The sequence below is a fragment of the Jaculus jaculus genome, chromosome 1, assembly GCF_020740685.1.
Source record: "Jaculus jaculus isolate mJacJac1 chromosome 1, mJacJac1.mat.Y.cur, whole genome shotgun sequence".
NCBI lineage: Eukaryota > Metazoa > Chordata > Mammalia > Rodentia > Dipodidae > Jaculus > Jaculus jaculus.
Window position 1 is genome coordinate 220,114,129 of NC_059102.1, and position 56,562 is coordinate 220,170,690.

Genomic DNA, 56,562 nt, shown 5'->3' on the forward strand with positions numbered 1-56,562 from the left:
GAGGCCACCCTGAGACTACATAGTGAATTTCAGGTCAGCCTGGGCTAGACTGAGACCCTACCTCAAAAAACAGAAACAGAAAAAAATAAGTCCCCATCTGTCTGCAGCAATTTGGGACTCACCCATCATCATGTTGGGACCAGGACCCTGATATTCCCTGTGCCAACAGTTCCCCCTGGGTCTGCAAGGCTAGGAAGCCAAGAAAGCATAGTCTTCAGGGATTTCCCCGGGGTGGCATAAGCCAAGAGTCTTGTCTCTCTGTCCAATGAGACTTGTGTGTCAGGTTCCCCCTCCTATTCCAGGACCATTTGGCCATCGTATAGGTCAAGCCCTGCTGGGGAAGCAGTAAGTGACACATTGCAATTACAGGTGCCTGCTCATGTGTAGTCCATTTCATCTTTGCCTTGGAGAGCTGCCCCAGCTGCAGCATGTGAGAGCAAGACAGACAAGTTTCCCCAGGTTTCTAGCATTTGCCTGGGACTGGCCCCAGAATTTAGCTATTCCTGATTGACCTTTTGCCCCTAGGGAACACAGCAGGATAGCATAACCCTTCTCTCCAAGTGTGGAAGGGCTTTCCCTCATCTTCTGGTAGGTATGTGGTCGGGTTTAGGGCTTGAGCAACTTTCATCACATTCTCAGACAAAATTATCTCCTTTTATCCCTCCTTTCTGTGGCCTTAGGTTTTGCCAATTTTAAATTCTGTTAACTACTACCTCATTACTGGAGAGTGTGTTAGGAGGCACCTGGTGTGTGTGTGGGGGGGTGATCTCTGGCCTTGAAGCTTCTGTTCTGACTCTAGTTAAGCAGGGATTTTTTGTTTGTTTTGTTTTTCCCAGGGACAGTTTTGGATTTCTTTCTGGGCTACAGGGCAGTTCCTTGATCTTGCCATTTTATAACTTTTAGGAGTAGGAGAATCTTTCACTTTTGCTGTCTATCATCTTAGTTACTTTCACTGCTTACTCTGGGGGCCATTCAACATTAAAATCTGGCCTTCCTAATTTACAGAGAGGCCTTTAGTTTTTCTGATGTCATCTTACTATTATAACCTCCTGAATATTCTCTTCTGAAGTATGGTTTGTTTTTGACCATGCAGTCTAGGACAGTGGGCTTGGTGGAGGACTTCCCCAACGAATTTCCCACTGTGTCAGTGCTGCAGAACTGACACAAAGACAAAGCCATTCTGCAGCCCTGGGGCTGTGAGCGGCATGCACACTTGCACACACATTCATATCAAGTGCACTTTGCATATAGACACCAGATGGCCATCTCCCCCTCACACATGCATTCATTCATTTAGAGTTTAAACATTTTTCTTTTCTAATCCCATTCATTACTTGGTCCAGATATCTGAATCAGCCTCATCTCTTTCCACTCAGGAACTCTGGTCTGGGGTTTCACAGTCTCCTCGGGTCACCTGGAAGGGGACCCTGCAATCTTGTGAGGGGTGTGCACTTCCCAGTTCCAGAGACCTTTGGCAGGCCGGTAGGCCCAGGAGCTGCAGTCCTTCCTGACCAACCAGGGTCATGGCAAAGGAAAATCTCATGGGGAGCTGGAGGGATCCTTCAGATATTTTGTAGAAATTATCTGGAAAGATCACTCCAACACCAGTATGGGTAAAAGTAGAGGAATTTATTACCCAGGGGCCAAAAAGCTTCCAAAGCAGCTTTGGTCCCAGCTGAAATTTTATTTCCATTTTATAGTTTTCATAGCCAAGGGGAGGGGTAAGTGAACACACAAGATGTGGCGATTTGCGTATCAATCATTTCTGTATTCAGGCCACCCTAACAATAAACTCCATTTTATTTTGTTTTAGCCCTTTCTGGACAGTTCCTTCTTTGGGATTTTTTTCCATTTTCTGAAAAAGATAAGTTTTACCTCCTCAAAAATTAACTGTTACAGTAATTCAGTGAATCAGTTCAACTTTTAGCTTCTTTTCTACCACATTGTTTGGGTTAGACTTTCTGTGTGTTACATAATAGAAAAGTTGAAAAGTAGCCTGAGCCCATAGTGATAAAATCTGAACTAATTTGGTCTAGAGTGAAAGAAACAAAATGGTTTATTAGGAGAGTCCACTTAGCCTTCATTTTCAGGATGGGACTAGACAGAGTAGGGGTTGCTTCCACATAGGAAGGCATGTTTGGAAAAAATAACCCAGGGTAGTGGAGGAAGTGATCAGAAGGAAGTGATCACACAGTTTAGCTGACTGGACAACAAGGGACTAAGAGCAGGTCTGTCTAAGTTACTGCAGTTTCACTACCTGAATTGCTTTGGTACTTGTTTTCCCCCAAGATCTTACCTTGGAGAGAAGGAAGGAATCAAAAAGAGAAAGTGATTTTTTTCCCCCTGCATTTGTGTGAACTCATGTTTGTACACACTTGTGTATATGCCACAGGTCAGTGTCAGGTGTCTTCATTAGTCACTGTCCACTTGATTGAGACAGGGTCTCCCTATTGAACCTAGACTAACAACTGAACCTCCAGGGATGGTCCTATCTCTGCCTCTCCAATACTGATGCTATGATAATGGGCATGTGCCACCACATCCAAATTTTACATGGATGCTGGAGAACCAAATTCAGGTATTCATGATTTTAGAGCAAGCACTTTACCCACTGAGCTATCTCTCTAGCCCCCCCAAAACTATTAATGTAAACCAGACGTGGTGGCACACGCCTTTAATCCTAGCACTTGGGAGGCAGAGATAAGAGGATCACCATGAGTTCAAGGCCACCGTGAGACTACATAGTGAATTCCAGGTCAGCCTGAGCTACAGTAAAACCCTACCTAAGGAAAAAAAAAAAAAAACTATTAATGTAATATATAAGCAGTTTTGTTATAAAGTCTCAATTTTTCCTTCCTATTCAGTGTTAATATTGTGAATTTAGATGGTTATATGGGTAATGTCCATACTACTTGTAAAGTTCTTTTTTTTAGTTTTTCAAGGCAGAGTCTTGCTCTAGCCCAGGCTGACCTTAAATTCACTATGTAGTCTTGGGCTGGCTTCAAACTCAATCCTCCTACCTCTGTCTCTACAGTGCCTGAATTAAACGTGTGCGCCACCACACCCAGCTTAAAAGTTCTTTCTTTATGTGAGTCTTTCTCCCCTCACCCCATTAGGTTAGATTCCAATCTCAAGATACTGTTGTAGTCATTATTGTGGCTCTGCATTTAATGTAACAAATATTTAGCTTTGCCACTGCAATGGCAACATGTTGCCAATAAGGTTTATTGGTGTGTGAATGACACTAGTTGAAATTTTTTTCCCATTACCCTACAGTGATGACTTATATAGTCTTGACAAGTAGAGAGACTGATTTTTTTTTTTTTTTTTTTGAGATAGGGTTTCACTGTAGCCCAGGCTGACCTGTAATTCACTATGTAATCTCATGTGGCCTAGAACTCTCAATAATCCTCCTACCTCTGCCTTTCAAGTGCTGGGATTAAAGATGTGCACCACCTTGCATGGTGAAACTGAATTTTTTTTTTAAATTCAGTGTTTGTTAAGCTGACTTGTCCCAGCTCATGAGGAATTCCCAATTTCATGGACTATGGATGGAAAAGAGGTTAGGACCAGGTATTATACTATAAAGATTATTTCATCCTGCTTAGAGACCATGGATGGATATTAGAGGCATTTTTATTTTTGGTTTTTGTTGTTATTTTTAAAGGCAAGCTTTTCAGAATAAGCACAACACAGGATGTACTCTGTATGGGAGAAAGTTGTCAGGAAGAAGTGGAATGATCTGACTATGGATTAGAAAAGAACCTCCATAAGAAACAGTATGTGTGGGCTGGAAAGATGGCTTTAAGTGGTTAAGGCTCTTGCCTGCAAAGCCTAAGGACTCAGGTTCGGCTCCCCAGAACTCATGTAAGCCATACATGTTGGTGGCACATGCATTGGGAGTTCGTTTGCAGTGGCTAGAGGCTCTGGTATGCCCATTCTTTCTCTCTCTCATAAATGAATACATATATAAAAAGAAATAGGATGTATAAGATCAAACAGAAGTGTCAAAATTGACTTAGGCTTCACTTACTCAGAAATTAATTGATAAAAAGATAGTCAAAACAGATTAAGAGTTTAGTAGTCGTCATGCTGAGCTTGAGGTACCTTTGACAAATCCAAAGGCAGGTGGCCAGAAAACCATTAAACAAAGAAGGATGCTGAGCAGTGGATAAGGAACTGAGAAACATCATTGCAGTGGTACAAGAAGCCACAGGAAAAGATCATCCAGAAAATGACAACTTGGAAAGAAACCTGAGGAAAACCAGTATTGTATAAATAGGAACCCACAGAAAAGCCTTAAAAGCAGTTCCAGAGTGGTTAAGAGTATTAACTACTAGCTGGGCATGGTGGTGCATGCTTTTAGTCCCAGTACTCCAGAGGATGAGTTCCTTGTCAGGCTGAGTTCTTGGGCTACAGTAACACTTTGCCTCAGGGAGGAAAAAAAAGCATCAGCTACCACTGAGATGGAGGCCTAGAAAATGAGCAAGGCTGTGATGGAAACTTAGCTAAACCAGAGCTAGATAAATAGAAGAATGAAGGGGAAGGCAAGAGATGTAGATGGAGGCCAGCCTCCAGCATGTCTTTTGTATGGGCCTCCACCTTTCTGATGCCCCAGAATGACCTAAAAGTAAGCCATCTCTGAGACACAGTTGAAACCGTATGATCCAATCTTAGCCACTGCTACACAGTGGTTTGAACTAAAAAAAAAAAAAAGCTTCAGGACTACGGGTGTGGCTCAAAGTCAGAGTGCTTGCCTAGCTTGCACAAGGCTCTGCATTCCATCCCAGCACTACTTGAAAAGAAAACAAAGATTAATATTTTAGTTGAGAAAGAGAAAGGCATAGGAAAATATGGGCGCACCAGAGCCTCTAGCTGCTGCAAATGAACTCGAGATGCATGGGATACCTTGTGCATCTGGCTTACATGGGTACTGAGGAATCAAACCTTGGTCTTTTGGCTTTGCAGGCAAGCACCTTAACTGCTAAGCCCTCTCTCCAGGCCAGGAAAAGAATAATTTACATACATACATACATACATATATATACACATATATACATACACACACACATACATATATATGTGTGTATATATACATATATATACACACATATATATATACATATATATATATATATATACACATACATACACACACACACATATATATAAATAAATAAAATAAAGGGTGTGGGAGCCAGGCATGGTGGCACATGCCTTTAATCTCAGTACTTGGGAGACAGGCAAGAGGATCATTCTGAGTTCGAGGCCAGCCTGGACTACATAGTGAATTCCAGTTCAGCCTGGGCTAAAGTGAGACCCTACTTCAAAAAAATACAAATAAAAAGCAGGGAGGGGCTGCGGGAGACTGCTCACTGGTAAAGGCACTTGCTTACAAAACCTGCTGGCCCTGCACATAAAACTCAACAGGCATTTGTTTGGAGCGGCAAAAGACCCTGGTGGCCCATGCACACACACGTACAAATGAAGATTATAATAACTTTACTTCTTGTTTCTGGAAGTAGGCTCTTATCCTAGTCCAGGCCGACCTGGAATTCACTATGTAGTCTCAGGCTGGCCTTGAACGCTGTGATCCTACCCTGTCTCCTGGGATTTACATGCGCCAGCAAGCCTAGCTAGAATAAGTTTTTTAAGCGGGGGATGTAGCTCAATGATAAAGTGCTTGCGTAACATGCACAAGACCCTGGGTTCAATACCCAAAACAAAACAACAACAAACCCTGGAGACTAGTTGAGAAATGGCTTCAGTGGGAGGACAAAGGAATGTAATGGGTGAATGTAGCTAAAATACATTGTATATTTAAGATGTCAAAATTAATATTACTAAAACTATTTTAAAATAAAAATAATATGTAATAAAAATATCAGAACATGCATTAAAAAAAAAGAAAAAACCTTTCTCACTTCCTCACTTTAGCGCCTGGAAAAATCTACTTCACCTCCTATGGCCTCAAGTTTTCTCACCATAAAATAAGCGTGGAGAGCACCTTTGGACACAAAACGAAAGTCCCTGTTACCTGGAACTGCCCCTGCCCTAACCGCCCGGGCCGGTGCTGAGACCTCTGAGACACCGGAGAGGACGACTCTAACAAATCATGCAGCTCTGGGAGCTGCTCCTGGCGGGGTGGTCGCTCACGTGGCGGAGTACGCAGGCCCTGTCGCCAGCGCTAAGGTCTTGGGGCAGGTCTCCAGGACGCTGTGAGAATACAACAAAAGCCACTTTTCTTTGCCTCCCGCAGGCTTGACCCGGAAGCGTGCTCACCCATTATCACAGCCAGGTGCACACTCCGCTCTCACCTCGGCGCCTGTTGCGACTGCGCACACTTGTGAGGGAGGGTATAGAGGCGTCCGCGGGTGTGCGCCCTCTGCAGGAGCCAACGGTCTACACAGTGCGCGTGCGCGCTCTGCATAGGCCCGGCCCGAACGACTGGCCCTCGGAATGGTTGACGCCCCTCAGGTCTGGAAGGGCGAGACCACTCGAGTTGGGGCCAAGAAAGCGGAGACACAGTATGCCACGGCCCCGCGCCGGTCCCCATTTGAAGCCCGACTCTTCACTGCTATCCAATCACAGGCCGCTTTATCCCAAGCTTCAGCCAATGAACAGAGTGCTACAGCTGCTTCCGGCTCCGTACCCGATTCGCGTATTTCCCCAGGTCTCCCCAGGAAAGGCGGGCTGAGGGCGGGCGTTGTCCGCGGGGACGCGCGGTGGGCCGGGAGCCAATAGAGGGCGGGCTCGGTGCTGATGGACGTGCCTAGCGACCAGTGGTGAGGCCCTGGCCGCACTTCCCGTCGGGGAGAGAGTGTAATATGGCGAAGACCTACGATTACCTGTTCAAGCTGCTGCTCATCGGGGACTCGGGGGTGGGGAAGACCTGTGTCCTGTTCCGCTTCTCCGAGGACGCTTTCAACTCCACGTTCATCTCCACCATAGGTAGCGGGGCCTGGGGAGCGACCGGGGGCGCTGGAGGCCCAGACCGGCGCGCCCCTGAGGGGCTGGGCTGTGGGATCAACCCGGGCCGAGGGCTCCCAAAGGGATTCAGGGGTCTAATTCGAGCCGAGCAGCTGCTTCGACGTCCACGCCGGGCTTTCCGGGTCGTGGTGGGGGCGCCAGTGCCCATTCTGCAGATGGGGACACAGAGGCTGCAACTCTGCCAGCTCATGAAAGAGTGCAAGTCTTGGGCGGGGGTTTTGGAGCTTGTCATCTCACTGTATTCTCAAATCAAACCCTCCTCTCTTGGAGGTCCCCATTTTACAGAAGTGGAAACTGAGACATGGGAATTTGGCGGGGGTCAAGAACTGTGACATTTGACCTTAGAGAACTGCCAGGCTCGTTCTGCATTGTCACACAGGTGCTATTATAAGCCTGTCTCTCGAGGAGGAATTTGAAACTGGGGGAGGGTGTGTCACTCGCTGAAGGTCACAGCCGCAGGTGACAGGGATGAGATTTGACCACAGGTGTCTCTGATCCCAAAAATTCCAGGCCAAGCCATCCAGAGACAAGCTGGTTTGTATGCTTTCTAACCTCTATCCCTCTTGGACCCTTTCCTTGATCCTGCCTCTAACCCTTCACTTGTGATTTTTTTTTTTCCCCTCAGTAGTGGTGCTGGCCATGGTGAGTGACTTGTCATCCCCTAGGCGATGTAAGATAAAAATGGTTCTGGGAGAAACTAGAAACAGCCACCACCAAACACTGCCTTGACTTGCCTGTTACACAGCCCAGGACAGTGCCTGTCACTTTGCTTTTCCCATATGTGCCTTGAACAGAATGGAAGCCAACTTCTCTCCTAGCCACAAAACAGTCATGACCCACAGTGAAAAAGTGGCTTAGGACCTGTGTGGCCCTGCTCAGGAGCCGGGATTGAGGGAATGGTCACTGAGCCTAAAAGTCCTAGGGAATGGATTCTGTGTAAAGTTAAGTTTTGCTGTCTCCCTGGTCCCACCATGGTGTGCTAATACCATCTTAGCCCTCTTTCAGGAATTATTTTGTAAAATAATTATCATGTCTGTTGTCAAGTATAGAACGAATAGGATAGAAAGTCATCACTCCTGAATCCTAGGTGCTATTCACCCTTGAACACTCTGGTCCCATTTTTAAATATTTTCTATTTTATTTATTTATTTACTTATTTGAGAGAAAGGAAGAGAGAGAGAATAGGTGCACCAGGGCCCCAGCCACTGCAAATGAACTCCAGATGCATGCAGCCCTTATGCATCTTCCTTACATAGGTCCTGGAGAATTGAACCGGGGTCCTTAGCCTTCTCATGCAAGTGCCTTAACTGCTAAGCCATCTCCCCAGCCCGTGATCCCATTTTTAATGTGTGTGTGCATGTTTATGTGTATATCTGTTACTGAAGTTAGAATCAGCCTGGACCCAGACAACCCAAACATACCAGGCTCACCCAGTCCTTCAGTAGCCAATTTAAAAGTGCCAAATATCATGAAAAGCAGAAAAAGGGATTGATTCACTGTAATCACATTAGGATGAAAGATAAAGAGATCCAGTGGATAACCCCCTGCCCTCCCACACACACACTCATGTACTCAGTCCATCTTTCAGGGTCCTCCCATGAAGTTTATGTTTACTTAAACATACTCTACTTAGAGGACCAGAGACAGGCATAGCTAGGCAGTGTCAAAGGCTTCTTGCCCATCATCAACTCCAGTATCTTCTGCAAGATGATATGACAGGTTGTCAGTGCTATGCAAAATCTCTTAACTTTTACCTTCTCACAACTTGAGATTCCTGGAGAAATTCCAGTTTCTTGAAGTTTACTGTTGGAATAGTCTGATAGCCTAAGGGAAGGGCACAGTATTTCTTTAGAATCCTCCTTGCCAGGATGGGTTATGTGGTAGGGAGGAGCACATATCTGTGTGTGCATGTGAAGGCAAGAGGACAACCAAATGTCATCCTCGGAACTTTTTGGTTTTTCGAGGTAGGGTCTCACTGTAGCCCAGGCTGACCTGGAATTTACTATGGAGTCTCAGGGTGGTCTCAAACTCATGGCAATCCTCCTACCTCTGCCTCCCAAGTGCTGGGATTAAAGGCATGTGCCACCACGCCCGGCAGGAACATTCTTTTCAAAGGGTTTTTCTCTGGTTTGGAGCTCACCAAGTAGATTAGACTGGCTAGCTACACAGCCCCAGAGATTCTCCTGTCTCTGCTTCCCTTGAGCTGGTATTACAGGTGTATAGTACCTTACCCAGCATTTTACATGGGTGCTATGGATCAAATTCAGGTCCCTATGCTTGCAAGGCAAGTTTTTTATTTTTATTTTATTTTATTTTATTTTGAGGTAGGATTTCCCTCTAGCCCAGGCTGACCTGGAATTCACTATGTAGTGTCAGGGTGGCATTGAACCCACAGCAATCCTCCTACCTCTGCCTCCTAAGTGATGTGATTAAAGGTATGTGCCACCACACCCAGTTTGCAAGGCAAGGTTTTTAACAATTGACTCACCTCCCCAGCCCTTCATTTTGTTCAGAATAGGAATAGCTCTGTCTGCCTTGGCCACTGTCATATGGTCGAGGGTCAGAACCATATAATGAGTCACCCATGCCAAATGCCCTCTGAAGGAAACAGAAGGGTTGTGGGTAGCGTCCCACCTAGCCAGGAAGTGCATTGAATTGCCACAAGCTATGGCTTACTGTCATCCCAGACCTCTGTTTCCCAGACCCTCAGACATTTCCTGCTCAGCACAAACAGGTGACAACAGTTCAGGGTATCTTTTCTTTTTTTCTTTCTTTCTTTTTTTTTTTTTTTTTTTTTTTTTAAGATAGGGTCTCATGTCCAGGCCAGCCTTCAACCTACTATGTAGCCATGGATGACACTGACCTCCTGGTCCTCCTCCACTACCTGCTGAGTGTGAGTGCTAGTATTACAGGTGTGAGCTACCATACCTTGTTTGTATAGAGGTGGGGGTCAAACCCAAACTCTTGTGCTAGACAAATGCACTGCCAACAGCCACATCTACAGCCCCATTTATTTTTCTTTTGTTTATTATTCTTTGTGATTTCACTATGTTGTCTTAGTCTGGCCTTGAACTCACAGTGATCCTCCTACCTCTGCCTCCCCAGGGCTGGGATTAAAGGCATGCACCACCATGCCTAGCTTTTTTTTTTTTTTTTTCCTGTGTGTGTGGTATAGGCTTAGGTATGTGCCTTTGCAGCACCTCTTTTCTCACCTGCAGCAGAGTGTGCTTGCCTAAGGTGGCTGGAGTAGAACATAAAAAGTGTCCTGCTGCATTGCTCTTCCATCCATTCTGGTTTTAGCCAGAGTGTCTTGCTGATCCCAGAGCTTGCTGGTTTTGTCACAAACTCCTGTGATTCCCGATTTCTGCTCCCCTACAATACTGGGGTTACAAGTACACGTGGCTACACTCAGCTGTTTAACATAGGTTCTGGAGATTTGAACTTGAATGATCTTCAGTAACCCTCAGGCCCTTATGCTTGTACAAGAAACACATTTAATCACTGAGCCATCGTTCCAGTCCTCCCCCTCCCACCTTTTGAAACAGGGTCTCACTTTATAGCCTAGGCTGACCTTGAACTTGTAGCAGTCCTCTTAACTCAGAGTCCTACGTGTTGAGACTACCCAGCTGTGTATATATATATGTGTTGTGTGCATGTATGTATGTATGTATTTTTGTGGGGACCATGTGTGTGCAGGTAGATGTGTGCAGGTGTGCATGTGAAGGTCAACACCAGATGTCTTCTTTAATCACTTCCCATTTTTTGTTGTTGTTGTTGTTTATTTATCAGAGAAAGAGGGAATGGGTGTGCCAAGACCTCTCACCATGGCAAACAAACTGCAGACACATACACCACCTTCTGCATCTGGCTTTACATGGGCACTGAAAATTTGAACCCTGGGTCTTTAGGCTTTTCAAGCAAGGGCCTTAACTGCTGATCTCTCTTTCTCTAGCCCCCACACATTAATTTATTTTTTGTTGACAATTTCCATAATTGTAGACAATAACCCATGGTAATTCCCTCCCTCCTCCCTTTCCCCATTGAAACTCCACTCTCCATCATATCCCCTCCCACTCTCAATCAGTTTCTCTTTCATTTTAATGTTATGACCTTTTACCTACTATTATGATAGTCTTGTGTGGTTAGGTACTGTGAGGGCATGGATATGCAGACCATTTTGTGTCTGGAGGAGCACGTTGTGAGGAGTCCTACCCTTCCTTTGGCTCTTGCATTCTTTCTGCCACCTCTTCCAGAATGGACCCTGATCCTTCGAAGATGTGATAGACATTTCAATGCTGAGCACTCCTCTGTCACTTCTTCTCAGCTCTGTGATGCTTTCTGAGTCATCCCAAGGTCACCACCATCTGAAAAGAGAAGCTTCTCTAACCAAAAGTGAGAATACCATTACTATATGGGTATGAACATTAAGAGAAGTGCTTACTGGGCAGTTTGGTAACCATAGTATATACATTTAGACCAACAGCAGCAGACATTACACCTCTAGGGCACATAACTACCCCTGTTGTATGTTTTCGGTATCAAGGCTGTATTCCCCCTCCCATAGAGTAGGCCTCCAGTCCAATTAGAGAGTGGTTGGTTTCCCCCCCAAAAGACATACCATTATTGTACCCGATGGCTCATTTCGCCTGGCTGGCCAAATTTAAGGCTTGTAGTGTCCACTGTTGAGTATCTCCACTGGAGATTTCTCTCTCTCCCATTGAACTGCATACAGGGTAGATTTTTCCAGCTTTCTGTCAGTTGGTCTACATAGAGGAGGTTATCAGTTCATCTCCAGCAGGATTTCACAGTGACCTTGCAGTCCCAGAGTCTTCAGCAGTAGGGTCTCACCATCTATTCCTAGTGGGAAACCAAGAGCCTCGGCAATGGCCTGTAACATTTGGAGGGCATCAGACACCGCCCTGGCCAACAACTCACTGGAAAGTATCCCGTCCCTGGCTCTGAAATTTTTCTAATAACAATCTATGGCTTCTGAGTGTTCCATTGTCCAAAAAAGTGGGTTTCCATATGACTTATTTATATCCTCTTAGATTTAGATTAGCCCTCCCTCCACCTTTCCTTTATGCATTCTCTTCCCCTGACCTCACTAGGCCTTTTCACCTCCATTAATCTGTTCTTCTACTTACAAATATACAATGCCATCCTATTAAGTCCCTCCTCCCTCCCTTGCTATTCCATTTATATCCCCTTTCTAGCTTGCTGGCCTCTGCTGCTGGGTTTTATTCCTACTCACATAGAAGTCCAATCATTTGTAGCCACAAATGAGAGAGAACATGTGACATTTGGCTTTCTGGGCCTGGGTTACCTTAGTATAATCCTTTCTAATTCCATGCATTTTCCTGCAAATTTCATAACTTTATTTTCTTTACCGCTGAGTAGAACTCCATTGTGTAAATGTGCCACATCTTCATGATCCATTCATCATTTGAGGGACATCTAGGCTGGTTCCATTTCCTAGCTATTGTGAATACAGCGGCAATAAACATGGTTGAGCAAGTATCTCTAAGGTAGTGAGACGAGTCGTTAAGATATCTGCCTAGGAGAGCTATAGCTGGGTCATATGGTAAATCTATTTTTAGCTGTCTCAGGAACCTCCACACTTACTTCCACAATAGTTGGACCAGATTGCATTCTCACCAACAGTGTAGAAGGGTTCCTCTTTTTCCGCATCCTCACCAGCATTCATGGTCAGTTGTTTTCATGATGGTAGCCATTCAGACAGGAGTGAGATGGAATTTCAACATAGTTTTAATCTGCATTTCCCTGATGACTAGGGATGCAGAACATTTTATTAGATGCTTATATGCCATCTGTATTTCTTCTTTTGAGAACTCTCTATTTAGTTCCATAGCCCATTTTTTAATTGGATTGTTTGATTTATTATTATTTAGTTTTTTGAGTTCTTTGTATATCCCAGATATTAATCCTTTGTCAAATGTATAGCCAGAAAAGATTTTCTCCCATTCTGTAGGTTTCTTCTTTGCTCTGTTCATAGTGTCCTTTGCTGTATAAAAGCTTTGTAATTTCATGAGGTCCCAACAGCTGATCTGTGATTTATTTCTTGAGCAGTTTCTCTTATAGGATTCTTATATAGGATTATATTCAGAAAGTCTTTGCTGAAACCAATATGTTGAAGGATTTCCCCTACTTTTTCCTCTAGCAGTTTGAGAGTTTTGGGTCTGATGTTAAGGTCTGTGATCCATTTGGACTTAATTCTTGTGCATGGAAAAAGAAAAGGACTAGTACCATTTGCTGAAGAGGCTGTCTTTTCTCCAGTGAATATTTGTGGCATTTTTGTCAAAGATCAGGTGACTATAGCTACCTGGACTTACATCTGGGTCCTCTATTCTGTTCCCTTGATCTATATGTCTGTTTTTGTGCCAGTATCATGCTATGTCTTACTATGTCTCTGTAATATAGGTTAAAATCAGGTATGGTGATACCACTAGCCTCATTTTTGTTGCTCAAAATTGTTTTAGATATATGAGGGTTTTTGTGATTCTAAATGAATTTTTGGATTGTTTTTTCTAATTCTGTGAAGATTGCCATTAGAATTTTGATGGTAATTGCACTAAATGTGTTGATTGCTTTTGGTAAGATTGCCATTTTCACAATATTGATTCTTCCAATCCAAGACCAAGGGATATCTTTCCATTTCCTAGTGTCTTCTGCAATTTTTTATTTGAGTGTTTTATTAAAGTTTTCATTGTAGAGATCCTTCACTTCCTTGGTTAGGTTTATTACAAAGTACTTTTTTTTGATGCAATAGTGAATGGAAGTTATTCTCTGATTTCATCCTCTGTATGTTTGTTGTTAGCGTATAGGAAGGCTCTATCAGCTCTAACAGTTTGCTGTAGAGTCTTTAGGGTCCTTTATGTATAAAATCATGTCATTTGCAAATAATGATAACTTGATCTCTTCCTTTCCATTTTGTATCTTTTATGTGTGTCTCTTGCCTTATTGCTATGGCTAAAACTTCAGCACTATATTATATAAAAGGTGACAGTGGACACTCATGTCTTGTTCCTGATTTTAATAGAAAACCTTCAAGTTTTTCTCCACTTAGTATTTTGTGGGATGTAGGTTTGTCATAAATAGCCTTTATTATGTTGAGATATATTCCTTCTAGTCCCAGTCTCTGTAGGACTTTTATCATGCAGGCATGTTAGATTTTGTCAAAATGGTTTTTCTGCATCTAATGAGATAATAATGTGATTTTTGACCTTCAGTCCACTTATATAATGTATTACATTTATTGATTTGTGTGTGTTGAACCATCCCTGCATCTCTGGGATAAAGCCTACTTGGTTGGGGTGAATGATCTTTCTGATATAGTCTTATATTCTGTTTGCCAATATTTAGTTGAGAATTTTTGCATATGTGTTCATGAGGGAGATTGGTCTATAATTTTCTTTTTTTTTTTTTTTGTTCTATCTTTGTCTGGTTTTGGTATCATGGTGATGCTGGCTTTATAGAAAGAGTTTGGTAGGATTCCTCCCTTTTCTATTTTATGGAAAAGTTTGAAAAGCATTGGTGTTAGTTTGTCCATGAAGGTCTTGTAAAATTCATCTGTAAATCCTTCTGGGCTTGTCCCCCCCACCCCGACTTATTTTTGAAGCAGTTTTGCACTGAAGCTAGAGTAGCTAGCTGACACCAGGGAACCTCCTGTCTCCACCTCCCCAGTGCTGGGATTACAGGTGTGCACCACAATGCCTACCTTCTAAAGTCATTCTGAGGTGCCAAATTCAGGTCCTCATGCTTGTGCAACTAGCTCTTTTCCCACTGATCTATCATCCCAGCCCACAGCTGGTCTTTTTTATAAATATTTTTTAATATTTTATTTTATTTTATTTGCGAGAAGGAGGCAGATAGAGAAAGAAAGAGAGAGAATTTGCACCTCAGGGCCTCTAGCCACTGCAAACAAACTCCAGATGCATGTGCCAGTTTGTGCATCTAGTTTATAAGGGTCCTTAGGCTTCACAGGCAAGCACCTTAACCACTAAGCCATCTCTCTAGCCCACCACAGCTGGTCCTTAATTGTTGACAGGAAAACTCACTTAGCACTTTAGGTCTCCAGGGAGATCAAATTCTTTATGTATAGATGAGGTGTGACTCAGTCAAGATCATTGAGTCAGGTAAATAGGACTGGAACCCAGGATCCCTCCCTCTCAGCCCAGTGTTCTTCTCTTCGGTTTCTATAGGCCTTGGTCATCTATGAAAGTTTAATTTGCCTTGACCTTGAAATTATGGCCTCATAATATTCAAGCCTTGTAATGAAACCCAGGAGGACTCTAGACCAGAGTATTGTTCCGGGCTCAGCAGACTGAACTGTCCTGCCAGGCTGTTGTGTGTCACTGGGCTTCCATGGTAAAAAATGTGGCATGTTTCAAGGAGAGTCCCTCCTGGACCAACCACTAAGTCCTGAAATAATACACAAAGGTAATCTGTATTGACACAGGAGGAGCTCCTCTGAGAGATCCAGAATTGAGTGGCTGTTCATTTTGTAGAATCCCTGGTTAAGTTTTGCCAAGGCAGTTCTCATAAGCCCCATCAGTCGTTTGTGGTGTGAACTTGGCCCCATGACTCTGGCATCACTTCTCACCAGCCTGACTCGGGCCCCACTGCATCCTCAGGGTCCGTTCATTGCTTCAGTGAAACAAATGGCATTCATGGAAGTGCTGTGTAAATCTACCGGCACCAGTAGACAGTGTGTTGCTGTATGTCCATTCATCCTGCCCTCTCCCTTTTTGTTCTTGTTGGTTAAAGAGCATCTCATATAGACCAGACTGGCTTTAGTGTCCTGGTCTTCCTGCCCAGCCTCCCAAGTGCTGAGATGATAGAAGTGAGCCACCATTCCTGGCCAAATTTTAATTTTTTTGTTAGCAAATATCACTTGCATAAAATAAAAGGTTTTGTTACAACATTTCATACCTATATGCAAAGTACTTTGGTACTATTCACTTCTCATCACTCATTCCATTTCCCCAAATAGTCCACCATCTAGTTTCATGTCCTCTTTTTTTCTTTAGATCTAGACTCTGCACATAAGAAAACAATGTGATATTTGTCTGAGACTGGCTTATTTCTTTATAACATAATGATCTCCAAATCTATCCTTTTTCTTGCAAATGTCATGCTTGTTTTTCTTTGTTTTGTTTTGTTTCGGGGGTGTTTTGTTTTGTTTTGTTTTGTTTTGTTTTGTTTTGTTTTGTTGGTTTTTAGAGGTAGAGTCTTGCTCTAACCCAGACTGACCTGGAATTCACCATGTAGTCTCAGGGTGGCCTTGAACTCACCACAATCCTTCTACCTCTGAGTGCTGAGATTAAAGGTGTGTGTCACCACACCCATAAAATGGCATGCTTTTGTTCTTCATGGCTGAAATAATACTCCATTGTGTATATGTACCACATTTTTTTCTAACCATCTGATGGAATATATCTTTAAAGTTCCACCTGTGCTGAGCATGTGTGGACTTGGCTTCCTGTCATTCTTCCTTACATAACAAGTGTGCACACAGTGTGTAGATAGATTGCCTTAGGTACCTCACACAGAGAGGATTCAGGTCTATGGAGGACTCAGGGCCTGGTGGCATATGTCATAATCCTAGCACTGAGGCAGGAGAATGGTTATAAACAAGTTCAAGGCCAGTCTGGACTACATTGTGTTGTGGACCATTGTCCTCCTAGTATAACAGCCATTACTGTTTTAATCATTCCAGCTGTGGTAATAAACTCCTCAAAATCAGCCTATTGATAACCCATCATAGATGGATTGGTGGGGAGGGTCATAAGAGCCTCAGCTGAGATTCCAGCCACTCCCTCCTGCCCCGCCCTGCCACCTATGTAGAATTTTGCCCCTCTGCATGAGCTCAGGCATATGGAGATGTAAGGTTAGCTGAAGGGGGATTCCAATCTATGCATCTGTAGACAACTCATCATCCTTGCTGGGTTGGGACTTTTTGGTGATGCACCTGCATTAAGGGGCACCCATGTTCCTTGCTGTGCTTTGTAACTAATCCCACATAAAAGCTCATTGATTTGTTAAGCTCAGATTGGGTAGAATTATGGCTTCGATCTATCATTGATAGGATCAGATGTTTATTCACAACTCCCTAGGCAAAGTTTATACAATAGGGAGGAGCCCTGTCTCAAAACAAACAACAACAACAAAATACCTTTAATCCCAGCACACAGGAAGCAGAGACAGGAGGATCACTGTGAGTCTGAGACCTGCCTGGTGCTACATTGTGAGTTCAGGTTGTCCTGAGCTGGAGTTAGAGTCTACCTCATAAAGCAGAAAACAGCCTCAGGGCAGTGTGGCATGGCCAGAGACAAGTGTTCATAACCTACATGTGCACTGAACACCCTGATGGACAAGATCTTGGAACACAGGGTAGCTGAACAACATTTCTTTTGCTGTTCGTGTTCTCTCTCTCTCTCTCTCTCTCTCTCTCTCTCTCTCTCTCTCTCTCTCTGTGTGTGTGTGTGTGTGTGTGTGTGTGTGTGTGTGTGTGTGTGTGTTTGTGTGTGTGTAAGGTCCTCATGCATGTGAAGGCCAGAGGACAACCTCAGGTATCCTGTCTACTTTTTTGACACAGGGTCAAAGACTGTACTATTCATGGTTGCCAGAGGGAATATGAAGGGAGTTGGCTAAGGAGTATTGGGAGTGTGTGTTGGGGGGTGGGGGGAGGTTGGTGCAAGGTCATCCTGGCCAAGAGGATTGAAGCACTAGGTAGTAGAGAAGGTGACACCATCAGGAAGGCATCATAGGAGGTGACCTTGGGACAGACCTTTGAGAGGCAAGGACCACCTATCCTCTGAGCAAGTTGGACATGGAGGCACATGCCTGTAATCCCAGCACTCAGGCAGGAAGATCAGAAGTTTAAGGTCATCCTCAGCTACATAGCAAGTTTGAAACCATCCTGAGTAAAACTAGCACAAGCTGTGGTTCATGTGCTTCATGGTGCATTATGGGATAAGTGGACCAGGTACAGTGGTGGGAATTGCCAGGTCTCAGCCTGCAAAGGCCTCTGGGAGGCCCACTGTGAGTCTTGGAGAGGAGACAGTACCTACTGGTAATAGCAAAGGATGTCATCAAGGCTCAGCTTCCTGAATTATACTGGCCCATCCCTCATCACCTTTCCTCAGGCTGCTCCCACCTGCCCTTAAAACTTCAGCTTCTGCCAGGCATGGTGGCACACACCTTTAATCCCAGCACTTGGGAGGCAAAGGAAGGAGAATCACCATGTGTTCGAGGTCACCCTAAGACTGCATAGTGAATTCCAGGTCAGCCTGGGCTAGAGAGAGTGAGATCCTATTTGAAACACTTAAAAATAAATAAACAAATAAAACTCAGGTTCCACTTCTGTGCTGGGAAAATACTCCAGATGCATCCAGACCTGTAGGAATGGAGGGGATCCTGAGGCTCAGAAGGCACTCCATAAGCTAAGGCCTGTTATCTTGCTCAGATTGGCAGCACCTGTCTCCAGGGCAGCTCTGGAAGCTAGCTAACAGTAATGCCTTTGCTCTTTCCTCCTCTTTCAGGAATTGACTTTAAAATTCGGACCATAGAGCTTGATGGCAAGAGGATTAAGCTTCAGATATGGTAAGTGCCGTTGCCTCTGGGCCCCCTCACCAGATCCACTGTTACCACAGCTGCTCTTTCTTGGTACACAGCCCTGGCAGTCATGCTCTGCTGGCTGCTGGGGCCTAATATTTGTGTCCTCAAATACTACTCCCTGTGAATTCATTATTCTGATGTGGTTCAGGCTTGGCCTAGGCCACTGTTGAACTTAGAGCAAGCCCTCTGTACCAGGTGATGGTGAAGGCTACAAGGATGGCATGACACCCTGTCAGCCTAGTCTAGCTTGAAACTGCTGCAATTCCCCTGCCTCAGCCTCCAAATGCCGGGTTGGTAGGCTTATACCACTGTACCTGGCTGGGAGTTTCCTTCTGAGCCCATCAACTCATCCAAAAGTTAAAAGACTTGAGATGGGGGTGTGGATCAGTGGGTAAAACGCTGACCTAACTTGTATAAGGCCCTGGGTTCCATCCCCAGCACCAAGAATGTAATATTAATACTCAGGAAATAGAGGCAAGAGGTTCAAAAGTTTAAGATTATCCTCCACTATATAATGAGCTGGAGACCAGCCTAAGATACAAAAGACCCTGTCTTATTAAAAAAAAAAAAAAAGGAATAATTGAAAACCTGCTATCACTTCCTCTGGGGAAGCCCAGGCCACACTTCCTGGCATGTATACCTGAAACCCACAAATTGATAAAAGGCTAAGACCTCGCTCAGGCCTTCATGTTTATATTCTTCAGGCCACATACACTTGGTAAGTTTGGAGTGCCCAGGTTGCTATCAGTAGCCTTGGATTAGGTACAGTCCACTGTGCAGGGAGGCTAAATGGACTGGTTATGGCCCAGGTTACCATCCTTGAGCAAAATAGATAGAAGCATATGGAAGAGTATGTTCAAATTAGGCATGTGGTACACCCCTGCCATCTCAGCACTTGGGAGGCAGAGGCAGGAAGATGAGAGCAAGTTTAAGGCCAGCCAAGGCTACATACTGAAACCTTGTCTCAATAAAACAGGCATAGGCTTAAGGAATGGCCAGCTCTTATCAGTAACACTGAATGTGTATAATCTTGCTTACATGTAGGTGCTAAAGTCTTGCTGTCAAATGGCCCAGAGCTATGGATACAAGGCCAACCAAATGGCTCCAGACAATTCCTTCCCCCTTATTTATTTATTTTTTTTTTTATGAACCAGGCCCTTCTGGGCCTTGTTGCAGAAAGGCTATGCCTGTCTTAGGTTGTCCTCTATGAAATTTAGGCCTTACCCGTCATTGGTACATGAATTCCATCATTCATGTCCTGTCTTAGGTTGACCTAACTCAAGAGAATCTTACCTGTCTTTGACTACCAGCCTCTGCAGGGACTTTAAGGTAATGTCTCAGGAAGCCGGGGTCAGTCCGTAGCTGTATCCCATGTACTTCTGCACAGATATCCATAATGGATCTCAAAAGGCATTTAACAAGTATGGGCAGCAGACACAGAATGAGCAAAAGACAGACAACTGCAGCAACAAAGCTTCCTATCTAAGAAGTGAGAGAATTCCATCTAGGCAAGGCAGACTTAAAAGCAGGTATTAAGTCATCAGCAGCTTTAGCTGCATCAAAAGTAAGATGATTATTTTGTAAAGACAAAATCTCTGAATGTAACTGAATCAGATCCAAGGAAATATTATTATGTTAAAAATATCTTTTAAATGTATTTTCCCAAAGCTGCTGACTGTCATTATATTGTTTAGAAGTAACACAAATCCATTAAAAATCTATATGATACTCCAAACAAGTTTTAACTTTTAAACCTAGTATATAGAGCATCTAACAGGTGAAACTGTATCTAGGGTAAGAATCGAGCCCAAGATCTTAAAGGGAGGCACAGTTTGAACATTCTCAGGAGCTACTTTAAAGCTGTGAGTATGAAGGATAGTTAGACATTAAAAGTACAAGCCTCCATGGGATATTTTTTTATAATCATGGAAAATGCTAATAAAAATTTTTAAAAAAAAAGTACAAGCCAAAAGTCATAGCACACTTCAGGAACTCCTGCTAGGTACACTTTGTATATCTTTAGATTGAAATCTGAAACCCACCATCACACCTTAAAATCCACACAATGGCACTGACTCCAGCCAGGTGGCTGTAGAATGTAGACTACAAGCAAATAAACAATTGAATATTTGGGGGCCATTTATTTAAATTACCACATTCCGCCCCTGGAGCCCAATAGATTTATAACCATCACACATTATAAATTGTTAGAAAAATTTAAAATATTTAGGGTAAATAATGCCATTTTTAGTTGGTCTGTGGGGGTAAGGATTCCCCCTTTTGTTTTTGTAATTGAGATTTGAGAGTCTGGTTATATCTTTTAACAATAGCTTGGCCCCGGGGGTTGTATGGGATGTCTGTGGAATGTGAGATTTTCCAGGTCTGGAGAAAATCTACAAAGGCCTTGCTTATGAAGCAGGGGCCATTATCTGTTTTAATTTGGTCAGGTAGTCCAAGGATGGCAAAGCATTGAAACATATGGCCAATTGTATGTTTAGATTTTTCCCCAGCATGTGCCGATGCCCAGCAGGCACAGGAAAAGGTATCAACTGAAAGTAAAATATCAGTGAGCCCACTCACCACGAGAGGTCAGACTTTTCCCCTGTCCCCACCTGGGTCAGTTCAAGGGAGCCACGTGACAGTCTCCCAGGAGATGGATTGCCCAGTAGGAGCTGCCAGGAGGGGGCCCATCTATTTAAATTACCACATTTTGTTCTTGGCTCCCAGTAGATTTATAACCATTATACATTATATATAAGTTGTACTTAGTTTAATTTTAAAAGTCCCCATAGTCTTGACTAATATAAGTTATTAAGACCTGTAAAATTAAGCAAGTTAAACACTTCTAACATATAAAGGCACAGAGTAAATATTTTTAATGGCTATAAGGCATAGCAAGGAGAGACAAAAACAATGTAAACTGAACCACCATAACCTAAAATTAGTCTCAGTGTCTGTAATTTTAACTTGTTTGAGGTTTTTTTTTTTTTTTTAAGCTTAAAATCTTAAATCTCAGCTGGGCGTGGTGGTGCACGCCTTTAATCCCAGCATTTGGGAGATGGAGGTAGGAGGATTACCATGAGTTTTAGGCTATCCTGAGACTCTATAGGGAATTCCAGGTCAGCCTGGCCTAGAGTGAAACCCTACTTTGAAAAAAAAAAAAAAAAAAAACTTAAATCTTTCAGTCCAATATCTCTAGCTAAGCACATCAGTCCATTACAAATTTAACCTTGATTAAACACTCTGGGCCTGGGCAGCAAGATGCAGCCAGCCCTTATGCCAGTAGCCCAGTTCCAACAAAGTCCTCTGCAGTCTTTCCTTTCCCTTAGAAAGCTCATAAGCCAAGCCTCGAAGTTCAATGCTGTCTGCACTTAGCATTCTCAGATTCTCATCAGAATAGTCCATAAAATTTGGCTTACCACTCCAGAAGACACCTTCAGTTGCAAGCACCAAGTCCATGCCTATTCCTCCAAAACCAAGGTTCCAAAAGATTAACATCCACATGGTCAGGTTTATCTCAGTCCACTTCTCGGTATCAAGTTCTATATCAGACAGCTTAAGGTTTGCTGAGATACACTTCCAGACCAGGTACAGTTATAGAGGAAGGGATATTTATTGAAGCCTACAGATCCAGGGGAAGTTCCATAATGGCAGAAAAAGCAGGCCTGCCTTCACAGGCCCAAGCAGAGAGAGAGAGAAGCACAAGCCTAAAGGTCAAAAGCCATACAGTGTGTCCACTAGGGACATATGACCCGTTTAGAAATACAAAAGCTGCAGATGTAGCTTGTCAGGATCCAAAAGTGAAAGGAAAGAGAAAGAGAATGAAGAGATGTTGACAAGCAAGTACAGGCTATAGAAGCAAAGTTTAGCACATTAAATATGAAGACTGCCTCATAACTTATGAGGGTACACTCACCCGCACATGTACACTGGTTGACCTCCTTAACGAGAATGCCTCACACGGGGCACTAGTCTGCCAGGTTCCCATGTTGGGCGCCAGGTGCCGGGCTCTCCTGGCGGGTAGTGCTGAGGAGGGACCAGGCCCGCTGGTTCCTCCCAAGGTGTTGAGGAAGAGGGTGCATGTCAGACAACTCAGAACCTCTCCTAGTCACCACACTGAGTCAGGAGTCTTGTGGAAGCAGGAACCCACAGGAACTCACTTTATTTTTACAAGCAGTTGCCTATATAATGTTGGGGACAAAGGCAGGGATTTTAGGATGGGGGAAGAGGTAAGGGCCAATAGTAAACTGTGACTATTGAAATGATAATTCCAACTCCTGTGCAGAAGTAGCAGACAGGAAGCCATTAGGCGTCTTGCTGAGTCCTAGCTGGCCAGAGACAGGTCGCCAAACTTAGCTAAGCTCAGGTAGTTCCAGTAGGCCTCACACCCAGGCCTATCAATGACCAGCATAGAGACAGGAGGATGAGAGCAAGTTTAAGGCCAGACAAGGCTACATATTGAAACCTTGTCTCAAGGGCATAGGCTAGGGAAGTGGCTTAGAGTTTAAATGCACTTGCTTGCAAAGCCTGGTAACCTGGGTTCAGTTCCCAAGTACCCATGAAAAGTGAGATGTACAAATAAAGAGCATAGGTCTGGAGTTCACTTGTAGTGGCCAGAGGCCTTGACACACCCATTCTCTCTCAAGTCATTTTTACTGTCCCTCTCTGTCTCAGCTTGCAAAAAAAAAAAAAAAAAAAAAAGTGGAGGGGGCTAAGGCTGTGTCTCAGTTGGTAGAGTGCTTGTCTATTATTCATGAAGCCCTAGGTTCCATCACCTACATTGCATAGACCTGATGTGGTGGCACATATCTGTAATACCAGGACTCAAGAGGTGGAGGCAAGAGGATCAGTAATTCAAAGCTATCTGTGGATCCCATAGCAAGTTACAGGCAAGCTTGGGCTACATGAGACTATCTCCCCAGTCCAAAAATGTTGGGTAGAGACGGTTCAGTCAGTAAAGTGTTGGGCATGCAAGCATGAGGACCAGAGTTCAGATCCTTAGAACCCAAGTAAAAGCCAGTCATAGTGTTGCCTGGCTATAATCCCAGCACCAGGGAGATGGAAACAGGAAAAGGATTCTTGAGGCTTGCTTATTTGCCTAATCAGCAAGCTCTGGGTTCAGTGAGAGACTTTGTCTTCAAAAAAAAGAAAGGTAGAACCAGATGTGGTGGCACACACTTTTAATCCCAGCACTCAGGAGGCAGTGGTAGGAGGATCGCCATGAGTTCAAGGCTACCCTGAGACTACATAGTGAATTCTAGGTCATCCTGAGCTATAGTGAGACCCTACCTCAAAAACAAAATAATAATAACAGTAAGGTAGAAAATATTTGAGTAAGGTACCAGCATTAACTTTTGGCTTACACATGCACACAATGAGAGAGAAAGAAGGGGAAGGGGCCTCTTGCCCTGACAGCTAGACTCCTCTGGGTAGGAACAGAGGGCCATAGGATGGGTTGAGAAGCTTCCCTATAGGCATGGCTTTCTCCCTTAAGTTTCAGTGTGAGTCCTCACCCCATTTTCCAATGGCATTGGGGGTCTTCATGATACTCTCTCCTGCAGCCAGTGGTCAGCCCTCCATACCTTAACCCTGGAGTAAGGTATATCTTTGTCCAGCTTCAGAACTTGGCCACATGGAAGTTCTTCTTCCAAAACAGTGGCCAGGCAGCAGCCTTTGTGCCCAAGTCCAAAGTGGCAGTTTCAGCAAGCCGAGACACCCTTTCCCTTCTTTTCCCTTCCAGCTCTGCTATTGTTAGTCTGGATGAATGAGCTGGAAATCTTTTAAGAAGACTGGGCCCTCGATTAAGAATAAAATGTCAGCCGGGCATGGTGGGCACACCTTTAATCCAGTACTTGGGAGGCAGAGGTAGGAGGATCATTGTAAGTTTGAGGCCACCCTGATACTACATATTGAATTCCAGGTCAGCCTGGGCTAGTGTGAGGCCCCACTAACCAAAAGCAAAAAGAATAAACTGTTCTTTGGAGAGATGACTCAGAAGTTAAAGACACTTGCTTACAAAGCCTGAGTGCATGGGTTCAGTTGCCCAATACCTGCATAAAGCCAGATGCACAAAGTGGTACATATGTCTGCAATTCTTTTGCAGCAGCAGGAGGCCAGTCCCTCTCTGACTGCCTCTTTCTGTCTGTTGCTCACTCGTTCTCGCAAATAAATAAAAATATTAAGAAAAAAAAAAGGAGGGCTGGAAAGATGACTTAGTGGTTAAGGTACTTGCCTGTGAAGCCTAAGGGCCCAGGTTTAATTACCCAGTGCCCACATAAGCCAGATGCAGAAGGTGGCACATGCATCTGGAGTTCGTTTGCAGTGGCTACAGGCCCTGGCATGCCCATTCTCTCTCTGACTCTTTCTCTTGCTATCTCTCAAATAAATAAGTAAAATATTTTTTTCTTTAAAAAAGATAAAATGTCTCAGCTGGGCATGGCGGCAGCAGGCCTTTAATCTCAGTACTCTGGAGGCAGAAGTAGGAGGATTGCCATGAGTTCCAGGCCACTCTGAGACTACGTAGCAAATTCCAAGTCAGCCTGGGCTAGAGTGAGACTCTATCTCACAAACAAACAAAAAAGAATAAAATGTCTAAAAATGTTCTCTGCATTCATTGTTAACAAGTCAAGTTGGCATTGAGAAACTAAAATTAAAATGGTAGCTTTAGAGCTAGAGAGACGGCTTAAGTGGTTAAGGTGATTGCCTGTGAAGCCTAAGGACACATGTTCTACTCTCCAGATCCCACATTAACCAGACACACAAAGGTGAGGCAAGTGTGAGGTCATACATGCCCACTGGGTAGGGCGAGCATCTGGATTTCAATTACAGTGGCTGAGGCCCTGGGGTGCAAATTCTATATCTCTCCTCTCTGTCTCTCTTTCTCTGTCTCTGTCTCTCCTGCCCCCCCCCCCTCTCTTGCTATCTCTCATTCTCTAAAATAAAAATTGTATCTTTGCCAGGCATGGTGGCACATGCCTTTAGTCATAGCACTCAGGAGGCAGAGGTAGGAGGATCGCCATGAGTTTAAGGCCACCCTGAGACTACCAAGTGAATTCCAGGCCAGCCTGGGCTACTATGAGAACCTACCTTGAAATATCACACACAAACATACACACAAAGGTAGCCTTAGGGCTGGGGGCATGGCTCAACCACAGGGTACTTGACATGCATGTGCAAGACACTGAGGTTCCATCCCAGCACAACCGAGAAAGGTAGAAAACTGAGTTAGCACTAGGCATTGCTTCCCCCCCACACACAAGACTTTTATAACAGATGAGAAGGAAAGAGGGATTGTACACCAGGGAGAGAGCAAGATGGCTGGAAACTAAAAGAGGAGAAAAGAGATGCTGGGGTGTACCAGGGAGCAGAAAAGCCAGAGAGAGAGAGAACATTAGACATTTCTGTATAGTACAGAGCCCATGGGAAGAAACCAGAACTCAGGGACAAAAGTCATGGCTCAGGGGGCTGGAGAGATGACTTAGCTGTTAAGGCACATGCCTGTGAAGTCTTAAGGACCCAGTTTCAATTCTCCAGGTCCCACGTAAGCCAGACACACCTGGTGGCACATGCATCTGGTTTAGTTTGCAGTGGCTAAAGGCCCTGGTGTGCCCATTCTCCCTCCCTCCCTACCTCCCTCCCACCTCCTCTCTCTCTCTCTCTCTCTCTCTCTCTCTCTCTCTCTCTCTCTCTCTCTCTCTCTCTGTGTGTGTGTGTGTGTGTGTGTGTGTGTGTGTATGTGTCTCTCTCTGTCTCTGTCTCAAATAAATGAAAATAAAATCTTCAATTAAAAGAAAAGAGAGACATGGCTCAGGCAAGGTTACCTTCTTTCATTGCCTTCCTGGAGATGGAACTTAGGACTTCTCTCATATGACGCAAGTACTCTACAACTGAGCCAAACCCATCCCCCCCCTTTTTTGAGATAGGGTCTTGCTGTGACACAGGCTGACCTGGAATTCACTATGTAGTCTCAGGGTGGCCTCGAACTCATGCTGATTCTCCTACCTCTGCCTCCCAAGTACTGGGATTAAAGGCATGTGTCACCACACCCAGTCTTATCTCATTTTATTTTGAAATAGCCTCTCCCTCTATAGCCCAAGCTGTCCTGGAACTCCCAGTCATCCTGCCTAAACTTCCCAAGTGCTGGATGACAGGCTACACCTGGCTCAGAAGGGTACCTTTAAACCACACACTGGTCTGGGAAGATAGCTAAGTGGATAAAGCACCTGACACACAAGTATGAGATCCACGTTTGATACCCAGCACCCATATAAATGTAAATGTCACCTAATGTGAAGGCAGAGGTAGGAGGATTGCTGTGAGTTTGAGCCTTCCCTGAAACTACATGGTGATTTCTAGGTCAGTTTGGGTAAAGTGAGACCCTATCTCAAAAAAATAAAATAAATGTAAATGTCATGTGGGTGTGTGGCCCGCCTGTATTCTCAATGGAGACAAGGTCTCCAGAACAAGCATGGCTAGAGTAGCTGAATCTGTAAGCTCTGGGCTCAAGTACGAGATCCTGGCTCAGTAAATAAAATAGAAAGGCACACCACCAACATCACCTTTAACCTTCACATACATAGCACACACTGCCAGAAGTGGACTGCACATGACTGCATTTAACCAGGTTCTGACTCCCTGGGCCATAGGAATTTGTAGGGCTTTTATACAAGTGAGGACTTTGCTGTCACCTGAACTTAGGTGGCAGTGGGAACATGCCACCTGCCAGCAGCCAGGGCTGTGATCCTCTGCCACATGTAACTCACAAGTGCAGGGAGAAATTTCCAGAAGCAAAGACATGATAGAGGAAAGGTGGCACAGTTGTGGCCCTGCCCCTCCCTTGCTGGAAGAACTGAGAGAAGAGAAGTTCCCCTGTGCTTGGTGCCACAGTCAACCTTGTGTAGTCACGGGAGAGCCGCATGCCTATTGCAGTCAGGTTCAGATAGCTGGTAGAAATCACTTGACCAAAAAAAAAAAAAAAGAAATCACTTGACCAAGAGCAGCTTGTGGGGAAAAAAAAAATGTTTACTTTGGCTTACAGGCTTGAGGGGAAGCTCCACAATAGCAGGGGGAAATGATGGCATGAGCAGAGGGTGGACAACAGGAACAGGAAAGTGTCAAGCACTGGCAAGGGGAAATTGGCTATAACACCCATAAGCTCACCCCAAACAATACACTCCCTCCAGTAGTCATTAATTTCCAAATCTCCCATCAGCTGGGAACCTAGCATTCAAAACATCTAAGTTTATGGGGGATACCAAATCAAACCACCACATTCTGCCCATGGTCCCCATAAACTGATAACAATGCATGATATAAAATGCAATGTATTTGTCCAACTTTAAAATTCCCCATAGTTTTTAGCAATTCCAGTGATGTTCATACATCCCCATAGTCCAAGATCTTCTAGCTGAGCCATAATACCAAAAAAATTCCCCAAAAAAACCATAATAGCACAGAGTAAACATTCACACTGCAAAAGATGGCATAGGGCATAGCAAAGAAATACTCAACCAATACAAGATTTAAACAGGACAGACATCAAACTCTGTAGCTCCAAGTCTAACAACTCTAGCCAGTGACAAATTTCCAAGTCTGATAATTCTAACCAGCAGCAAGTCTCTGGAGTTCCGATTCCACCCCTCCTCTGGGCTACTCACAGCCCTGGAAAACTTCATCGGGGCCAGCAGCTTTCCTTAGCAGCCATCTTGTGGTCCCAGCATCTCCGCTGCAATCCACGGTTCATCCTCATGGCCCTATGGGGTCTCCATGCAGGCAACCAGAAAACCTGCTTCACACTGCCTATGGCCATTTCCAAAACACAAGACCATGTTGCAAACTCAATGACCCTCTCTTTTCTGCATTTCTAATACTCCAGAATTCCAGGTAGGGTGCCAGTTTGTTAATTCAGGGGGGGAATAAAGTAGGCTTTGCAGAACAGGACACTCCTTGAGTACTCAGGCCCCTTCAAAAGAGTCTGTGTTCCAGTGCAGGTCAGCTAGCCTAGTCTCAATGCTTGTAATCTCTCAAAAAATTTTCAGGTGAATGGGCCACAGTTTAGGCGCAAAGATTTCTTTTTTTTTTTTTTTTTTTTTTTCTCTGTGCCATAGCCCTCTGCTCACACCAGTCCATTTCTTTGCACAACCCTGCACAACTTCTCAGGACACGGGCATAAGAGCAAGCTTCTCACACAAACTGATAGCCCAGTCCAAGCAAAGCTCTTTCTCACCCTCATAAGCCAAACCTCACAATCCATAGTTCTTACTGCATTTAGGTCTTTCAACTCTGACCAGAGTAGTCCATGAAGCTGTACTTACAGCACTGCAAGGCATCTCTTAGGCCAAAGATTCAAATCCTTCCACATTCCTCTTGAAAATCAGCTCCAAAAGGCCAAAGCCACACAGGTACCTAGCAGCAACTCCACTCTCAGTACCACTTTACTGTTGCAGTCAGGTGTGCATTGCTGGTAGAAATCACCCAACCAAGAGCAGCCTGTGGGAAAAAGAGGTTTATTTTGGCTTATAGGCTCAAGGAGAAGCTCCATGATGGCAGGGGAAATCAATGGCATGAGCAGAGGATAGATATCACCCCCTGGCCACATAAGGTGGAAAATAGCAACAGGCGAGTGTGTCAAACACTGGCAAGGGGAAACTGGCTCTAGCACCCACAAGCCTGCCCCAACAATACACTCCCACCAGGAGGTGTCAATTCCTGGGAACCAAGCATTCAAAACATCTAAATTTATGGGGGACAACTGAATCAAACCACCACAATGCCTATACAGAGAGGAGGGGCAGAGTTATGGGAGAAAGCCATTGTGCCTCAGATGTCACTAATATCCTGAATCCTTGTATTTAGGGACACAGCTGGTCAGGAGCGATTTCGGACGATCACAACAGCCTACTACAGAGGTGCCATGGTATGAACTGGCTTTTGTTACAATCATTTTTTAAGTTAAAACAAGGGTCATGTATGGCTGTACCAAAGCCTGGATGTTGCTCTTATTTTGTTTTGTTAAGATGGGGTTTTGCTATATAGCCCAGGCTAGCCTTAAACTTATCATCCTCCTGCCTCTGCCTCCCAAGTACTGAGTTGACAGGCATACTACCCTGTGTTTATGTGTAGTCTGTTGAAACTCCTAGACAACCTGTCTCCTAGGCTTGTTTTAGGAAGAGGTCATGCACCCTGCCCAATTTACCCATAGACATCACCTCTTCTGGCCTCAGAGACAGTGTAGGGTTTGAACAATATAGAAACATCCTTGGGAGGGGGGGAGCCAGGCATGGTGGTACACACCTTTAATCCAAGCACTTGGGAGGCAAAGTTAGGAGGATCACTAGTTCAAGACCACCCTGAAACTACATAGTGAATTCCAGGTTAGCCTGTCCTAGAGGGAGACACTACCTTAAAAAGAAAGAAAGAAAGAAAGAAAGAAAGAAAGAAAGAAAGAAAGAAAGAAAGAAAGAAAGAAAGAAAGAAGCATCCTCTGTGAAATCACGTGCAGTGGCACATACTCTTTTAGTTCCAGCACTCAAAATGTTGAGTTAAAGAGACTCACTATAAGTTTGTGGCCAGCCTGGGACTACAGCGTGAATTCCAGGTCAGCCTGAGCTAGAGTTGACATCAAATCAGGCATTCCCCAATGCTTCAGAGGGTCACATGGCCCATGTCAATCTCTCTGGAATTTGCTACCAAAACCTTGAAAGCCTTCCAGGAGTTGACTTGATCTGGGCTATGGGCCATTCTGTGTGCTGACCAGGCCTGCAGCTAAGTGAGATAACAAGACTAGTTCGTCATCCCCAAAACATTTACCATCCACCTTTCCTAGGGCCAAGCCAGGCCTGAATGAGACATAGAAGGCAGCAGGAAAGGTTGGCCTTACACATGTCCTGCTCATGTAAGATTATATAGGGTAGGGCATTGAGGGACCCAAGAAGGGGGAGGATCCTTAGCACTGCCCCAGACTCTGGGTCACCCACTCAGCTAAGTCTCCTCTCTTGGCGAACAATGCATGGGAATATGTCCTAGTCTGCTATGAGCATGGGTGGTCCATTGCCTGCAGTCCTAGCACCCCCTGTACCAACACTCCCCCACTCCTCCATAGCATAGCCTATCCTTTAAGTTCTCCCCACCAGACCTTTCACACCGAATGGCAGTGCCATGTCCTGGTCCTTCCAGACACCTGGTGTCTACCAGGGACCATGGAGGAGCTTGGGAGCAACTCATGGCAGGCTGGCATTAAGTATTTTGGGTACTGCAAATAATGTCTGGAACACAGTTGAATCCCAGTCGTGTGGACAGAAACTTTAGTGTCCCCAATAAAATTAACTACTGCCTTGCCCCTTACCTCTCTACTACAGTGATGGTGGTGGCTTGAGGCCTCAGTATGCTCGGGTCCCAGGGGAAACTCAGCCCCTTAAGAAATGCTGTTTGTACTCAAGCTGGTCCCTGCCCTGTCCCTAGTGCCCTCTTGGACAAGATGCCAGGCCTTAGCCCTAGGTCTCAGCCTAGTGTCTTACTGGGTCTTGGCTATGACTCTTGAGTGCATGTATGGACACATGCCCTGCCTTGCATCCAGAATGCTAAGGGTCCCAGGCATACATGAGTTCGTGTGAGAGTCATCAAGCCTGGCCCTGCATGAGTCAGAGGGTCAGATTTTCTGTTTGTCTCCAGCACCATGTCCCCAATCAGTGCCAAGATGGTGACTTTTATTTTGTTTTGTGGAAACAGGGTCTTGTTTTGTAGTCCAGACTGGCTTCCAACTCAAGATCCTCCTGGGCCTCTCGAGTGCTAGGATTATAGTTATTAGCCATCATGCTTATCTCTTAGGCTTCTTTCTTAAAAGTTCTCTTCTCCTCATTCAGTGCCCTTGGAGTAGACAGAGATCTTTGCCCTTCTGAGAGAGGGCCATGACAGGTGAGGCCACCCTGTAGCTCTTTTAGGACCCAGAATGTCTCTCAGCTACCTTCACATATTTGTTGGAGACCCAACGATGCCACTCAGCAGTGCACACTGTCTCACTGGAAGGCACATCAGGGTCAGGATTCCAGGGGAGGCACTGGCCAAGTGTGGGAAGTCATTTGGGAGTTGGGCCATACTTAGGCCAAGCTCTGACCTGGGACTGAGCCTGAACCCCTAAGGGGAGGCTGATATTAGTGCCGGAAAGGGGTCTGGGACTGGCTCTGGAGATGTGGGGAAATGGCCATTCACAGGCTGTGCTGATCACTGTTCTCGTGTGACAGCAGGCCTGTGCCCACTACCCCATGCTGGGCCACTTCAGAGCTCTCAGCCTGCCACAGCCCATGTCCTTGCCTATCCCTACGTAGGGCATTATGCTGGTCTATGATATCACCAACGAGAAGTCCTTCGACAACATTCGGAACTGGATTCGGAACATTGAGGAGGTAAGCTCCTGGGTATCTTATCCTGGGGCCACACCCCCAGAGCCCAGAGCCAGCAATGTCTGCTATCAACCCCAGACTACCATCAGTCCCAGGGCTGTTCGCCAGCCCAGGGGTGTGGCTGACCTTGCAGCCATGTCTGTGCATGAGTCACCATAAGCATTTGGTGCTGTTTAGAAAGAAGGTTATAGAACCATGGTGACCCTTATATGTGGAGGGTGTGTTGTGGAAGCATGCCATATTGTACTTTGAGCTACAGTTGAGCCACTCATGAGCTTGTCTGAAGCCATGCTCAAGCCAGCAGGAAACCTTGAACCATGAAGGGACAAGGAGGCCACCAGGCCAGCCTCCTCAGCCACAATCACCATTGTTGCCTTCCCACTCCCCCAAGTGCTGGCCTCACCACACAACCTTCCTGGGTGGCTGCACCTGTGACTCTGATGACGAAGCAGGTGGGGCTTCAGGTCCCAGGCACCAAAACTTTACCCATCCATAAAGCCACCGTGAAAGCATACATCACTGACCTCCCAGGATCCATGGATTGTCCTGGCATTCCTGAGAGCCAGTCACCCCCTGCTGCACACCTCCTTCTCTGAAAGCCTGTTGATGCCAGTGGGCTGGTGACAGGGTTTGGGGGGCATTCTAGGACAGTGGGTTTCATTGAGAATAGAACTGCTTTCTGATGTCCCTTCCTTCAGGAAGCATGGCCACCTTCATTAGGGACTGTGAGGAAGAGTCCTTCATTGACAGAGTTGAGCCAAGCCCAGGGAATGGTGAAGTACACAGAGTTGGCAGCAGGCAGCAGCATTGGCCTTCTTAGGCACAGCCCATATCCAAAAAGAGGGGAGAAGGAAGATCTGCCCTCTTTGTCCTTTGGGAACATTAGCCCTGGAGCCAGCTGGATTCAGCCCACTAAGAAGCTTTTTGTCTCAGGGACCATTGCAGAAGTGGCAGAAAGAATGTAAAAGCCAAAGGAAGAGGAGGAGTGCTTTGCAGTACTGCCTTCCAAACACTCATAGCACTCATGTCCTCACAGTGGCTGATGCTACCTCCATAAGACCAGCATAGTAGGAGGGGAAAAAATTATCCAAATTGGGCTAGAGAGATGGCTTAGTGGTTAAGGTGCTTGCCTATGAAGCCTAAGGACTCAGATTCAATTCCCCAAAACCCACGTAAGCCAGATGCACATGGTACCGAATGTGTCTAGAGTTCACTGGCAGTGACTAGAAGCCCTGGCATTCCCATTCTCCCTCCCTCCCTCCCTCCCTCCCTCCCTCCCTCTCTCTCTCTCTCTCTCTCTCTCTCTCTCTCTCTCTCTCTCACTCTTTCTTTCTCTCTAGATGTGTGTGTGTGTGTGTGTGTGTGTGTGTGTGTGTGTGTGTAATCTACCAGATAAATAAGTAAAATAGAGAGAAGCTAGAGAGATGACTCAGCAGTTACAGGTACTTTTTGCAAAGCCTAATGGTCTGGGTTCAATCCCCCAATACCCATGTAAAGCCAGAGGCACTAAGTGGTGCGTGCACCTGGAATTTGTTTGCAAGAGGCCCTGGCATGCCCTTTATTTCTTTCTTTCTCTCTCTCTCTCTCTCAAATAAATAATTTTTTTTAAAAAAATTAGTTATTTGAGAGAGAGAGAGGCAGATACAGTGGGCATGCCAAGACCTCCAGCCACTGCAAATGAACTCCAAACACATGGTACCACCTTGTGCAGCTGGCTTACATGGGTCCTGGGGAATGGAATCTGGGTTCTTTGACTTTGCAAGCATCCACCTTAACCACTAAGCAATCCCTCCAGTCCTAATTTTTTTTTTTTTTTTTTTTTAAGTAGAAGAGCTAGGCTTGGTAGCACATGCCTTTAATCCCAGCACTTGGGAGGCAGAGGTAGGAGGATCACTGTGAGATCAAGGCCAGCCTGGGACTACAGAGTGAGTTCCAGGTCAGCCTAGGCTAGAGTGAGACCCTGCCTCAAAAACCAAAAAAAAAAGGCTGACTATGGTGGCGCATGCCTTCAATCCCAGCACTCGGGAGTAGGAGGAAAGCCGTGAGCTCGAGGCCACCCTGAGGCTACATAGTGAATTCCAGGTAAGCCTGGGCTAGAGTGAGATGCTACCTTGAAGAAAAAAAAAAAAGAGACTAGTTGGAAAGAGAATCAGTACCGGGGAAAAGGGGAGAGTAGTGGGAGGGGATTGTGATCATAATATATTGTCTATATATACAGACGTTGTCAATAAAAAATTTAAAAAGGAAGTGAAGCTGGGAGAATAGCTCAGTATTTGTAGACACTTACTTGCAAAGCCTGATGGCCCAGATTCAGTTATCTAGTACCTGGATAAAATCAGGCACACAAAGTAGCACATGCATCTGGAGTTTTTTTGTTTTGTTTTTTGAGGTAGGGTCTCACTCTAGTTCAGGCTGACCTGGAATGCTGACCAGGATGGCCTTGAACTCACAGCCATCTTCATACCAGTCTATCAAGTGCTGGGATTAAAGGCATGCACTACCACGCCCAGCATCATCTGGAGTTCTTTTGCAGTGGCAAGAGGGCCTGACATGCCCATTGTCTCTCCCTCCCCTCCTCTCTGCTTGCAAATATAATTTTTAAATTAAAAAAACTTAAAGATTAAAAAAGAAAGAAGGGGGCTGGAGAGATGGCTTACCTGCAAAACCTAAGAACCGGGTTTGATTCCCTGTACCCATGTAAAGCCAGATGTACAAGGTGGTGCATGCATTTGGAATTCATTTGCAGTGGCTAGAGGCCCTGATGCACCCATTCAGTTTATCTGCCTCTTTTTCTCTCTCAAAGAAATGAATAAATACATAAATTAGTAAGTAAAATACTGAGAGAGAGAAAGAAAGAGAGAGGGAGAGAGAGAGAAGGAAGAAGCTGTTTGCCATAGTCACAGGTTTCAGCAAGGTAGGAATATGGGCTAAGCACTGACCTGATCAGCCTGACCCCTATCCACCCTTCTCCCTCAGCACGCCTCCGCTGATGTGGAAAAGATGATACTCGGAAACAAGTGTGATGTCAATGACAAGAGACAAGTGTCCAAGGAGCGGGGAGAAAAGGTAGGTGTGGGGACCAGTCAGGATCTCCCCCAACAGAGGCCTGTCCCAGGGAACTTCAGTGCACACCTGCAAAAAGCCTAGGCTTTGAGGGAAAACCTTCACAGTCTTTATGAGAAGATAATGGGCCATCCTGACTTGCCTGGGATGAGTTAGCAGGCCATGGAAATGGGTAGAGCTGAAGTCCAAAGACTGTTCACAGTCATGAGGGCTTTATGGCAGGCTGTGTGTACTTCTACCCCTATGTCACTAGAACCCATTGTGGCCCTGCATGGAGGCTGCCATAGCCAGAGCAAGACAGAGAGCTGTGCTGTGGGCATAGGCCACACTCTTGTACACAGTTACTATGATGGAGCAGATATGTCATCCTCCCACAAAGACCCTCTGCCTCAGCCTTCGTTCTCATGTGCCATATGATATGCAAGTCTCTCCCCCTTCTTCACAGCTGGCACTCGACTATGGGATCAAATTCATGGAGACCAGTGCAAAAGCCAACATCAACGTAGAGAATGTGAGTTCTGGGGCTGTTGGGAGGTTACTATAGGATAGCTGCCCTCTGGTTGAGAAGCTGGGTGGGGGCCAGGGAATCCAGTGGGAGGTTCCATTGTAAGAACCAGCCTTGGGTTCTCAGGCCCCCTCTGCTGGGCACCCAGGACACAGTTCTCACTAGTTTTTATCTTAACCTGGGCCTAGGTCCCCTTGTTATCCATAGGATGTCACCAGCCTAGAAGCAGACCCGTAGGAATCCCTCAAGTGGTTCTAGTGATTTTTTAATTTATTTTTATTTATTTATTTATTGTTTTTTTCGAGGTAGGGTCTCACTCTAGCTCAGGCTGACCTGGAATTCACTATGTAGTCTCAGGGTGGCCTCAAACTCATGGCGATCCTCCTACCTCTGCCTCCCAAGTGCTGGGATTAAAGGCGTGTGCCACCACACCCAGCTTCTAGTAATTTTTTAAAAGCAGATCTTCAGAGCTGGTTACAGTGGTACATCTATAATCCTAGCATTCAAGAAGCTGAGGCAAGATCAAAACTCAAGGTCATCCTGAGCTACATAGCAAATTGGCGACAAGCCTGGACTATGAGACCATCTCAAAAAATAGGATGTGGGGATCATTGCACACAGTCAGAACACATCCAGAGACAGAGAGCTGAACACTCTTTCCAGATCCTTCCAGTCTCTTCTGGATAAGTCAGTTAGCCACACAGTGCTTTCAGACAAGTCACATTGTCTCTTTAAGCTTCAGTATCCTTGATGGACAGTTGAATGGAGAGCCATGTCAGATTTGTTGGCCCAAAGTGCCCTACAAAAGGAGAGCTGACAGTAAATACAGGGCTGAATGGAAAGGGTAGGGAAAGGAGCAAGAGTGAACATGAAGACTGCAAAGGACACAGTTTCCCACCCTCCACCATTGTCCTTCCATATCTGTGCCAGGCTTGGGGTTCTGCTACTCAGATACTAACAGCATGTTCTTTCCATAGGCATTTTTCACCCTCGCCAGGGATATCAAGGCAAAAATGGACAAAAAATTGGTAAGTGCTTACTGTTCCTTCCTGGATCTCCGCTTTTGTCTCTGTTGGATCTGACCATCGTCAGCCACCCTGCATGTCACTGCTCAAGCCAATCAGGCCTTTTAAGACCTAGTAGGATACTGCAGAGATAGGGCTGAACTCATACATTCAGCTGAGGCATCTGTTCTCTAGGCAGACAAGGCCCTGCCTCCTGAGCCCCTAGGCATTAGGATATTGCAGCCCTTTCCATCCCACTTGTAAAGAAGTTTTTGATGCTGGTCGTGGTGGTGCACACTTTTAATCCCAGCACTCAGGAGGCAGAGGTAGGAGATCAATTTGAGACTACAGAGTTAATTCCAGGCCAGCCTGAGCCAGAGTGAGACCCTACCTCAGGGAAGGAAAAAGAAACAAACAAGTTTTTGTGTTTGTTTTTTATTTGGTTATTTATTTGAGAGAGAGAGAGAGTGAATGGGCCAACTAGGGCCTCCAGCCACTGAAAACAAACTCAGATGCAAGCACCATATATCTGGCTTACGCGGGTTCTAGGGAATCAAACCTGGGTCATTTGGCTTTTCAGGGAAATGCCTTAATCACTATACCATGTCTCCAGCCCTGTTTTTGTTTTTCAAATAATTTTTAATATTATATTTATTTGAGAGAGAGGGAGAATGGGCATGCCAGGGCCTCTAGCTACTGCATAGTAAACCAGATGCATTTGCCACCTTGTGCATCTGGCTTTACTAGAGTCCTGGGGAACTGAACCTGGGTCCTTTGGCTTTGCAGGCAGATACCTTAACTTCTAAGCCATCTCTCCAGCCCTTGTTCTAGTTTATCGATGTGGGGTTTCCCTCTAGCCAAAGCTGACCTGAATTCACTGTGTAGTTTCAGGGTGGCCTTGAGCTCAAGGCAATCCTTGTACCTCTGTTTCCCAAGTGATAGGATTAAAACCATGTGCCACCACCTCCAGCTAGTAAGCAATTTTTAAAAATGTTTCAGCAGGAGGGATGGCTTAGTGGTTAAGACATTTGCCTGCAAAGCCAAATGACTCAGGTTCGATTCACCAGACCCACATTAGCCAGATACACAAGGGGACACATGCATCTGGAGATCATCAGCAGTGGCTGGAAGACCTAGTGTGCCAATTTTCTCTATCTCTCCCCCTCTTTCTCTGTCAAAAAAATTAATTAATTAAAATTTTTTATTAACAACTTCCATGATTATAAAAAAAGTCCCATGGTAATGCCCTCCCTCATTCCACTTTCCCATTTGAAATTCCATTCTCCATCATATCTCCTCCCACTCTAATACTAATAATAATAATCTCTTTTATTTTAATTAATTAATTAATACTAATAATAATAATCTCTTAATGCCATGATCTTTACCTCCTGTTATCATGGTCTTATGTAGGTAGTGACAGGTACTGTGAGGTCATGGATATCCAGGCCATTTTGTGTCTGGAGGACCACATTGTAAGGAGTCCTACCCTTCCTTTGGCTCTTACATGCTTTCTGCCACCTCTTCCGCGATGAATCCTGAGCCTTGGAAGATGGATAGAGATATTTCAGTGCTGAGCACTCCTGTCACTTCTTTCTAGCACCATGATGCCTTGAGTCATCCCAAAGTCACTGCCATCTGAAAAGAGAAGATTCTCTACCAAAAGTGAGAGTAGCATTAATATAAGGGTATGAACGTTAAGAGAAGTGCTTACTGGGCAGTTTGATAAGCATAGTATATACATTTAGCCAGACAGCAGCAGAGGTTACACCCCTACGGCTCATGACTACCCGTTTTAAGTTTTCAGTATCAGGGATGTATTCTCTCCCATGGAGTGGGTCTCCAGTCCATTTAGAGGGCAGTTCGTTTCCACTATGACCGGCGTGCACCCATTGGCTCATTTGGCCTCGCTGGCTAAATAAAAGGCTTACAGTGTCCACAGTTAGTATCTTCACTGGTGATTTCTTTCTCCCCCATTGAACTGCATGCAGATTGGCTTATTCCAGCTTTATGTTGGCTGGTCTACATGGGAGGAGGTTATCAGCTCACTTCCAGCAGTATTTCTCAGTGGCCTTGCAGCACAAGTATGTGGAGTCTTCAGCAGTAGGGTCTTACCATCTATTCCTGGTGGGAAACCAAGGGACTTGGCAATGGCCTATAATGGGCATCAGGGACCTCCCTGGCCAACAGCTCACTGGAAGGTATCCCATCCCTGGCACTGAAAATTTTGTAGGAGCAATCTATGGCTCCTGAGTATTCCATTGTCCAAAAAAGTAGGTTTCCATATGATTTATTTATATATTCTATTAGATTTTTTTTTAATTTTTATTTATTTATTTGAGAGCAATAGACACAGAGAGAAAGACAGAGAGAGGGAGAGAGAGAGAATGGGCGCGCCAGGGCTTCCAGCCTCTGCAAACGAACTCCAGACGCATGCGCCCCCTTGTGCATCTGGCTAACGTGGGACCTGGGGAACCGAGCCTTGAACTGGGGTCCTTAGGCTTCACAGGCAAGCGCTTAACCGCTAAGCCATCTCTCCAGCCCTATCCTCTTAGATTTTTATTAGCCCTCCTTCCACCTTTCCTTTACTCAATCTCTTCCCCTGACCACACTTTGAGCCTTTTCACCACCATTAATCTATTCTTCTACTTACATATATATAATACCATCCTATTAAGTGCCCCCTCCCTTCCTTTCTCTTCCCTTTATATCTCTTCTCTAGCTTACTGGCCTTTGCTACTGAGTTTTCTTCTTACTTACACAGTAGTCCAATCATCTGTAGCTAGGATCCACATATGAGAGAGAACATGCAATGCTTGGCTTTCTGGGCCTGAGTTACCTCACTTAGTATAATCCTTTCCAGATCCATCCATTTTCCTGCAAATTTCATAGCTTCATTTTTCTTTACTGCTGAGTAGAACTCCATTGTATAAATGTGCCATATCTTCATTATCCATTCATCAGTTGAGGGAATTCTAGACTGGTTTCATTTCCTAGTTATTGTGAATAGAGCGGCAATAAACATGGTTGAGCAAGTATCTCTAAGGTAATGAGATGAGTCCTTAGGATATTACCTGGGTCATATGGTAGATATATTTTGAGTTGTCTCAGGAACCTCCACACTGATTTCCACAATGCCTGGAGCAGACTGCATTCCCACCAACAGTGTAAAAGGATTCTTCTTTTTCCACATCCTCGCCAGCATTTATGGTCATTTGTTTTCATGATGGTGGCCAACCTGACAGTAGTGAGATGGAATCTCAATGTAGTTTTAATCTGTATTTCCCTGATGACTAGGGATGTAGAACATTTTTTTTAGATGCTTATATGCCATCCATATTTCTTCTTTTGAGACCTGTATTTAGTTCCATAGCCCATTTTTTAATTGGCTTGTTTGATTTCTTATTATTTAATTTTTTGAGTTCCTTGTATGTCCTAGATATCAATCCTCTATCAGATGTATAGCTGGCAAAGACTTTTTCCCATTCTGTAGGTTGCCTCTTTGCTTTATTCACAGTGTCCTTTGCCATACAAAATCTTTGTAATTTCATGGGGTTCCCGTGGTTAATCTGTGGTTTTATTGCCTGAGCAATTGGGGTTATATTCAGAAAGTCTTTGCCAAGAACAATATATTGAAGGGTTTCCCTTGCTTTTTCCTCTAGCCATTTCAGAGTTTCAGGTCTGATGTTAAGGTCTTTTATCCATTTAGACTTAATGCTTGTGCATGGAGAGAGAAAATAATCTATTTCATCATTCTACAGATATATATCCAGTTTTCCCAGCACCATTTGGTGAAGGTGCTGTCTTTTCTCCAATGAGTATTTTTGGCATTTTTATCGAATATCAGGTGCCTATAGCTACCCGGACTTATATCTAGGTCCTCTATTCTGCTCCATTGATCTACATGTCTGCTTTTGTACCAGTACCACGCTGTTTTTGTTACTGTGGCTCTGTAGTATAGGTTAAAATCAGGTATGGTGATACCACCAGCCTTATTTTTGTTGCTCAATATTGTTTTAGATATTTGAGATTTTTTGTGATTCCAAATGAATTTTTGGATTGTTTTTTTCTATTTCCATGATAAATGCCAATGGAATTTTGATGGGGATTGTGTTAAATGTGTAGATTGCTTTTGGTAAGATTGCCATTTTCACAATATTAATTCTTCTGATCATGGAACAAGGGATGTTTTTCCACTTCCTAGTGTCTTCTGCAATTTCTCTCTTGAGTGTTTTAAAGTTTTCATTGTAGGGATCCTTCACTTCCTTGGTTAGGTTTATTTCAAGGTACTTTTTTTTTTAATGCAATTGTGAATAGGAGTGATTCTCTGATTTCATCCTCTGTGTGTTTGTTGTTAGCATATACGAAGACTACTGGTTTCTGTGTGTTTATTTTGTACCCTGCTACATGGCTACAGGTGTTTATCAGCTCTAAGATTTAATTGCTGGTAGAGTCTTTAGGGTCCTTTATGTATAAAATCATGTCATCTGCAAATAATGATAACTTGATCTCTTCCTTTACAATTTGTATCATTTTCATGTGTGTCTCTTGCCTTATTGCTATGGATAAGACTTCCAGTACTATATTAAATAAAAGTGGTGACAGTGGACACCCTTGTCTTATTCCTGATTTTAGTGGAAAAGCTTCCAGTTTTTCCCCATTGAGCAGTATGTCGGCTGTAGGCTTGTCATAAAGCCTTTTATTATATTGAGATATGTTCCTTCTATTCCCAATCTCTATAGGACTTTTATATGAAGGGATGTTTGATTTGGTCAAGTGCTTTCTCTGCATCTAATGACATGATCATGTGATATTTGTCCTTCAGTCCATTTATATAATGTATTACATTTATCAATTTGCATATATTGCACCATCCCTGCATTTCTGGGATAAAGCCTACTTGGTCGGGGTGAATGATCTTTCTGATATATTCTTGTATTCTGTTTGCCAATGTTTTGTTGAGAATTTTTGCATCTATGTTCATGAAGGAGGTTGGTCTGTAATTTTCTTTTTTTCTTTCTTTTTTTTTTTTTTTTGTTTTGTTTTATCTTTGCCTGGTTTTAGTATCAGGGTGATGCTGGCTTTATAGAAGGAGTTTGGTAGGATTCCTTCTTTTTCTATTTTATAGAAAAGCCTAAGAAGCAATGGTGTTAGTTCTTCCATGAAGGTCTGGTAAAATTCACCAGTTAATCCATCTGGGGCTGGACATTTTTTAGTTGGAAGATTTTTGATAACTGCTTGGATCTCCATACTTGTTACAGGTCTGTTTAAGTGATTAATCTCATCTTGACTTCACTTAGGTAGGTCATATAAATCAAGGAAATCATCCATTTCTTTCTGATCTTCATACTTAGTGGAATATATGTTTTTATATTATGTCCCTATGATTTTTTGAATTTCTCTGTTATCTGTTGTGTTGTTGCCTTTTTCATCTCTAATTTTATTAATTTGTGTCTCTCCTGTCTTTCTTTGGTCAGATTTGCTAAGGGTTTATCAATCTTGTTTATCCTTTCAAAGAACCAACTCTTTGTTTCGTTGATTCTTTGGATTGTTATTTTGGTTGCTACTTCATTAATTTCTGCCCTAATCTTTATGATTTCTTCCCATCTACTGATTTTCAGTTTGCCTTGTTCATTTCCCAAGGCTTTAAGTTAAAGCATTAGGTTGTTTACTTGTGACCTTTCTAATTTCTTTTTTTTTTAATTTTTATTAACATTTTCCATGATTATAAAATATATCCCATGGTAATTCCCTCTCTAATTTCTTAATATAGGCACTTAAAGCTGTAAGTTTCCCTCTTAAGACTGCCTTCATTTTGTCCCAAAGGTTTTGGTATGTTGTATTCTCATTATCATTTGACTCTTATGAATTTTTGTTTTCCTTCTTGATTTCTTCATTGACCCATTCATCATGTAGTAGTGTTTTGTTTAGTTTCCTTGATTTTGTGTATGCTCTGTCGCTTTACTTGCTATTGATTTGTACTTTGATTCCATTGTGGTCAGATAAATTGCAAGGAATTATTTCACTTTTCCTGTATTTGTTAAGATTTATATCCTAATATATGGTCTATTTTAGAGAATGTTCCATGTGCTGCTGAAAAGAATGTGCATTCTACAGCATTTGAATGAAATCTCCTATATATATCTGTTAGGTCCATTTGTTCTATGACCTCATTTAATCCAGATGCCTCTCTGTTTATTTTTTGCTGGGATGACCTGTCAGTTGATGAGACTGCAGTGTTGAAGTCACCCACTACAACTGTGTTTGGTGTTATCTGGTACATTAGTTCTAATAACATTTGTTTGAGGAAGTTGGGAGTCCTCATGTTAGGTGCATGAATGTTTAGGATTGTAATGCCCCCCTGTTAAAGTGTGCTTTAATCAATATAAACTTACCTTCCTTATCTTTCCTACCTAATTTTGGACTGAAGACTACCTTATCAGATATTAGTATAGCAACCTCTGCTTGTTTTCTAGGCCCATTTGATTGAAACACTGTTTTCTAACCTTTTACCCTAAGATAGTGTCCATCCTTTGTAGAAAGGTGTTTAATGGAGGCAACAAATTGAAGGATCCTGCTTTTTAACCCAGTCTGCATACCTGTGTCTTTTGGTTGGGGTACTGATGCCGTTGAAATTAAGAGATATTATTGAAAGGTGTGTATTTTTGCCTTTTTTTGGGGGGGGGGTAGGTCTTCTGGTTTTACCTTTGCTATCTTATGTTATCTAGTATTTAAGTATTGTTTGTTTACTCTAGGTTCCTTATATGTGCACTGTTTCTTCTGCATGGTGGATTCTTTCAAGTATTTTCTGTAGAGCTGGTTTTGTCTTCAAATATTCCTTTAACCTGTGTTTGTTGTGAAATGACCTTGTTTCTCCATCTATTTGAATGGATAGCTTTGCAAGATAAAGTAACCTTGGTTAACAGTTGTTATCTTTCAGAACTTGAAATACATCACTCCAAGCCCTTCTGGCTTTTAAAGTTTGTGTTGAGTAATCTGCTGTGATCCAGATGGGCTTGCCTTTGTAGGTAACTTGATTTTTCTTTCTAACTCTTGTCAATATTTTTTCTTTAGCTTGTATGTTTGGTAGATTAATTATAATATGGTAAGGAGAGGTTCTTTCCAGGCTTTGTCTCTTTGGTGTTCTAAAGGATTCCTGTATCTACATTGGCACCTCTTTCCCAATTTGGGGGAAGTTTTTTTCTATGATTTTGTTGAGAACACCTACTATGCCTTTGGAGTGAAATTCTTCTTCTATACCCTGAATTCTTATGTTTATCATTTCATAGTTTCCCGAATATCTTCAAATTACCATTCATACTTTCCTATGAGTTTGTCTTTTTCTTGGTTGGAATGTATTAGATCTGTCACCTGGTCTTCCAGTTTAGATATTCTGTCCTCTCCTTTATCCATTCTACATGTGAGATTTTCTACAGAGTTTTTTATTTCATTAAGTGTGTTCTTCATTGCTAGAAATTGTGACTGGTTTTTCTTTATTATTTCTATTTCCCTGTTTATGTCTAGTATTAACCTCTGTATTTCATTAAATTGGTGTCCTGTGTCTTCTTTGATTCCTTTAATTTCCTTTTTCATTCCTTTGATTTACTCTTTGATTTTTTTTTAGCATATTTATAATCATTCTTTTGAAATCTTTCTCAGACATTTCCTCTAACTCATTCTCACTGGAGTTCATTTCTGATGCATTAATACTTTTGTTTTTGTTTTTGTTTTTTTGATGTAGGGTCTTACTCTAGCTCAGGCTGACCTGGAATTCACTCTGTAGTGTCATGGTGGTCTCGAACTCTTGGTGATCCTCTTACCGCTGCCTCCTGAGTGCTGGGATTAAAGGCGTGCACCCCTATCCAGCACAGTAATACTTTTGGTGGATTTATATTGTCTTGATTTCTTGTGTTTTGGGTTTTTTTTTTTTGTATTATAATGTAGTGATTTTTGCAACTTGGATTAATTTAATGCTTGGATTTTCTAGTTAGCTGCAGTATTATTAGATGTATCAATCAACCTGATGTTATAGATCTTGATGGTAGGAACTTAAGGTGCTAGGTGCGGCTCTCATGACTCTCAGCATAACCACAAAAGTGACCCTAGGTGTTGGGTTTGCCTGCTATGAGAGTATTCAAGTAGGCTGAGTGGAATAAAATACAGGCAGATTCTGAAATTTAACTAAACAATGTACACATTCAATTAAAAACATCACAGAGTATTTATGCAAGAGTAGGTATTATGACAACTAGATCCTCTAACAAAGTTACACAGTCTGTAAGAATGTGTGTTGCCCCACACCCTTAATGCTGTCAACTAGATGGCTAAGATTTCTGGTCTGTAAAGGGCTCCAAGTCTGCTTGTGATCAAGTGAGACCCTTCTCTGATGTATAACAGAAAAGGAAACAAAGACACTATAATCAGGAAGCAACAAATCACAAGCCCACAATATAGCTTATTTAAGAATGGCAAATCCAACCATCCATCAGATTTAACATATAATTTGTCCTGATATGGAAGGTGCAAATAGCACTTTTGGTTCAGGCCTATATACCAGGCTTATTTGGCGGGTACTGACCTCGTGTAATCCCAGTTACCGTTTGGGATGATTTTGGTCTCAGTTATGCTGCACCTCCTGCTTGGGTCCCTCTTTGGTGCACTGTGGGTTCAAGTAGGCTGGCCAGGTTGTTGGATTGCTGCTCTTGTCACTGGTGCTGGGTGCTATGAGCTCCCATCCCCTGGTCTCTGGTGCTTGCTGGTGCTTGCACCAGCAGTGGGGGATGGGAGGATCTGGGTGGGGGCTGTAGTTCTCCCACTGGTCCACATGACCCTTTAAGTCATGACCTGCTCCTTTGTTGTTCACTGCAGTTCTCCCGTCATGGTTCTTGAGTTTGTGAGGAGCTCTGGTGTGAGTGGAAAATCCTCTCACCTGGCTTTTTCTGTGGCTCAAGCCAAGCCTTGTATCTATGGCTCCTCAGACCTGGTGCCACAGCTGGTGGAGCCGTTTCTGCCTGCCTATGTGGGCTCTAGATGCTCTGCATCTCTCCTACTTCTCTGCTGCCATTGGTAATTTCTTATACACCTCACTTTTTAGTAGAAGAGTGTATTTTGCTGGGGTTTTTTTTGTTTGTTTGTTTTGTTGTTGTTTTTTTTTGGCTTTTTCTTCCCTAGGCTGCTTTGGCATGGTTCCTACACCACCATCTTAACTGGAAGTAAAATATACTTTTTTTATTTGCTAGAGAACAAATCCTAGAGTCCCTTGCTGTTGGAAACAAAATCCAGACGCATGCATCACTTTGTATGTGTGTCAACAAATCTTTTAAAACAAAAATACCGATATCAGAGATTTATAAAGGTTTACTATAGCTAGGCATTATAACACACTTGTTTTTTCAGCACTCAAAGACTGAGACAGGAGAATTGCAAATTTGAGGCCTACCTGGGCTATATAAAAAAAGTAAATAAATAAAAATAAAGTTTATTTGGAAAAAGTAAATAAAGTTTATTAGGCTTATAGCTCTGGAGGCCAGGAAGTTCCCAGATTCAGTGAGAGCATCTGTCCTCCTCATTGCTTCATAATAGCCCAAAGCATGCTAGTTTAATAAGCAATCTCACCAGCTCATGTCTCCCTCCTCCTACAAAGCCACTCATGTTGTCATCAGATCCCATCCTCAGGACCTCATCTAATCCAAATCACCCCTCAAAGGCCACACTTTCTAGTGCCACTAACTTTTGATGTAAATTCTGGGAACACAAAGTTGACATTAGGTTTGTGGAATGGGAGCCTTCCACAGGCCATGTGGGCTGAGGCCAGGTCTAACTACATAAGATATGTCCTGCACAGTCTGATGTCCCACCATCCTGGCAAGCTCAAGGATCCATAACCTTCCACAGCCCCAAATCCTGCAAGTCATGAGCACAAGCAGCCTCAATCCCAGCATTCTAGGGTTCTGCCTAGGGAGTCTTTGGGAGGCCTCACCATCTACCTTGTGGTTTGCTTCAGTGTGTTTTGTTTTATTGTGATCTGTGGGTGGAATGTAGCTCCTCACAATGCTCAGCAAGTAGCTACCAGAGCCACACTCCAGTCTATTTCCTGTTTAATTTGTTTCTCACATTTCATGGTCCCCAGCACAGCGCAGAGTGCTCTTTGATTTGTCAAGGTAGGTTCTCACTCTAGCCCAGCTGACCTAGAAGTCTCCCTGTAGTCCCAGGCTGGCCTCAAACTCACAGTGATCCTCCTACCTCTGCCTCCCAAGTGCTGGGATTAAAGGTGTGCGCTTCCACACCCAGCCACTGACCAAGTCAGAGCACTTCACTGCAGCTTGGGGACATTCATTAGTCAAACACAACCCTACCCCTCCTGAGCCTGAGTCCTGGGCCTGCCCTTCTCTGGCCAAATTACACAGCTGCCTGACCCAAGAGCATGAAGCCCTCTAGGCAACTTCAGGTCTGGTCACAGGAGAATGAAATACAGAATGTCCTGCAAGCTGTGTGCAATCTATGTAAAGCACACATGTGCTCATTCCTCCCAAGATGGTATAACTGACCAGAAAGGCCATGGCTGACTTAGTAGCATCTCTTGGGCCATTTAAACAGGCAACAGAGCCAGGCATGGTGGCTCACACCTATAATTCCAGCACTTTGGAGGCTGAAGTAGGAGAATTGCCATTAGGTTGAGGCCAGGCTAGGCTACAGAGTGAATTTCAAGTTAGCCTAGGCTAGAGTGAGACCCTGTCCTAAAACAACTCCCCACACCAAAAAAAAAAAAAAAAAAAAAAAAGAAGTAACAATCCCTGTAAACCTAGTACTAACCAACCACAACATAGAGATTTCACGCATTTTTTCCCCTTCAGTGTAACATGGTCAAAATCCAAGTCCTCACAGTCTTTCTAACTTGCTTTTACACACTGAGACTTATGGATATGCTTTACCTTCCTTGGCCAGGGCATCTGTGAGTCACCTGAACTATCTGCCAGTTCCTTCTATCCTTGTCTTCAAGACAAAGTTATCATTGTGTAGCTCAGACTAAATACAAACTAACATTCTATGTCTCAAGCCTCCTAAATGCTGGAGTGGCTCACCAGGTCCTTTCAAAGCACAGTTGATGAAGTTCAGATGTACTACCTGCATCTCGTCTAACTTGTCACTTAGCTTACCACCACATGATGAAAGGTCTAGCTGACTTAAGACGAAGGCTTGGAGACCAGGGAGATGGCTGAATTGATGAAGTGTTTGCTTCAGAAGCATAAAGACCTGACTTTATTTAGCATGCCTAGCATGGTGGTCCACACCTATAATCCAGCACTGGGGAGGTACAGATAGGATGGTTCCTTGGGGATGACACCTGAGGTTATCCTCTGGCACAGGCACACATAGTCCTAACTATGAACACATTTTTTTAAAGAAGTAAGGGGCTAAAGAGATGGCTTAGTGGCTAAGGCGCTTGCCTGTGAAGCCCAAGGACCCAGGTTCTATTCCACAGTGCCCACATAAAGCCAGATGTACAAGGTGGTGCATGTGGCTAAAGTTCATTTGCCATGGCTGATGCACCAGTTCTCTATTTGCATCTCTTTCTATGTCTGTTTCTCTCAAGAAAATAAAGTTAAATTAAATTTTAAAAAAAAATTTAAAAAGGAGAAGTAAGTTTGTGTTTATGGTTTCAGAGGGTTCAGTCCATGGCCTCTTAGCCTATTGCTTTCAGCCTGTGGCATCAGAGTCTCACACAGGAATAGGGAATAAGTATATTGTTCACCTCAAGGCTACTGGGAAGCAGAGAAGGGCCTAGGCTCCCTTCAAGGACATGCCCCCTTCACCCCCGTGATCTAATTTCCTTCTAATAGTCCCCACCTCCTAAAGGTCCCACCAGCTACGAGTAGCACCAACTAGAACTGAGCCTTCAATGCATTGCTTTGGGGATGTTTAAGAGGCAACATAACAAAGTACAAAGTGCCATAAGTAAACCACTCACCACTTCTTTCCTGCCTCTGCTTCTACTTGGTTACATGTGGCATCAAAGCCCCATGAACCTACCTGTCTACCACAGTTGTGTTTGGGGTACCAGTTCAGCTAGTTCTGTTCTCCCTAGTGGTTATCCTTAGAGCTTTCTGCCTGCATCTCATTCTGTAACCCCTGCCACCCTCCTTATCTTGACACCCTGCCCTTTCCCATTGGCCCTTCTGCTATGGTCATACTACCTTTTAGTGTTTTCTTGTGTTCCCTGGGGTTCATTTGCATATTTGCCTCTCCTGTTGCTGCTGAAAAAAATTTAGTAGGTTAAACAACCCAAATTCATCTTGCCTTTGGGGAAGTCAGAAGTCTCAGAGGGGCCTCACCAACCTGAAATGGAAGTGTCAGCAGGACCTCTGGTGGCAGATCTGTTCCCTTGACACTGAATTCTTCATTTTGCAGCCTTCCCCATCTGCAGAGCTGGCCACTGAGCAGCTCTGCTTATAAAGTCAAGTGATCAAGCCGGGCATGATGGCACATTTCTATTGTCATTCCAGCCATTGGGAGGCTGAGGAGGATTGTGAGTTCCAGGCCACTCTAGCGACATAAAAAGAACTTGTCTCAGGGGGCAAAAAAGAAAAAGAAAGCACTCCTACTGTCACCTCCCCTCTTGCCTGGCTCTTTTCTCACTTGATGCATAATGGTGGAAAATCATACTATGTATTTCCAAGTGACCTCTCTCCCCATATAACATGAGTCCCCATGCATGGCCATTTGTCTCCTCTGCCATAGCCAGCCCAAGGGCCAGAAAAGCCCCTAGCACATTCTAAGCATTCAGTAGTCAGTGTTGCATGAAGTCAGGTTTCACAACAGGAAGGAGTTAGAGGTTTGGAGGTCCTGGTGTTGGCAGGGCACCAACCATAGGGACTCTGAATGCCAGATAATAGATTTGGGCTACTCTAAGAAGACAAGGGGAAACACTCATAGGTTTTCAGTTCAAAGATTAGAGTAAAAGCCAGGCATGGCTCGCACCTATATCCCATTGGATAATAGACAGGAAGATTGCCTAAAGTTCAAGGCCAGACTGGGCTACAGAGTAAAACTATGTCTCAAAACAAAAGGCAATGTGGGGCTCTTGGGAGATAGGTAATGGCATTTGGTATGCAAGCATGAGGACCTGAATTTCATCACCAGCACACACATTAAAAGCCAGGCATGGGGGCTGGAGAGTAGGCTTAGCAGTTAAGGCGTTTGCCTGCAAAGCCAAGGAATCCAGGTTCGACTCCCCAGGTCCCACATTAGCAAGATGCACTAGGAGGTGCACGCATCTGGAGTTCATTTGCAGTGGCTGGAGGCCCTGGTGCTCACGCGCGCTTTCTCTCTCCCTCCCTCCCTCTCTCTCTCTTTCTGTCTCTGTCTCCTCTCTGCCTCTTTCTCTGTCAAATAAATAAATTAATTACAATAATTTTTTTTTAAAAGCCAGGCATGGGCAGGGCGTGGTGATGTACACCTTTAATCCCAGCATTCAAGAGGCAGAGGTAGGAGGATTACTGTGAATTTGAGGCCACCCTGAGACTACAGAGTGAATTCCAGGTCAGCCTGGGCTACAGCAAGACCTTACCTTGGTGTGGGGGGGAGCCAGGCATGGGGGCTGGAGAGATGGCTTAGCAGGTAAGGTGCTTGCCTGTAAAGCCTAAGGACCCTGGTTTGATTCCCCAGTACCCATGTAAAGCCAGATGCACAAAGTGGCGCATGCATATGGAGTTCATTTGCAGTGACAGAAGGCCCTAGCATACCTGTATTCTCCCTCCTTCCCTCCCTCCCTCCCTCTCTCTCTTTCTCTGTGTGTGTGTGTGTGTGTGTGTGTGTTTCTGTCTCCCCCCCCCCTCCGTTGCAAATAAATAAAAGTATTTTAAAAAACATACAGCCAAGTATGGGCATGCATGCCTGTAACTGCAAGGGGTGGGAGACAGAAGGATTGCTGAGGTGTTCTGCTCAGCCAGTGTAGCTGAAAAACGAGAATCTCCAGGTTCAGTAAGATATTTTGGCTCAGGAAAACAAGGCAGAAGAGTGATAGAGGAAGCCACATGGAAGCTGGATGTGTTGGCTCCCACCTATAATCTCAGCATTGAAGAGGCTGGAGGATTGCCACATGTTCAAGGTCAGCCTTGGCTAGAGTGAAACCTGCCTCAAGGGGGGAAAAAAAACAAAAGGCCAGACTTGGTGCACGCCTCTAATCCCAGCACTTGGGAGGCAGAGGTAGGATTGCTGTGAGGTCAAGGCCACCCTGAGACTAGAGTGAATTCCAGATCAGCCTGGTTAGAAGGGAGACCCTACCTCCGAAATGAAAGAAAAAAAAAAAAAACACAAAAAGGAGGATGCTCATGGAGTACCCACATCTGCACACATGTGTATACATATATACACCACATGCATGCATACATACATATCAGGAAAAAAAAACTAAGGTGAGAGTTTAGGTCCTATGTCCCTGGAAGCTAGTGGTCCCAGACAGTTTTGGAATACAAGGGACAGTGGGACTTCTTGGGTTCTTTTTTTCAAGGTAGGGTGACACTTTAGCCCAGGCTGGCTTGGAACTCACTCTATAGCTCCAGGCTGGCTTCAGACTCACAGCACTCCTCCTACCTCTGACTCTGGAGTGCTGGGATTAAAGACATGTGCCATCACACCTAGCCAGTAGTAGGACTTGGAACACAAGCCTCCCAAACCCCAAAGGACACTGTCTTTCTGCACCTTGGCTGCCTCAGTAATAGATACTCATATACATGGGTAGATAAATGGAAAGTGGGCAGAGGTGGAGAGAGGAAGTCTGGAGAGGTAAGGAATAAATAAATGGGTGAATAGATGAGTAATAGGTCTTGACTGGGGGTGAGGATGGGTACATGTGTGGTTAGAAGGGTATGGATGAATGGTGGATGGGCAGGTAGATGGTTTGATGGCATATAGATAGATGAATAGTTGGTTGGAAGAAGGGGTTAGTTATTTGGAAGGTGAAGGGTAGATGGATCACATGAGTGAAAGGAAGGCTGCTGGCTGGGCAGTTGGATGTAGGACCATGCTTAACAGTAACCTTTTGGGTTTCAGGAAGGCAACAACCCCCAGGGAAGCAACCAAGGAGTGAAGATCACAGCTGACCAGCAGAAGAGGAGCAGTTTCTTCCGGTGTGTTCTTCTGTGAGAACCATGCCTCACTGAGCCTAGCTCAGCCTCGCTGACTGTGCCTGTCCTGAGCGCACCTCCGGAGCTGGGGCTGCCCACCTCCACTGCCCCACCACCACCGTCGCCACCAGGCATGGCCACCCGAATGCAATTGAGAAATTGTTTATTTTACTAACTGTCTGATCTTTTTCAACTTCGGAGATGGGACCAGCTAAGAATTGGCTACTTTTTGTGGAGCATCTGCCACCTGGGCCACATGGCATCACCAGAAAGAGATGGAGTTGAGGCACAATGACCTCCATCCCTGAGCCTTGTGCAGTTAAAGCCCTGCCAGCAAGCCCTTGTTCTCTACCATGGAAGCCAAGCCAGCTGTGATTCCCAGCGCTGCCAGGCCCCATGACCTGAGCAACACAACCACGCTTGCCAAATCTGATGCCCACTTTCACCTCGCAGTTTGGACCAGTGACAAAAACCATTTCCCCCTCTTCTTTCTACCTGATAAACCAAAGGGAAGCACAAATTAAGGAAACCTGTATAAAGCATCTAGAAGTGTGGGCAGCTGTAGTGGTCACAAGCTGACCTGAGTCTACAGTCAAGCAGGTCCCATCTGAGCACTAAGGGGACACTAAGTCCATGGCAAGTTACCCCATAACATCACCCCTCATGACCTCCTTGTTATGGGGAACCCTTCTCTGGCACCAAGATGGCCCCTACTCTTGTCCTCCCCCATCTCCAAATTGGACATTCTTTCTAGCTGAGATTTTTTTATTTTTCCAGATTTGAAATGCCATGAAGTGATTCCATCTGACTTCCAACAACAGACCCAGGGGACCGGGAACAAGCAGGGCTGTCCTCATGGGCACCTGGTCCCACTGAGACACAAGCATTCCATGGTGACAGACTGTCTGCCCTGCCATCTGGGTAGGGTTTTGCTGTCATTGTCATTTTCTGTTTTGCAGCTCTACTCTCCAGAGAGACTGAGATTGGGACCAGCTATCCCGGCGGGAGGGGTGTCACCTGGGAGCCCCTTCCTTTTTAGTCCCCCACACCCAGGCTGCTGTCAATCCAAGCCCTTGGCATCAATTTCTCCTTTTTTGAAATTAAAGCCAACATACCAGCAATGGTCTATCCTGCTAGAGTCTGACATGCTGTTCCATTGACTACTGAATGGGTGGTCATGCCTACAGATTGCTCAAGCCATGTTGGGTGGTAGGTGCAGCAGACACCTTTTATCAAGAAGGCTAGAGGTATAGCTCAATGGTAGAACCTTTACCTAATATCCATGACAGGTTCCATCCTTAATGTGGATGGATAGGTGGATAGGTAAATATACAGAGAGAAAAATGAATTGATAGAAGGGTTGGTAGGATCGGGTGCCATGTCCTGTAGTCCCAGCTACTTGGGAGGCTGAGGCAGGAGGATCTGCTTAGAGTTTGAGGCCAACCTGTTCTATGGAGGGAGATCATGTCTCAAAAAACAACAAGCACAGTGACAAAAGGTTTCAGTACCCTAGCTGGGACAATGAGCCCCCACACTTCTGCAGCCCTGGGCCCAGCTGCCCTTTGCAGAAGACCCCTGGCATGGCCTTCCCCATTGCTTCAGTTCCTGCTCTGGCATGATTCTCTTGTCCTGGTGTGTTGCACTCAGGTTCACATTGCTGGTAGAAATCACCCAACCAAGAGTGGCTTATAGGGGGGAAAAAAAGTGGGGTTATTTTGGCTTACAGACTCGAGAGGAAGCTCCATGATGGCAGGGTAAAAGAATGGCATAAGCAGAGAATGGGCATCACCTCCTTGCCAACATCAGATTAACAACAGGAACAGGAGAGTGTACCAAACACTGGCAAGGGGGAACTGGCTGTAAAACCCATAAGCCTGCACCCAACAACAATACACTGCCTCTAGGAGGGTTCCCAAATCTCCATCAGTTGGGAGCCGAGCATTCAGGACACCTAAGTTTATGGGGACACCTGAATTAAACCACCACATGGTCCAAGGAGATCCCCATGTGCCTGAGCTGCATGCTGGGTCTTAAGCCCCCCTGACTGCCCTCCTTGAGAGCTTTCTTCACTGCGTTTCCTATGTATGGCTCTGCCACTCTTGGCCTTCCACCTCCCTGGCAGCACATTATATCTCCTAAGGAGCTGGGTGCAGTGGTACATGCCTAGTATCCCAGAATGCAGGAGGCTGAGACAGGGGAATAGTGAGTTCCAGGCCAGCCTGGGCTGTATAACAAGTCACTGTCTCAGAACACACAAACATTGAATTCATATGTGCCAAACACCAGTTTAGCCTAGTCTACGTTAAATGTGTTCAGAGCTGGACATGGTGGTACACGCCTTTAATCCCAGCACTCAGGAAGCAGAGGTAGGAGGATAGCTGTGAGTTCAAGGTCACACTGAGATTACCTACCTCAAAAAAACAAAAATAAATAATGATAAATGTGTTCAGAGCACCAATGCGCCTTCAGCCAGGGCCTCTTGCAACTACAAAGGAACTCCAGGAACATGTGCTACTTTGAGCTTCTGGCTTTACGTGGATACTAGGGAGGGAAATGAACCCAGGCTATCAGGTTTTGCTAGCAAGCACTTTTAACAGCTGAGCCATCTCTCCAGCCCTGAAATTTGAAATTTTTATTTATTTTTAATATTTTTAGTTTATTTGCAAGGAGAGAGAGAAAGAGTACACAGGGGCCTCCTCCCACTGCAGTAAAACTGCAGAAGCATTAGCCACTTTGTACTTTACATGGGTACTGTGGAATTGAATCCCAGCTAGCAAGCTTTGCAAGCAAGTGCCTTTAATTCCTGAGCCATCTCCCCAGCCCTTGAAATTTTTTAAATAACAGCGTTATGGATGTATAATGAGCATACAAGTCTCCCATTCAGTCAGCCATGCACCACCCAAGTCAAGTTACAGTATGTTTATCAGCTAATACCTGTCAGCTGTCAGTTGCCATCAGCCCCTTCTCATGGTTATCCCTGGCATCCATTCATGGGCTTCCTGCCTGTATGGATTTGCCTGTTGTGGACATTTCAAGTCAGTGGAACCACACATATTCTCCGAGGTCTGGCTTCTCAGCATCAAGGTGTTGATGTTCATTCAGGCTGTAGCCTAGGTCAAAGCTGCTTTCCTTTCCCTGGCTGACTGGATGGATGGTACCATGGTTTCAGTATATCCCTGAAAGGTACATGGACTGGAAGTTCAACTCTGATGTGGCAATATTGAAATTGATAAAATGACTTCTGCTTCCCCTTCCTCTTTTAAGACATGTTATCACCACGAAGCTCGGTCCAGCCTGTATCTCCCTACCTCCCCATCCTACTGCCTCAACCTCTCACCCCAAGTGCTGGGATGACAAATTTGAGCCGCCATGCCCAGATTGTGGTTGTCTTTCCCCACCCCACCCCCGAGGTAGGGTTTCACTCTAGCCCAGGCTGACCTGGAATTCACTATGTAGTCACAGACTGGCTTCGAATTCATAGCCTTTGGAGTGCTGGGATTAAAGACATGTGCCACTATGCCTGGCTTTTTTTTTTCTTTTAATGGGGTCTCATGTAGCCTGACATTGAATTCAGTATGTGTTCAAGGATGACCCTGAACCCCAAATCCTCCTGCCTTCACAGTTCAAGTGCTAGGATGGTGATTGCATGCCATCACACCTAGTTTATGCCCTTCTGGGCTTCATGCATGCTATACAAGCAGTCTCCCCAGTTACAACCAAGCCTCTGTTTGTCTTAACTTTTGCTTACTTCCCCAACATCTTGCATGGTACCTGAACAGCCAGGGCTCAGCTAGGGTTTTGCTAAAGAAAGGAAGTGAGAATTATAAAATAGCACCAGGGATGAGATTGGGACTGTTATAGAGTGCTTGCCTAACATACAAAGCCCTTGGTTTGATCCCCAGTACCATGGTGTGGTGGCTCAGGCCTATAATCCCAGTACTCCAGAGGTGGAGGTATGGGATCTCAGCTACATAACAAGTTTAAGGAAAGTTTGAGGTACATGAGACCTTATCTCAAAAATAATAAAATAAGGCCGGGCATGGTGGTGCACGCCTTTAATCCCAGCACTCGGGAGGCAGAGGTAGGAGGATTGCCGTGAGTTCAAGGCCACCCTGAGACTCCATAGTGAATTCCAGGTCAGCCTGGGCTAGAGTGAGACCCTATCTCGAAAAACCAAAATAATAATAATAATAAAATAGGGGCTTAGCAGTTAGAGGCACATGCTTGTAAAGCTTGTGAAGCTCAGGTTTGATTCTCCAGCACTAATGTAAAGCTGTTCATGTGCCACTTTGCATCCAGCCCAGATAGGCAGAGCAACTCATGCCAGGCCACACAGCAGGTGAGCAAGAATTTAAGTTCTTGTTCTTCTTGACCTAAACATTCTAGATGAACCCCATACCACTCTGAGAAGGAGCATGGGGAGGTAGAGGTACTCAGCTGGGTCCAACGATTATCTCCCCTGGGGCTGTGCCAGTTATAGGCCCTTCAGGAGGCTTGGAAAAGAAGGGGAAAGAGATTGTCTGTATGCTTTGGGAGAAGAGGGTGGGGCAGCCAGCTCCCTTGCTATGGCCAGCACAGGGGGATAGCCCTTGGTGACTTGGATGGTGCATAGAAGCCCCATAATCTTTTAATTCATTTTAAAATCAGAAGATCCACTGGGCGTGGTGGTGCGTGCCTTTAATCCCAGCACTCAGGAGACAGAAGTAGGAGGATCACAGTGAGTTCAAGGCCAGCCTGGGCTAGAATGAAACCCTACCTCAAAAAACCAAGCTAAATAAATAAATGCAAATAAAATCAGAAGATCCAAATGTGAATTCAGGGTGTAGGTAAGTTGGTAACAA

The 56,562-nt window shown here is 44.5% G+C and overlaps 1 protein-coding gene across 2 annotated transcripts; it reads left to right on the plus strand.

Moving 5' to 3' along the window:
* Positions 1 to 6,787: 6,787 nt before the first annotated feature.
* Positions 6,788 to 52,842, plus strand: Rab8a (RAB8A, member RAS oncogene family). 2 transcript variants are annotated; one of them, XM_004665961.2, is made up of 8 exons: positions 6,791 to 6,951; positions 18,552 to 18,612; positions 29,482 to 29,542; positions 31,950 to 32,027; positions 35,001 to 35,090; positions 35,533 to 35,598; positions 36,570 to 36,620; positions 51,648 to 52,842. In XM_004665961.2, the coding sequence occupies exons 1-8, from the start codon at positions 6,828 to 6,830 to the stop codon at positions 51,738 to 51,740; spliced, it is 624 nt and encodes a 207-aa protein (XP_004666018.1). In that variant the 5' UTR covers positions 6,791 to 6,827; the 3' UTR covers positions 51,741 to 52,842. The 2 variants fall into 2 exon arrangements, with proteins under 2 accessions (XP_044997071.1, XP_004666018.1); XM_045141136.1 differs by lacking the exon at positions 31,950 to 32,027 and having other exon boundaries at positions 6,788 to 6,951.
* The last annotated feature ends 3,720 nt before the right edge of the window (positions 52,843 to 56,562 follow it).

Excerpts from the sequence above, each read along its gene's own strand:
- Rab8a (XM_004665961.2), top strand. The coding sequence starts at position 6,828 with ATGGCGAAGACCTACGATTACCTGTTCAAGCTGCTGCTCATCGGGGAC. Across the intron at positions 18,613-29,481 it reads AGGATTAAGCTTCAGATATG|GGACACAGCTGGTCAGGAGC; the intron begins GTAAGTGCCGTT and ends CCTTGTATTTAG. Across the intron at positions 36,621-51,647 it reads CAAAAATGGACAAAAAATTG|GAAGGCAACAACCCCCAGGG; the intron begins GTAAGTGCTTAC and ends TTTGGGTTTCAG.